Source organism: Stegostoma tigrinum, chromosome 42 (genome assembly GCF_030684315.1).
Source record: "Stegostoma tigrinum isolate sSteTig4 chromosome 42, sSteTig4.hap1, whole genome shotgun sequence".
NCBI classification, from domain to species: domain Eukaryota; kingdom Metazoa; phylum Chordata; class Chondrichthyes; order Orectolobiformes; family Stegostomatidae; genus Stegostoma; species Stegostoma tigrinum.
The window spans coordinates 4,296,742-4,366,480 of NC_081395.1; the positions used below are offsets into that span (position 1 = coordinate 4,296,742).

A 69,739-nucleotide genomic window follows, 5' to 3' on the forward strand; every position below is an offset into this window, starting at 1 on the left:
TGCGGTGGGGGGGCGTCGGTGGAGTGTGCGGTGGGGGGGGGTCGGTGGAGTGTGCGGTGGGGGGGGTCGGTGGAGTGTGTGGTGGTCGGTGGGGGGGGGTCGGTGGGGTGTGTGGTGGTCGGTGGCGGGGGCGTGTCGGTGGGGGGGGGTCGGTGGAGTGTGCGGTGGGGGGGGTCGGTGGAGTGTGCGGTGGGGGGGGTCGGTGGAGTGTGTGGTGGTCGGTGGGGGGGGGTCGGTGGGGTGTGTGGTGGTCGGTGGCGGGGGCGTGTCGGTGGGGGGGGGTCGGTGGAGTGTGTGGGGGTCAGTGGGGTTGGGGTGTGGGAGTGGTCAGTGGGGTTGGGGGGGTGCAGATCCGTGGGTTTGGGCATGTTGGGGGTAGGAGGGGGGCTAGGATATGGGAGAGCTCAGGCCGTGACATTATAGAACTCGAAACCGAGTCCGAAAGGCATCTCCCCAGACCCCAGTGAAGAGGGATGGGGTCCACTTTCCGGCTTCAGCCGAATACTGCAGCGATCCCAGGACAGATGTTGGCTAAGGAAAGGGAGGTGTGGTGGTGTGTTAAAGTGGCAGGTGACTGGAAGATTCAGGCTCAAGATGCAACCCGCCAGAGTGTAACAGGTCTCTGGACCAGAAATGTTAATCTCTGATTTCTCTTTGCGGATGGTAGCACACATGGAGCTTTTGCAGCGATGCCTGCTTTTGACCCTGATTTACAGCTTCCACAGTACTTTCAGTTTTTAAATCAAAGATACCTGTGATCCCCCAGAACATTCCTCCCTTCTGACTCCAGCCCCTCCCTTGACCCACACCTCCTGTCAGGTATTCACCACTCCTCCTGACCTTCTGCTCTCCAAAACAAACGTTCTGCAATCAGCAAAGGTCTTCGCTTTATCCTCCTCTTAATGAATTGCAGGCATCGAACTCCTGTTGTCATTGTCTTCGCCTCCGTGCCCATTTCTTTTGGCAAGAGTCCCCTCCTGCTCCCACAGATCTCTTTGCCCAGTTCCAACACTCTCCCTCCACCCGGTCCCCTCCCTCTGGCCTTTTACCTGCACTCTATCTGTTCACTGGGGACAGGACATTTGTCGCCTCAATTTCTCTGCACCCCCTCACACAATCCGACCTATGCCTCTCCAAACTGACTGCATTCCGTACACTTAGATCCAACCGTGACTTTGTCATTAAGCCTGCCATTAATGGTGGTGCTGTTGTGGTCTGGCATCAGTCTGAAAATTCACAAACAAGGCTGCCCGGGGAGACTCATTGTTTCAGCCTGCTCCTGCCCCACAGAACTCATCTCTTCCAAACTTGACCTGGTCTTTTCTCTTCTGGTCCAGTTCTTGCCCACTTACATCTATAGTTCCTCTTGACACTTTACACCAGTTTCGAAATTTCCAGAGTGCGGTCTCCAGCCGCCTCCTCTTTACCATGGATATGCAATCCCTTTTCTTGTCCGTCCCCCACCAGGAGGGTCTCGGGGCTCTCCGCTTCTTCCTGGAGCAAAGGCTTGAACAGTGCCCACCCACCGCCACCACCCTCTGCTCGGCCGAGCGCATCCTCACCCTCAACAGCTTCGTTTTTTAACTCCTCATTTTCTTCAGGTCAGGGGGTGGCCGTGGGTACCCTCATGGGCCCCAGTTATGCCTGTCTCTTCATGGGATACGTAGAATTTTCCTTCTTCCAATCCTCTTCTGGGCCCCAGCCACAACTCTTCCTCCAATACAGTATTGATGATATCATCAATACTGTATCCCTCTCTCCAGAATGGAACAGTTCATCAACTTCGTTTCCAATTTCCACCCAACCCTCACTTTCACTGTCTATTTCTGGGGGATAGACTGGCTGCTAATATCCACTATCAACCCACTGACTCCCACAGTTGTCTGGACTATACATCTTCACACCCTGCCTTCTAAAGACTCCATTCCATTCTCTCAGTTCCTCCGTCACTGTTGCATCTGTTCCAACAAGGCCAAATCTAAGAAGGGAGCCTCCAAAACGTCCACCTTCCTCACCCAAGGGCTCCCAGCTCCATTGTCGACAGGGCCTGACCTATTCCCACACTTCTGCCCTCCCACAACAGCAATAGTTTCCCTTGCCCTCACCTACCATCCCACCAGCATCCGCATCCAGAAGATCATCAGCTGCCATTACCAGCACCTCCAGCCAGATCCCACCAGACACACATTCCCCTCTCTTGCCTTGTCCGCCTCTGCAGGGACCGTTCATTCCAGGACACCCTGGTCCACTCTTTCTTCACTCCTAACCACCACACCCCCCTACCCCAATGATACCTTCCCCCGCAACTGGCAAAGATGCAACACCTGTCCATTTACCTCCTCTTTCCCCAGTATCCAAGGGCCCAAACATACCTTCCAGGTGAAGCAGCATTTGCACAACCCAGTCTACTGCATTCCCTGCTCACAAGGGAAACAAAGTGTAGACTGGCTGACCGCTTTGCAGAACATCTGCCAAATAAAAAGACCCTGAGCTTCCAGTTGCCTGTTGATCTAGGACACCACCTTGTTCCATAGCCAACATCTCTGTCTCAGGGATAATAGGAACTGCAGATGCTGGAGAATCTGAGATGACAAGGTATAGAGCTGGATGAACACGTGCTGCTTGGCCTGCTGTGTTCATCCAGCTCTACACCTTGTTACCTCTGTCTCAGGCTTGCTGCAGTGTTCCAGTGCAAGCTTGAAGAACAGCACCTCACTTTCTGCTTGAGGACCCTGCTGCCCTCTGTTTGAGTTCGATAATTTTAGGGCCCAAACTCTCCCTTGTCCCAGACCCTAGCCCATGTACCAGGCCTTGTTACCATGTGGCCTATCATTGCACACTATCAAGCATCAGCCACTGATGGTCTCCATTAATAGACTTCATCTGATGATGTGGCTGTGCTCTGAAAGCTTGTGATTTTAAATAAAACTGTTGGACTATAACCTGGTTTCTGAAGAAGGGTCTAGACCTGAAACGTCGGCCTTCCCGCTCCTCTGGTGCTGCTTGGCCTGCTGTGTTCATCCAGCTCTACACCTTGTTATCTCAGACACTAATCTGGTGTCGTGTGACTTCTGCCTTCATCCACCCCAGCCCAACACTGCCACCTCCACATCCATTAATAACTATTCTCCCTCTAAACAGATTGTTGACCACTCCTTTGTCTGTCCAACTGCGCTCTCTCTCGCTCTCTCTCTCTCTCTCTCTCTTTCTCTCTCTCACAAAAACAGAAATTGCTGGGGGAATAAAGAAAATCAACAGGTCAGGCAGCATCGGTGAAGAGAAATGAGGGCTAATGTGTGGGGTCCGGTGACCCTTTCTCAACACCAAAAGCTTTTGGTTTTTATTTAGTGGTCTCTCTCTTTGGGCTCTATCCCCACTTATTGTTTACTCCACAGCCCCTCTCTTTTCCCCACTGTGCTGCGTGTAAGGCTTCACCCGACGACGGGGCATCGCTCCTAAAGCTGGTGATTTTGGATAAACCTCTCGAACTATAACCTGGCATCGTGCCACTTCTGACTTTGTGCGTGCAAACCGACTTTTTCCCAGGCACCAGCAGGTCTCGGCGAGGTTCTCTGGACCCTGAGACGTTAAGTCTCACGCTGCCCAGACCTGCTGAGCTTTTCCAGCAAAATCTCGTTCACAGCATCTGCAGCTCTATTAGGCTCTGAATGAATGGAGGCTGGCCCCGCCCCGACAGCGATTGGCGTGAGGCCGGACCAATCAGCCGGCGGCCCGCCCGCGTAACCGGCCAATCGGAGGCGAGTGGGCGGGGTGAAGGGACAATCCCTCCATTAAGGCCAAGTGCGATGAACCAAATCGGGGAGAAATCCCTCGTAAAACACGCGCACGCCCACAAAAAGACAGAAAATGCAAGTCCCGTCCGATTCTTCATCGCTTTTATAATTTTTAATTAATTATCTCTGTGTTTGGGGGGCGGAACCAATGGTTAGGGTGTTGCCTTTGCCCGGGTTGGGGGGGAAGGTTTAGGGGCGGACCCATTTTCCGGTGGATCTGTCCGACCGTCCGAAGGGTCCGGGTTGGATTTCTCCCCCCCCCCCACCACCTTCGGTTCCGCTGATGGCGGCGGCGCCTCCTCCTCCTCCTCCTCCACGGGACGTGTTCAGGAATTGCTGGGGCTGCCGCCTGGTGTGCGGACTGGGCCTGCTCGGGGCCGGAGGCTATGTATTCGCTTCGGCCCGGAGTGTGCTGCGGAGGACGGCGAGTGCCCCCAGCTTCGGGACGGTGGCTCAGATGGTCTTCGCCCTGGGTGGGTACAGCAGGGGCGGCTGGAGGGGCTGAATAGCCTGGGGGTGACCTTGTAGAGGTTTATAAAATCACGAGGCGCACGGAAGGGGTGAATCCCTCCCCCCTTTAATTTATGGTAAACGGGCATCTCTGCCTGGGACCAGTGTTTATCGCCCCCCCCCCACCCCGACCCTAACTGCCCCCTTGAGAAGGTGGGGGGGAACTGTCTTCCTGAACCGCTGCAGTCCATGTGCTGTGGGGTGGCCCACAATACCCCTTAGGGGGGGAATTCCAGGGATTCTGACCCAGAGACACTGAAGGAACGGGGATATATTCCCAAGTCGGGATGGTGAGGGGCTCGGAGGGGAATGTGCAGGGGGTGGTGTTCCCATGAACCTGCTGCCCCTTGTCCTTCTGGATGGAAGTGGGTGGTGGGTTTGGAAGGTGCTGCCTGAGGGTCTTTGGTGAGTTTCTGCGGAGCATCTTGTAGATGGTACACACTGCTGCGACTGAGCGTCGGTGGGTGGTGGGGGGAGTGGGATGTTTGTGGATGTGGTGCCAATCGAGCGGGGTCTGCTCTGTCCTCGATGGTGTCGAGCTTCTTGAGTGTTGCACCCATCCAGGGGCAAGTGGGGGGTATTCCATCCCACTCCTGACTTGTGCCTTGTAGATGGTGGGACAGGCTTTGAGGGGGGAGTCAGGAGGGGAGTTACTTGCTGCAGGATCCCAGCCTCTGACCTATTCTTGTGGCCCCTGTGTTAATGTGGTGGGTCTAGGTCTTTAGTCAAGGTCTTTTCCAAGTCAGGGTCAGGCAGTCCATGGTTTTAGGGCATGGGTTTACGGTGAGAGGGGCAAGATTTAAAAGGGACCTGAGGGGGTAACTTTTTCACACAGAGGGTGGTGCGTGTATGGAATGAGCTGCCAGAGGAAGTGGTGGCGGCTGGTACAGTTACAGCATGATTCAGGATATCTGGTCAGCATGAATGGGTTGGACTGAAAGGTCTGTTTCTGCGCTGCACATCGCTATGACATCCCTCCTGGTCAGTGCAATTTGCTATTCAACTGCATGGAACATCATGCCGAGAACCTTGTCCTTCTCCATCTCTTCCCCCCCCCCCCGACAACCTTGTAACCCTCATTCCTGTTCTCCATCACCATTGCTGTATGCTGTATATTGCATGGGGCAGTGCACTGACATCTCTCCCTCTTTCCCACCCCAAAAAACATAGTATCTCTGCCATCCCACTGACCCCACCATCCTGTACCAATTGCTGAATGCAGTTTGCTGTTTGATGGCATGGGGCGTCACACTCTGACCACCGCCGCCACACACACACACTGATGTGAAAAAGAACAGGGACCAGTCAGGGGGAATGGCACTGAGTGAGATGCTTAATCAGATTGTTAGAGCAAAGCCCATAGGCCAAACAACCTCTGCTGTGCTCTCAGATTTCCAACGGCTTATGCGACCCTCTGCTGTCTCTCCCTATGCCAGGTTTGGCTTCCTGGGGTGTGGTCGTCTTAGTGAACCCAGAACAGAAATCGCAGTTAAAGTAATTGAGACTGGACAAGATCTGCACCAGGAACACTCTCAAGGAGAGAGCCGTCAGAGTGAACACTAACTGTGATGTCTGAATATCATCAGCACTGTGACAAAGAGAGAATTCAAATCATGGTCTGCCCCGAGAGAATCCGAGTAGCATTTTTCACAACATGGAAAGAACTCATTACTTTAACCAGTTTCTCAACATTGCCTTGAGAACATAGAAGAAATCACTTTAGCGTTGAAGTGGCATGAATTTCTGTGTGTGCGTGCACATAATCAATCTGTCTGTGTGACGCTAATGGAATATACATCATTGTAACCCTTTCTGTAACTCACTGAATTAAAGTCACAGTAACTCTGTTCAGTCGCTGTTTGACCCAAACATTACTAGAGCCTCAGCTACTTGGCACGGTGGCTCAGTGGTTAACACTGCAGCCTCACAGCACCAGGGACCCGGGTTCGATTCCACCCTCGAGCGACCGTCTGTGCGGAGTTTGCACATTCTCCCCGTGACTGTGTGGGTTGCCTCCGGGTGCTCCAGTTTCCTACCACAGCCCAGCGATGTGCAGATTGGCCGTGCTAAATTATTCCATGGTGTCCAGGGACATGCAAGTCATGTGGATTAGCTATGGGAGACACTGGCGGATGGGTTTGGGTGGGATGCTGTTTGGAGGATCGATTATGGACTTGATGGGCCGAATGGCCCGCTTCTACATTGTAGGGGGTTCTATGATTCTAATTCATATTCTTAATTTTGAGAAATGCAGGTACAGTGGTGTTATTGCTGAATGCTCATGTTCCATGGATTAAGATCCCACCGTGACATCTGGCAGAGTTTATGTTCAACTTGTTAATAAATCTGGAATTGAAAGCTAGCCTCAGTGATGTGGAAGCAATTATCACGTGTGGTAAAAACCCCATCTGATGTGGGTTAGGGAAGGAAATCAGCCAGCCTTACCCAGTCTGGCCTACATGTGACTCCAGACCATGTGCCCCTCACAAGCCACAGTTCACAGGTGATGGGAGAGGTGACAAATGCTGATCTTTTCAGTAACACCCCCATCCCTGTTAAATCGGGACTGTCAGCTTCACATTTAAAATAAAGGTCACTGACTCAAGTTTGTTCAGTCCTGCTCGATCCAAACGTGATTGAGGTCCCGTAGCCTAACATTTCCGAAACAGTGCCAGGATGAAATCTGATGCAAGACCAGTCAGCTGAGAAAATGACTTGTTCTGCAGGCAGTCTACCATTCACATTCATATTCTGACGCAACACTGGAAAATTCACACTGAGCAGCCAGGAAAATGAATGACCACTGTCTCATTCACAAAATAAAGATGAAACTGAGTGGGATATTAAAGGGAGTGGGATCAGACTGGGTGGGATATTAAAGGGAGCAGGGAATGAGGGGAGAGGTTTGTCTTAAAGGAAACAGCTAAAGAGAAAGTCGGTGTTAATTTTCAAAAATTCCCTGGATCCGAGGAAGGTATTATTAGATTGAAAACAGCAAATGTTACTTCTGTGTTCTATCAAGACAGAAAGCAGGAAAACTACAGGCCTGTTAGTTTCAGATCTATTCGGAGGAAAGAGGTTAGAAGTTATTAAAGTGTTATAACAGGGCACTTGGAAGAAGTCACGGTCACCAGGCTGAGTCAACAGGGTTTTGTGAAAGGCACGATCATGTTCACCTCCTCAGTGACCATACCTTCCATCCACTCAACCACCTAATTGATGTATATGCTCTAAATCCTGATCCGTAGGGCAGACATTCCACTTTGCCAGCCAGAAGCTGATTTTGGCTGAATGCAAGGTGTTGCATTTTGGTAAAAAGAAACAAAGGCAAGATTTGTCGAATTAAAAGGGTCTTGGATAATGTAGAACAGAGAGACCTGGGGATTCACCTCATTCTTTGAAGTTGTTAAATTGATTGATTCAATTACTGAGATTATTGAAGAATAAAGGGAATGAGTGGGAAAAGGGTAGTAGAGGTGAGGATAGGAAAATTAGAGGAGAGGGAGGTAAGCAGCGAATAAATGGAAAGGAAAGGGGGCTGGAAGGAGGTTTGCAAAAGGAAAAGCGAAGCTCTGTGCAATCTTGTACAATCTTGTTGTACAAGATTGATAAGCGACCAGTTGCACGGGAAATGATGGGAGCGCCTCCGGGATGTGCATAGCCCAGGAGTGATTCCAGATATCTTTAAAACTAGTAGAATTTATTAATACTGAAATCGGACGATGTAGACAGCTTGAACGATGTTGGCAACTGGCGGCCCATTACCATCAGTCCTACTCAACTACACATTATCCCTTGAATTTTGGCGAGGGGGCTTAGTAGAGCAATGATATTAAAATGAAGGCAGAAAGATTTCCTGGTGGGACCATCATGTAACAAGAACGCAGTGATCCTTCAGAATGTTATAAAGGGTACTGATTCATTGTACCCGGTGTGGCTTCCTCTACATTGGGGAAACCATGCGGAGGCTTGGGGACCGCTTTGCAGAACACCTCCGCTCAGTTTGCAATAAACAACTGCACCTCCCAGTCGCAAACCATTTCCACTCCCCTTCTCATTCTTTAGATGACATGTCCATCATGGGCCTCCTGCACTGCCACAATGATGCCACCCGAAGGTTGCAGGAACAGCAACTCATATTCCACTTAGGAACCCTGCAGCCATATGGTATCAATGTGGACTTCACCAGTTTCAAAATCTCCCCTTCCCCCACCGCATCCCTAAACCAGCCCAGTTCGTCCCCTCCCCCCACTGCACCACACAACCAGCCCAGCTCTTCCCCCCCCACCCACTGCATCCCAAAACCAGTCCAACCTGTCTCTGCCTCCCTAACCGGTTCTTCCTCTCACCCATCCCTTCCTCCCACCCCAAGCCGCACCCCCATCTACCTACTAACCTCATCCCACCTCCTTGACCTGTCCGTCTTCCCTGGACTGACCTATCCCCTCCCTACCTCCCCACCTATACTCTCTCCACCTATCTTCTTTACTCTTCATCTTCGGTCCCCCTCCCCCTCTCTCCCTATTTATTCCAGTTCCCTCTCCCCATCCCCCTCTCTGATGAAGGGTCTAGGCCTGAAACGTCAGCTTTTGCGCTCCTGAGATGCTGCTGGGCCTGCTGTGTTCATCCAGCTCCACACATTATTATAAAGGGTACTGAGTAGCACGGTTTGGATCCTGCAGTTGTCTTCGTCATTTTGGCGAAAGCATTTGACTCGATTGGACATAAATTGCTTGCCAGGGCATTCCAAAGGCTTTCTCTGCCGAAAGAGTTCATTAGGTTAGTGATAAATTTGTACACGAACAATTCGTCAGCGGCAGGAGGGGCTAACTTTAAAACAAACCCTATAACAATTCGACGTGGTGTTAAACAGGGAGATACTTTATCTCCTATGGTGTTTAACATCGCCATGGAATAAGTGCGTTAGAGGATCCTGGATCGAGGATATCAGTAGATTTGCAGGGAAAGCCTGATTTTACAGTGTCGGTGTTCGCGGCCGATAGAACTTTAGTTAGTGGATCTCACTCTGGGACAGTTAAGAACTTGAAAATTGTGCAATGTTTCAGGGACAACACGGGTCTTATGATAAATGTCAAAAAGATCAAAGGCTGCCATTAAGAATATAAGGGCAAGGCGTTTTTATATAATTGTTTAAAATGGAAGCATTGGGAGGTGGAAGCCGTAGTAAAATATGTGACCCCGAGGTGAATCGGAGAAATAGCTTGGTGCTTTGGTCGACCCCTGGACGGGAATACAACTGTGTGAATTTTGGGAGGGGAGCCCTTGGGGAATGGGCAGAGAAGAACTCCGGCCAATGCAGAAAAATCAAACCTTTTCGTACTTATTTTATTCCTCGAATGTATTATCATTTGGCTCTGGCTGAGGCATCTCCAAATGTCTTGTGCTATTTGGACTCTTTCACCTGATGTTTTATCAAAGAGAATTTACACCTACCTCCGTACATATCGAACGGTGTATTATTCGCCTGGTTTGGGGATCCCACGTTTGGACGTTCAAGTCCTGATCGCCATTCGGGAAAAATTGCGCGGCGTTGGAAACATCAACCGATGAAGTCGTCCATGCATTCATTTCGGTTTTGTCGAGAAAGCAACAGGAAAACAGTTATAGAATTAAGCAGGCTGAAAATGATGCAAGAAGTGATGGGGATGGAGCTCGAAAAAGATAGAGGAGATGAAGGCCTGGGAGAACTGATGAAGAGACTGAACTCAAATTGGAGAGGGGCGGAATGGTGGAAATAGATGACTTTATAACACCAAGGATTGGGAATACATTATTGTAAAAATGATGATACTTCTGACTTGTGGATTAAAATGGGACTCACTACGAAGGTAATTAACACATTGTTGCTGCTGTAAAATATACCCAACCTGAACAATATTAACCCACCGACAGTCCCTCTGTATTAAAACTTGCCAGAGATGCGAGGCATCTGTAGAAACACTCCTACACATTTTGGGATGGTGTCCGACAGTGAAGAATAGATGTATTAAACAACATAGTAAGATTTTGGAGAGACTACACCGGCTCGTAGAGAAATTTGGATGGAGAATTTTGGTGGAACCTTGGCTTAAGGACTATGTGGGGGAAATACCGAAACCAGGCTCGATTTTTCAGAAGGATATGACGGTAGCTCCGGTGAGATTTGAAAAGAATGAAGTCTTGGAAAAGGCGTGGGAGAAGACTGCCAAGAAAAGGCACCGAGTGGAGAAGATTTATGGCTTTGTGATGGGCGCAAGAGGTAGATGGATAACACTGAATAACAGATTAATGGAATGCCTTGGCGCTCAGAAATTTCGACCCTTTGCTCAAGGCTTATCCGGATCAAATGTCTCACTGACTCTGGAATTATTACAAACTTTCAGTGACTATTGGGAGAGTTGCTGGACTCCTATGGCTCTGATTAATGTAAAGGCTTGCATATTTTAGTTTGTTATATTGATTTTCAAATTTTATTCTATTTTGTTTTGTGTAATTTTATTTGTTTTACTGAGTAAAGGTGTTTCGTTTTAGTCACTTGTTAGGTGATCGGTGATCGGTGTGCTTCGTGGCAGTTAAAGAACATTGGATGATGTTATTAGGGTTTTATGATGGCCTAAGGCTGTGTAACCCCGCTCACAATTCCTGCACATTCTGCTTTACAATAGGAAGACCTGCTCTGTCCTATAAGATCTGGATCGGTTAGCTAGATAGTGGTTTCCAAGGGGTGTCGATGAGCCACGATAAAACTTGGCAAAGGCAGTGTTTAATACAGTGTTTGCAACAGCAGGACAGGCAGGTGAAGAATGCACAGTCAGAACATGCAATACAAGGTCAAGGTGGTTCTGCTAAAACTGTATCAAACACTGGTTTAGGCCACATGTGGAAGACCATGTACAGTTTACACGAGAGAGCGTGATTTGCCAGGACGGTCTGAGCTATGACCATAGCAAGGCTGGAATTGTTTTCCTTGGAGGATGGAAGGTCGGGAGGGAATTTGTTGGAGATGTATAAGATTATAATTTAATTTGGTTTATTCATTTATTGTTACATGTACCTAAGTACAGTGAAAAGCTTTGTTTACAAGCAGACCATTGTAAGCAAGGACATACAAGTCATAGGGTGAAAAAAACACACAGGTTATTTCGCACAGGGCATGCGCAAGATCAGCATTATTTGAGGCGAGAGTCCATTCACCAGTTTAATAACAACCGGGGGGGAGAAGCTGTTTCTGAACCTGCTGGTGCGTGTGGTCAAGCTTTTGTATCCTATACCCGATGAAAGAGATCATTATCGGGGTCGGAGGGGTCTTCAATGATGTTCGGAGCCTTTCCACGGCAGCAAGCTGTGTAACTACAGTCCTTGGATAGAAGGTAACAAAATGTGGAGCTGGCAGAACACAACAGGCCAAGCAGCATCTCAGGAGCGCAAAAGCTGACATTTCGGGCCTAGACCCTTCATCATAAGGGTCTAGGCCCGAAACGTCAGCTTTTGCGCTCCTGAGATGCTGCTTGTCCTGCTGTGTTCATCCAGCCTCACACTTTGTTATCTTGGATTCTCCAGCATCTGCAGTTCCCGTTATCTCTGACTCCTTGGATACAATTTGGGCTTCTGTGATGTTCTAGGCTGTGCATGCCACCTTCTGTAGTTTCAGAGCAGCTGCCGTACCAGGCTGTTATGCACCCGGACTAAATGCTTTCACTGGGGCATCTGTGGGATTCAGTGAGGGACCTTACGGACATGCCAAATTTCCTGAGCCGCCAGAGGAAGAAGAGGCACCGTTGTGCCTTCTTGGCCATCAGATCTATGTGGGAAGTCCAGGACAGTTGTCGGTTATCTATTCTCATCCACTCCTAGGAACTTAACGCTCTCCACTCTCTTCATCCCAGCTGTGTTGACGTAGACGGGGCACAGATACAGTAGACAGGGTGGCACATTTTCAGTTAGCCGAGGGGTATTAACTCGGGGAAGTAGATTTAAGAAAAGAGGCTAAGTGGAGAGTTGAGGAGATTTTTTTTTCCTGGGAGTCTGGAACTCAGTGCCTAAAGTTTTAAATTAAAGAGCTTTTAGACTTCCTCACTCTCTCTTGGCCTTGGGCCTGTGACTGAGCATTCCAGGCACATTTACGGAGATGGGCTTTGGCGTTTGAGATCGGGACTTTTTGTTTTCCTTTATGTTTTGATTCTGTCAAATATTTAATTCTGGCTTTGTAACCATGATGATGGCAGGAAATGGTGACCCTCTCTTTTCACTGTCCTCATGTATTTCTATACTTAGTACACGTGACAATAAAATCCAAGTCTAAACCCTGGGAAATGATGGTCAGTTCTTGGTGAAGTAGGTTTGCAAATAATAGGCCAAATGGCCTCGTCCTGTGCTGTAAATGCCTATTATGTTAACAAGCTATCAGGAAGTATATCGCCTTTCTGTCAGTGTCCCTGGGTCAGAATCCGGGAATTCCCTCCTTAAGGGACATTGTGGGTCAATCCACAGCACATGGACTGCAGCGGTTCAGGAAGGCAGCTCCCACACCACCTTCTCAAGGGGCAATTAGGGACGAGTCAATAACTACTGAGCCCACACAGTAACAATCAGAACAGAAAAGAATGATAAAATACAACTTCCCCGGTACTGTGAGCTGAACAAGTCAACTGGAGTAGGAGGATTAAACAAAAGGGGGGACAGAGATCAGAGCAAGAGTTACCAAGGCCAACCAAATTTTACAGCTCTTTATTTCTCTCTTAAATTACCTTGAGACAAACAAATCGCGAGCATAAAGGCAGCATTTTTCACACAGGTAAAGCACTGCAGATGCCACACTCACACACCCGGTGTTACTAAGAGCTGAGATCAGGGAAGAGAATCAAGTCCACGTCTTCTTACTCGCTCTCCCTCCGTGTTCTCTCTCTCTCAATCAGCCACTTTGTAGATTTTGTTTTGGAACAGACGCCCCACAGGCTTAGTGCTGCAGTGAGGGAAGGTGGATTGAGTGGGGGTCCCGGCACCCCACCCCCAAAGCCTTGGCTTATTTCTTGCAAACAAACAAGACTGCAGAAGGAACAAGGCCTGGGGAGAAACCAAGGGACTGCATTAATTCACTGTGTAAACACTCACAGGAGCAGAATATAAAATCTACGAGACACAATTACCACAGCGCGGACACTCTGCCCATGCGGTGCTCCGACAGTGCCCGCTCCCTCAGCACTGACCCTCCGACAGTGCCCGCTCCCTCAGCGCTGACCCTCCGACAGTGCCCACTCCCTCAGCACTGACCCTCCGACAGTGCCCACTCCCTCAGCACTGACCCTCTGACAGTGCGGCGCTCCCCCAGTGCTGACCCTCCGACAGTGCCCGCTCCCTCAGCGCACAGCCTCCGACAGTGCCCACTCCCTCAGCACTGACCCTCCGACAGTGCCCGCTCCCTCAGCACTGACCCTCTGACAGTGCGGCGCTCCCTCAGCGCACAGCCTCCGACAGTGCCCGCTCCCTCAGCGCACAGCCTCCGACAGTGCCCGCTCCCTCAGCGCACAGCCTCCGACAGTGCCCACACCCTCAGCACTGACCCTCCGACAGCACCCGCTCCCTCAGCACTGACCCTCTGACAGTGCGGCGCTCCCTCAGTGCTGACCCTCCGACAGTGCCCGCTCCCTCAGCGCACAGCCTCCGACAGTGCCCACTCCCTCAGCACTGACCCTCCGACAGTGCCCGCTCCCTCAGCACTGACCCTCTGACAGTGCGGCGCTCCCTCAGCGCACAGCCTCCGACAGTTCCCGCTCCCTCAGCGCACAGCCTCCGACAGTGCCCGCTCCCTCAGCGCACAGCCTCTGACAGTGCCCGCTCCCTCAGTGCTGACCCTCTGACAGTGCCTGCTCCCTCAGCGCTGACCCTCTGACAGTGCCCGCTCTCTCAGCGCTGACCCTCTGACAGTGCCCGCTCTCTCAGCGCTGACCCTCTGACAGTGCCCACTCCCTCAGCGCACATCCTCCAACAGTGCCCACTCCCTCAGCACTGACCCTCCGACAGTGCCCACTCCCTCAGCACTGACCCTCCGACAGTGCCCGCTCCCTCAGCGCACAGCCTCCGACAGTGCCCGCTCCCTCAGCGCTGACCCTCTGACAGTGCCCGCTCCCTCAGTGCTGACCCTCTGACAGTGCCGGCTCCCTCAGTGCTGACCCTCCGACAGTGCCAGCTCCCACAGCACTGACCTGAGGGCATTAGTGCTGATTTCTAGCCGCTCACTGGACCAGGGACCAATCCTGCAGTTTCCCTGACCCCGTGAGGCAGACAGAGAGAGTGACCGGTGCCAGAAGGGGTTTCCAGCTCTGCCTGCATTACAGTGAGAGTCAGTGTGCAGTTAATTCTCACAGAGCTGGGTCCTGCTGATGGAAACGAGCAAAGAGAGAGTCGGGAACTCAGAGCTCAGTACATCCGCCCGTCGGTGGGCTGTATGATAACACTGCTTCGTCGCTCGCTCCGCACACCTTACCTAACTCCTGTAGAGGTTTCTCCATGTCCTCCTCTGAGAAAACTTTACGTGGGAAAGAGGTCATGAGGTTGAAGTTGCCTAAGTCGTCCTGCTGCTGCAGCTGGATGTACAGTCTGACGGCAGCCAGCTGCTCGCGGCTTTTGAACGACTGTGTGAGCTGGGAGCCATCTAACAGTCGGATCTGAAAACCGCAGCACAGGTACCAGATCACAGCCCGCGCTAAACTGACCCACTGTCCCTCAGTGTGACCCTCTCTCGGGGCATTCGCTCAGTCCGCAGGGAGGGCACAGTGCCCAAACGCCACACCCTGCCCCACATAGGGGGGAAACCTACCCCACACCCCAGCCCGGGACAGCCCCCCTCCTTCAGTGTCCCCCCCCTCCACACCACCCCAGGACAGTGTGTGCCACCCACTCCCTCAGTGCCACCCCGTCCCCCACACCACCCTGGGACAGTGTGTGCCCCCTCCCTCAGTGTCACCCCCTCCAGCACCCCAGGGCAGTGTGTGCCCCCCTCCCTCAGTGTGCTCCCCTCTACCACCCCGGGACAGTGTGCCCCCTCCCCCACACCACCCCAGGACAGTGTGTGCCACACCCTCCCTCAGTGTCCCCACCGTCCCCCACACCACCCCAGGAGAGTGTGTGCCCCCCCTTCCCTCAGTGTGCTCCCCCACACCACCCCGGGACAGTGTGAGACCCCCTCCCTGAGGTTCCCATACTTACCCCACCCCGGGACAGTGTGTGCCCCCCTTCCTCAATGTCCCCCCGCTTACCCCACCCTGAAAAATTCCCCAATCCCAATCCCCATTATATGAAAGCAAAACACCCTCCACCAGCTGGAGAATTCCAGAGATTTACCACGCTCCATGAAAAAATGTCCCCTCCCCTCGCTCATCGATGGACCCCCTGTTAGGCCCCACCTTGATGCTGTCCCACAACCAAACCACACCCCCCACCCACTAAGCCAACCACCCAATCGGACGGAAAACATTCCCTCAGCCTCTACCCTGTCTGAGCCCTTTCAGATCCCTGTCAATGCCAGCATAATCTATCCCATTTCCCCTGAATATTCACCCAGCCTCTCACCACGCTGAGGGGGGGGGGGGTGCACCATCCCGTGGAGGGGACGCCAAGGTGAGGGGGGCGCACCGTCCTGTGGGGGGGACGCCAAGGGGGGTGGGGGTGCACCGTTCCGTGGGGGGGACGCCGAGGGAGGGGGCGCACCGTTCCGTGGGGGGGGGAACGCCGAGGGAGGGGGCGCACCGTTCCGTGGGGGGGGGAACGCCGAGGGAGGGGGCGCACCGTCCCGTGGGGGGGGGGGGGGGGGGGGAGAACGCCGGGGGAGGGGGCGCACCGTCCCATGGGGGGGAACGGCACAGTCCCGTGAGGGGGACGCCGGGGGGGGGGGGGGGGTGCACCGTCCCGTGGTGGGGGACGCACCGTCCCGTGGGGGGGGGGGTGGAACGCCGAGGGAGAGGGCGCACCGTTCTGTGGGGGGGGGGAACGCCGAGGGAGGGGGCGCACCGTCCCGTGGGGGGGGGGGGAACGCCGAGGGAGAGGGCGCACCGTTCCGTGGGGGGGGGAACGCCGAGGGAGGGGGCGCACCGTCCCGTGGGGGGGGGGAGAACGCCGGGGGAGGGGGCGCACCGTCCCATGGGAGGGAACGGGCACAGTCCCGTGAGGGGGACGCCGGGGGGGGGGGGGGGGGTGCACCGTCCCGTGGTGGGGGACGCACCGTCCCGTGGGGGGGGGGGGGTGGAACGCCGAGGGAGAGGGCGCACCGTTCTGTTGGGGGGGGGAACGCCGAGGGAGGGGGCGCACCGTCCCGTGGGGGGGGGGGGAACGCCGAGGGAGAGGGCGCACCGTTCCGTGGGGGGGTGGAACGCCGAGGGAGAGGGCGCACCGTCCCTTGGGGGAGACAGGGCACAGTCCCGTGGGGGGGAGGGGTGCATCGTCCCGTGGGGGGGGGGGGGGGGCGCGCCAAGGGAGGGGGCGCACCATCCCATGGGGGGGGACGCCAAGGGAAGGGGCGCACTCTCCCATGGGGACACTGTCCTGGGGAGGTGGTCACTGAGGGTCAGAGTGTGCTGTCCTGGGTTTGGGTGTGGGGGTGGGGGAAAACACTGAGGGAGGGAGCGCACTGCCCCTTGGGCCGGTGATGAGGGGTCACTGAAGGAGTGGGGCGCACACTGTCCCGGGGGGCACTTTGAGGCCGACGGAGGTGTTTAAGCACGAAATGTCTCTAGCTTTGAGAGTGAGGAGGTGGGGGCGCAGGTTGGGGGCAGGGGGAGATTTTCAGGCGGGGAGTGGGAACAGTGTGATCTGGAAGATGACGGAGCAGCTGTTTGGCAGTGCCATTGCACGGCAACACCTCACACTCTGAGGGATGGGGAACGACCCACTTCGGGTCCCTGTGGGAGAGCGTGTCCGAGCATGGCGAGGGAGGGAACGACAGAAATGCCCCACTGGCTCTGACCGCGAACCTCCCCCCCCCAACCCAATGAGCAGCCCCTCCCTCTGTACATCACAGCCCCTACACAGCACATAGTCCTGTACCTAGTCTAAAGTGCTGCCTCACCTGTAACCTGCATTCGTCGTACTCCCGTTTGGGCAGCGGCCCTGTGCTGGACTGAGGCACTGCGGGTGTCGGCTGCACTGTGGGAGCAGCAGGTGGTCCCCTGCCACCAAACTGTGCAGGCAGTGCGGGTTTGGGAGGAGATGATTAAAAAAAACGCACAAGTTAGGGGTGAAAGCCCTACACACAAGGCATGTTCATGTAACGACATCTCACTCCCTCTCTCTCAGACACACACACATGCTCGCTCACTCTCGCGCGCGCACACACACGCGCACACACACGCACACACACAGACGCACACACACAGACGCACACACACTCTCTCTCACACACACTCACACTCACTCTTGCGTGCGGACACACAGACACACACACACACACACACAGACGCACACACACAGACGCACACACACAGACGCACACACACAGACGCACACACACAGACGCACACACACAGACGCACACACACAGACGCACACACACTTACAGACCACCCCGTCAGGACAGCATTGGGGTCCAGGGAAGTTCCTGTACCCACAGGATGATCCAAAGTCCAGAGGATGAACAACTCAAGGACGGTTACCTTCAGGGCTCTCTCGGCTTTGTCTCTTTCGATCTTCTCTCGAACTCTTTGCCTGAAGGAAGAGAGTACAAACCAGCAGCTGTCAGCCAGTGCTCAGCCAGTCAGCACAGGAGGAGGCCATTCTGCCCACTCAGCCCGTGCTGAACGATCTCACCAGCTATTCTTAGGCCTGAATCTTACCCTCCCTCCCTGCCCAAGTCTTGTGTAGTTCTCCTTTTGAAGTATTTATCCAGTAGCCCCTTATGTAGCTAATTTCTGCATCAGCCACTGTTACCCCTCTGCTGGGGACACACTGCTGTAACCCCCTCTCATGGATACTCTCCACGCACCCCCTCCACAATTACCCACGCCTCCCCCCAACAAGACACTCCACCGTTACCCCCTCCCGGGGACACTCTCCACAATTACCCCTCATGGGACACTCCACAATTACCCCTCCCAGGGACACTCCACAATTACCCCTCATGGGACACTCCACAATTACCCCTCCCAGGGACACTCCACCGTTACCCCCTCCCGGGGACACACTCCACAATTACCCCATATGAGACACTCCACTGTTACCCCCTCCCGGGGACACTCCACAATTCTCCCTCCTGGGGACACTCTCCACAATTACCCCTCATGGGTCAGTCAACCGTTACCCCCTCCCGGGGACACACTCCACTATTACCCCTCATGGGATACTCTACGGTTACTTCTTCCCAGGGACACTCTCCACAATTACCCCGTATGGGACAGTCTACCGTTATCCCCTCCTGGGGACACTCTCCACAATTAACCCTCCTGGGGACACTGTCCACAATTACCCCTCCTGGGCACTCCACCGTTACCCCCTCCCGGGGACACACTCCACTATTACCCCTCATGGGACACTCCACGGTTACTTCCTCCCGGGGACACTCTCCACAATTACCCCTCATGGGCACTCCACCGTTACCCCCAACCGGGGACACTCTCCACAATTACCCCTCATGGGACAGTCTACCGTTACCCCCTCCTGGGGACACTCTCCACAATTACCCCTCCTGGGGATACTCTCCACAATTACCTCTCATGGGTCAGTCAACCGCTACCCCCTCCCGGGGACACTCCACAATTACCCCTCATGGGGCACTCCACCGTTGCTCTCTGCACAATTACCCACCGCCCCAGGCCATCCACCACCATCCCCAACCACAAAGCACCTCTACTGTTCCCCTGACCCCAGGGCGCTCCAAAATGGGATCCCGCCCCAGGGCACTCCACAACAGCCCCCCCACACCACCTGTTCCCTGGCTCACTTGGCTCTGATATCCTCCAGCTTCTCTTTCCGCCTCTCCTCGGCAATTTTCTTCATCTCCTCCTCCTGCAGTTTCTGATGAATCAGCGACAGCTCCTGGCCCTGTTTCCTCCTCTGCTTCTCCCGCTCTATCTCATCCTTCTTCTCACGTTCCTCTCGTTCTAGCTGCCGCTGCTTCATCAGCTCTTCCAGCCTGCGAGGGCGGGGGGGGGGAGGGGTTTAACAGCAAGGCTTAACGTTCGGGCCAGTACAGACCGGAAACCCCAACCCTCCCCCCCCAAACAACCACAAGGGCAGCTGAGCGATAGAAAGCTTCCTGCGTCCTGCACAGCCCCTTCCCCACCTTTGCCCATCTCTGAAGCTTCACGCTCGAGTAGGGACTGCATTTCCTTTGTGCAGGAAGGAGTCACCTCTCTAACCTGGCGCACAGTGAGATCCCACCAGCCGCTGGCTGTGCCAACCGACACCCTGGGAGTCACATTTGGCCGCGGGAGTACGGGACCAAATCTGGTGTCTGAGCACCCTAACTACACCAACTCTGCTTTCATGTTTGCACACTGAAACATGAGTATGGAGCACCAGGACAATAGGTGCTGGAGTAGGCTATTCGGCCCCTCAGGTCTCTGTTGCCTGTGGAAATGGTCACGGGTGGGCCAATCCAATTGTAACCTCCATCCACGCACTGCCGTCTCAAAAAGACAAGGTGTCTATTTCGACAGACACAGCGAGACCCACTGTGCCGGAGTCAGAGATAACAGAGTGTGAGGAGCTGGATGAACACAGCAGGCCAGGCAGCATCAGAGGGGCAGGAAGGCTGACCTTTCGGATCGGGACCCTTCCTCTGCCTTTTCAGGAACAGAGTCCCTCCACCCCCAAAAGAAAATCACGACCTGACTGCAAAGATTTCTGTTATCACTGTTTTAAAGAGGCGAGTCCCTCCCCTTTCTAGTTCCTCTCACAGGAGGAAACATTGCTCTGTTATAGGAAGAAAATTACTTAAGCTAGAGAGGGCTCAGAAGAGATTTACCAGCATGTTGCCAGGAATGGAGGGTTTGAGTTACAAAGACAGGCTGGATGGGCTGGGGTTGCTTTTCACATGCAGGAGGTCGGGGGTGGCCTTAGAGAGATTAACAAAATCATGAGGGGTCTAGAATAAGGTGACTAGCAGCTGTCTTTTCCCCCTATGGTGGGGGATTCCAAGACATTTCTCGGGTGAGAGGGGAATGATTTTAAAAGGACACAAACGGCAATTTTTAAAAATTACGCAGAGAGTGGTCTGTGTGTGGAATGAGCTTCCAGAGGAAGTGGTGGGTGTGGGTATGGTTACAGCGTTTAAAAGACATTTGGATAAGTAGATGAATAGGAGAGGTTTGGAGGGATAGGGCCAGGAGCAGGCAGGCCGGACTAGTTTAGTTTGGGATTACAAATAGGAATTTCTTGCCCCGAATCTGAGTGTTGCTCTCGGGTATTCCGGGAGCAGTTCAGGGTTGACAGGCATCACTGTGTGCCAGTTCGGGGAAGGAAGGCAGATTTCCTCCCCCTAAATGGACATTTGGTGAACCAAAGCGGGTGGGGGGTTAAAGGTAATTGACAGGGCTCGCCCATAAATTCGAATCTCACCAGCTGCCAGGGTAGGATTTGAAGCCAACCGCCCACATACCTCGCAGGTCCTGAGCCTCAGCAGCGGGAGACAAGAGGGGCCTGTCAGGGACGGCAGACAGAAAGCTGGCAGAGCATTGTAAAGAGTGTTGGTGAGACCACACCTGGAGTATGGTGAACAGTTCTTGTGCTGTTATTTGAGAAGAGGACATAATTGCATTGGAGGCAGCTCAGAGAAGGCACATTCAGCTGATTCCTGGGATGAAGGGGTCTGTGTCGATGAGGAAAGCTGGGTAGGTCGGGCACGTATCCACTGGGGTTTTCAGGAACGAATGGTGACCAAAATAAGGTGCACACAGTTACAGAGAATGGTGCACAGGCAGGGAGCCAGATTACCTTCTAAGCTGCTCCTTCTTCTCCTCTTCAGAAAGGGAAGTGTTACGTTGGATTTGGCTGGAGTTTTCTGTCGGGAAGAGGCAAAGAAGAGGACTCAGCTGGACGTCACAGAGACACTGCCACAGCGTCAGTGCTGAGTGTCAGAACAGAATTTACCTTTCACAGTAATGAGCCTGAACGGTTAGTCCGTCTGAGAGCACACCAGTCCACAAGCCACCGCTTCAGGAATCACAACGCAACAACACAAGGCCGTTCAGCCCCTCCTCAAACTTGTCTCACAGGAACAGAAGCACACAGAGACCGTCTCAACACTCATCTCTTGAGATGATCCTCGCTCCCCCAGTGCTGACCCTCCGACAGTGCCCGCTCCCTCAGCACTGACCCTCTGACAGTGCGGTGCTCCCTCAACGCTGACCCTCCAACAGTGCTCACTCCCTCAGCGCTGACCCTCAACAGTGCCCGCTCCCTCAGCGCTGACCCTCCGACAGCGCCCGCTCCCTCAGCGCTGACCCTCCGACAGTGCCCGCTCCCTCAGCACTGACCCTCCGACAGTGCGGTGCTCCCTCAGCACTGACCCTCCGACAGTGCCCGCTCCCTCAGCACTGACCCTCCGACAGAGCCCGCTCCCTCAGCACTGACCCTCCGACAGAGCCCGCTCCCTCAGCACTGACCCTTGATTGTACCTGCCTCAAACTTACTCCGAGAATGAGGGCTCTGAACCCAAAGCCCTGGCTGAACAGACTGAACTCACCCCGTTTCTCAATCAATACCATGCAATTGAGGTTCTTGAGGTAACAGGTAACTGACATATTTCTTTCCGAGAGACAGGACAGTCCTGAGCCAGCAGCCACACCGAGGGAAAATGGAAATTCCACATACCTTCAAAAGTCACCTCGGCAGCTCCCTTCTCCTGTTTCTCTGTCGTTCCCAAGACGTCTCCCTGAGGAGCCACGTATGGCTCGTCTAGAGTGGGGTCATCTTCGTGCTCGATCAGCCTGAGAGAGCAAACACAGGGCTTCGTTAGCATTACCTGGCAACCTGTCACCCAGCAACCAGACCCCTTCTTCTCTGGCACCCACCCTGCCAACCAACATGGCATCCACATCCTCAAACCCCACCTAGTCCCAACCCTCTGTCTGGTACCGCCGTTGGTCACTACACCCCTCCCTTCCTCTGGGACCTCACTCAGTCAGCGTGGGGATCCCTCGGCGCTGACCCTGTGACAGTGCCCGCTCCCTCGGCGCTGACCCTGCGACAGCGCCCACTCCCTCGGCGCTGACCCTGCGACCCCTGGCATAACAGCTGGTGATGTGTACCCATACAGCCCGCCGCAAACAATATGGCGCTGCCCTCCAGCAGCCTGTCAAGGTTCAATAGCTGTGGGCAGTGCTGTAGCTTCACCCTTTGTCCAAAATGATGCCAACCCCTGGAGTGAGTGGGCCATTCCGTACCAGTCCATGGCTTTCTCAATTCCTTGATGTCCAGATAGTGCCAGAGCCTTTTCCCTGGAACAGGCAGAATAGATACATTTACCACAAAATATACATGCTGGCGTTCCCACTTCGTCAACGAGCGACAAATAAACTTAATCCGAATTTCAACTCCTTCCTTCAGCGACCACTCACCTTCTCTGTCACCCCCTCAGGCCCCTACACCCCTCTCTATCTCTGTAACCCCCTCCGGCCCCTAGACCCCCTCCCTATCTCTGTAACCCCCTCCGGCTCCTACACTCCCTCCCTATCTCTGTAACCCCCTCCGGCCCCTAGACCCCCTCCCTATCTCTGTCATCCCATACGGCCCCTACACCCCCACCCAACTCTGTCACCCCATCCGGCTCTTACACCTCTCCCTATCTCTGTCACTTCCTCCAGGCCCCTACACCCCCTCCCTATCTCTGTCACTTCCTCCAGACCCCTACACCCCCTCCCTATCTCTGTCACCCTCTCTGGCCCCTACACCTACTCCCTATCCTGGTCTTCTGAGCACTCCCATTGCTCTGCCATTCGAAGACGTGCCTTCAGCTGCCAGGGTCCCCTCGCTTGAGAATTACTTCCATGAACCTTTCCACCTCCCTCTCTTTCTTCTTTCAGAGGCTCCTTCAATTCAAACTCTTTAACCTGGCTCTTGGATGTCGGTCTTTAATATCTCGTCATGTGGTGTGGAGGAAAGTTTTATCTGATAGACACTCCTGGGTAGTTCGCTATTGATTTAGTGGGAAGTTCTGCTAATGAATGCTGTGTACTTGCGGAGATTCACTTCACAGGAGCACCATGTCTGCCTGTAGTTGGCTCATTCTGACATCCTGGATTCTGGTTGCGCTGAAACATAGAAGTGGGGGACGGAACCGATGTAACAGCAAGCAGAAGAACGCCAGGGAGTGCCCCCCTCTTGAGGAGAATCCAGCCAGGCAACTGAGCCTGCAGTCACATCCCTCCCCCACCAACACACAGCCTCTCGCTGCAGGTTTGAGAGACAGAGATGGCCTCCCTCCTGCACGCTGTAAGTTTTCATCCCCAGTCGTGAGAGGAAGCAGGAAATCTGGCTTTGGGCTCGAGTCGTCCTGAGGCCAACAAGTAATGTGAGCCGTCCCTAGTGCTCATCCATCAATGCTAACGCACCTTGCACTCCCCTCAAAATGTGATAAGGCGCCCAAAGACTATATGCATGTGCGCACGCACACACATGCACACAATGTGCACACAGACTCAGACATACACACGTGCTCTCTCACTCTCACACACACGTATGTACTCACGCTCTGTTCCGGGAGAATCCCATCTCCATCATGGTCTCCAAGGCTGTCATTTCAGCCATTGCCCTCAGTCTGAGCTGAGAAACAAATCCGATGTAAATCCTGGGCACCAGAAACAACAGCCACACGGTAAGCAGGAAGTGCTTCAAGGTCACAGGCCTGCACAGCACACAAGGAGGCCATTCAGCCCCAAAGCACCAGCTCACTGACAGATCTCTCCAATTGGTTCTCCATCCCGTTACATTCCTCCTTTCCCAAAATTTCCTCCACATTCCCCCCTCCCCCCAACTTCTGAAAGTTCCTGTCGAATGTGGTCCCACTGCCCTTTCAGGTAGCGCGCCCTGGATCACTGGCCCAAATAAAACATTCCCTTCATCTCCACCCCTCCCTCGGGTTTTTTTCGCAATTCTCTTCGATCCAAGTCCGTCTGGTGGTCAACTGTTGGGAATGGTCTCTCCCTCGCTGATTGGATCCAACAGACCCCCTTCCTGATGCTGAATGTCTTGATTCAGCCCTCGCCCCGAAACCTTGCCTCTCTGACGGGAACAATTGTAACATCACAGGGAGAAGGCAGGGGAATGGGGTTCGAGAAAAATCTCAGGCATGATTGAATCGTGGATGGGCTGAATGGGCTGATTCTGCTCCTATATCTAATGGTTCCATAGTCTCCAATCATTTTCCCTCCCTATGTGAAGCCTCCCTCCTACAAAGCGTGGAGCTGGATGAACACAGCAGGCCAAGCAGCATCTTAGGAGCAGGAAAGCTGACGTTTCGGACCTAGACCCTTCATCAGAAAATGATTTCTGATAGGCCCGAAACGTCAGCCTTCCTGCTCCTCTGATGCTGCTTGGCCTGCTGTGTTCATCCAGCTCCACACCTTGGTATCTCAGATTCTCCAGCATCTGCAGTTCCTGCTATCTCTCCTCACTGCCTCTAGTACGAGAGGAAATGTTGAACCCATTCAGGAGCAGGGACCTGAAGGTGAGATTGTTTACAAAGCCTACAGCGGACACTACAAACTGCTCTGGCTCTACGCCTCCTGACCAGTACGGCTTTGAAACTCCTCACGCAGCAAGACAGAAGGAGTTTGGATCAAAGAAGTTGGGGCTGTAGGGGGTGGGGGGGTGTAGGGCGTGTATGGGGTGTGGGTGTAGGGGGTGGCAGTGAGGAGGGTGGAGGGGATGATGGGGAGTGACAGTGGGGGGGTGAAAGGAGTGGGGGTGGTGAAAGGGGTGGGGGTGGTGAAGGGGGGTGAAGGGTGAAGGGGGGTGAAGGGTGAAGGGGGGTGAAGGGTGAAGGGGGTGGGGTGAAAGGGGAGTAGGGGGTGGGGTGAAAGGGGAGTGGGGGGTGAAGGGGGAGTGGGGGGTGAAGGGGGAGTGGGGGGTGAAGGGGGAGTGGGGGGTGAAGGGGGGTTGGGGGTGAAGGAGGGTTAAAGGGGGTGAAAGGGTGGGGGTTGGGGGGTGTGTGGGGTGGGGTGATGGTGAGGGGGTGTATGGGGTGGGGGTGATGGTGAGGGGGGTGCATGGTGAGGGGGGTGCATGGTGAGGGGGGTGCATGGTGAGGGGGGTGCATGGTGAGGGGGGTGCATGGGGTGGGGCGTGTAAGGTGGGGGGGTGCAGGGTGAGGGGGGTGCAGGGTGAGGGGGGTGCAGGGTGAGGGGGGTGCAGGGTGAGGGGGGTGCAGGGTGCGGGGGGTGCAGGGTGCGGGGGGTGCAGGGTGCGGGGGGTGCAGGGGGTGGGGGGTGCAGGGGGTGCAGGGGGTGGGGGTGAGGGGTGGTGAGTGCAGGGGGTGACAGTGGGGGGTGGGTGGTGTATGGGGTGGGGGTGATGGTGAGGGGGTGAATGGGGTGTGGGTGTACGGGGTGGGGGATGTAGGTGTATGGGGTGGGGGGTGTATAGGGTGGGGGTGATGGTGAGGGGTAGGGGGTGAATGGGGTGGGGGTGATGGTGAGGGGTAGGGGGTGAATGGGGTGGGGGTGATGGTGAGGGGTAGGGGGGTATGGGGTGGGGGTGATGGTGAGGGGTAGGGGGTGATGCTGAGGGGTAGGGGGTGTATGGGGTGGGGGTGACAGTGAGGGGTAGGGGGTGTATGGAGTGGGGTGTGTATGGAGTGGGGGGTGTATGGGGTGGGGGTGATGGTGAGGGGGTGTATGGAGTGTGGGTGTACGGGGTGGGGGATGTAGGTGTATGGGGTGGGGTGATGGTGAGGGGGTGTATGGGGTGGGGGTGTATGGGGTGGGGGTGTATGGGGTGGGGGTGATGGCGAGGGGTAGGGGGTGAATGGGGTGGGGGTGATGGTGAGGGGTAGGGGGAGTATGGGGTGGGGGTGATGGTGAGGGGTAGGGGGCGTATGGGGTGGGGGTGATGGGTAGGGGTGATGCTGAGGGGTAGGGGGTGTATAGGGTGGGGGTGACAGTGAGGGGTAGGGGGTGTATGGAGTGGGGGTGATGGTGAGGGATAGGGGGTGAATGGGGTGGGGGTGACGGTGGGAGGTAGGGGAGTGGGGGTTGATGGAGTGGGGGTGCATGCGGTGAGGGGTGGGGGGGGTGTATGTGGCGGGAGGTGATGGTGGGGGTGGGGGTGAGGGGTGGGGGTGATGGTGAGGTGGTGTATGGGGGTGGTGGGGGCTGTAATTGCTGAGGGGGCTGTGAAGATATTGTAACTCACCGCCCTGTGTCAAGGTCTGATTTTGTCCGTGGGGGGTGGGGTTGTTTGGAGTTGGGTGTGTATGGGGTGGGGGTGATGGGGAGGGGGGTGCATGGTGAGGGGATGATGGTGAAGGAGTGTATGGGGTGGGGTGTGTAAGGTGAGGGGGTGATGGTGAACGGGGTGGGGGGGTAATCGTGAGGGAGGGTATGGGCTGGGTGGGGTATGGGCTGGGTGGTGTATGGGGTGGGTGGTGTAAGGGGTGGGTGGGTGTAATGGTGAGGGGGTGTAAGGGGTGGGTGGATGTAATGGTGAGGGGGTGTATGGGGTGGGGGGTGTATGGGGTGGGGGGTGTATGGGGTGGGGGGTGGATGGGGCTGGGGTGATAGTGAGGGGGTGTATGGGTGGGGATGATGGTGAGGGAGTGTGTGGGGCGAGGGGGTGTGTGGGGCGAGGGGGTGTGTGGGGCGGGGGGGTGTGTGGGGCAGGGGGTGTGTGGGGTGGGGGGGTGTGTGTGTGTGGGTGGGGAGGTGTGTGTGTGGGTGGGGAGGTGTGTGTGTGGGTGGGGAGGTGTGTGGGTGGGTGGGGGGTGGGTGGGGTTAGGGTATATGGGGTGGGGGGTATATGGGGTGGGGGGTATCTGGGGGGGGGATGGTGAGGGGGTGTGCATGGGGTGGGGGGGTGCATGGGGTGGGGGGTGATGGTGAGGGAGTGTATGGGGTGGTGGGGTAATTGTGAGGGGGTGTACGGGGGGGGATGTGGAGGGGGTGTACGGGGTGGGGGGGGTGTACGGGGTGGGAGTGATGGTGAGGGGGTATATGGGGTGGGGGTGGGGGTCAAGGTGAGGGGGTGTATGGGGTGGTGGGTGTATAGGTGGGGTTGTATGGGGTGGGAGTGATGGTGAGGGGCTGTATGGGGTAGGGGGTGTATGGGGTAGGGGGGGTGTATGGGGTGGGGGGGGTGTATGGGGTGGGGGGGGTGTATGGGGTGGGGGGGGTGTATGGGGTGGGGGGGGTGTATGGGGTGGGAGTGATGGTGAGGGGGTATATGGGGTGGAGGGTGTATGGGGTGGAGGGAGTATGGGGTGGAGGGTGTATGGGGCGGGGGGTGTATGGGGTGGGGGGTGATGGTGAGGGCGTGTATGGGGTGGGGGTGATGGTGAGGGCGTGTATGGGGTGGGGGTGATGGTGAGGGGGTGTATGGGTGGGGATGATGGTGAGGGAGTGTGTGGGGCGAGGGGGTGTGTGGGGCGAGGGGGTGTGTGGGGCGGGGGGGTGTGTGGGGCAGGGGGTGTGTGGGGTGGGGGGGGTGTGTGTGTGTGGGTGGGGAGGTGTGTGTGTGGGTGGGGAGGTGTGTGTGTGGGTGGGGAGGTGTGTGGGTGGGTGGGGGGTGGGTGGGGGGTGGGTGGGGTTAGGGTATATGGGGTGGGGGGTATATGGGGTGGGGGGTATCTGGGGGGGGGGATGGTGAGGGGGTGTGCATGGGGTGGGGGGGTGCATGGGGTGGGGGGGTGCATGGGGTGGGGGGTGATGGTGAGGGAGTGTATGGGGTGGTGGGGTAATTGTGAGGGGGTGTACGGGGGGGGATGTGGAGGGGGTGTACGGGGTGGGGGGGTGTACGGGGTGGGAGTGATGGTGAGGGGGTATATGGGGTGGGGGTGGGGGTCAAGGTGAGGGGGTGTATGGGGTGGTGGGTGTATAGGTGGGGTTGTATGGGGTGGGAGTGATGGTGAGGGGCTGTATGGGGTAGGGGGTGTATGGGGTAGGGGGGGTGTATGGGGTGGGGGGGGTGTATGGGGTGGGGGGGGTGTATGGGGTGGGGGGGGTGTATGGGGTGGGAGTGATGGTGAGGGGGTATATGGGGTGGAGGGTGTATGGGGTGGAGGGAGTATGGGGTGGAGGGTGTATGGGGCGGGGGGTGTATGGGGTGGGGGGTGATGGTGAGGGCGTGTATGGGGTGGGGGTGATGGTGAGGGCGTGTATGGGGTGGGGGTGATGGTGAGGGGGTGTACGGGGTGGGGGTGTATAGTGAGGGTGTGTATGGGGCGGGGGGATTATGGGGCGGGGGGATTATGGGGCGGGGGGAGTATGGGGCGGGGGGAGTATGGGGCGGGGGTCAAGGTGAGGGGGTGTATGGGGTGGTGGGTGTATGGGTGGGGTTGTATGGGGTGGGGGTGATGGTGAGCGGGTGTTTGGGGTGGGGGTGATGGTGAGCGGGTGTTTGGGGTGGGGGTTGTTTGGGGTGGGGGTTGTTTGGGGTGGGGGTTGTTTGGGGTGGGGGGTTGTTTGGGGTGGGGGGGTGTTTGGGGTGGGGGGGTGTTTGGGGTGGGGGGGTGTTTGGGGTGGGGGTGGGGGTGGGGGTGGGGGTGGGGGTGGGGGTGGGGGTGTATGGGGTGGGGGTGGGGGTGGGGATGTATGGGGTGGGGGTGTATGGGGTGGGGGTGGGGGTGGGGATGTATGGGGTGGGGGTGTATGGGGTGGGGGTGGGGGTGTATGGGGTGGGGGTGGGGGTGTATGGGGTGGGGGTGGGGGTGGGGGAGGGTGATGGGGTGGGGGTGATGGGGTGGGGGTGATGGGGTGGGGGTGTACGGGGCGGGGTGGGGGTGTACGGGGCGGGGTGGGGGTGTACGGGGCGGGGTGGGGGTGTACGGGGCGGGGGGGGTGTACGGGGCGGGGGGGGTGTACGGGGCGGGGGGGGGTGTACGGGGCGGGGGGGGGGTGTACGGGGCGGGGGGGGGGTGTACGGGGCGGGGGGGGGTGTACGGGGCGGGGGGGGGTGTACGGGGCGGGGGGGGTGTACGGGGCGGGGGGGGGTGTACGGGGCGGAGGGGGGTGTACGGGGCGGGGGGGGGTGTACGGGGCGGGGGGGGTGTACGGGGCGGGGGGGGTGTGTACGGGGCGGGGGGGGTGTGTACGGGGCGGGGCGGGGCGGGGCGGTGTACGGGGCGGGGGGGGGTGTACGGGGGGGGGTGTATGGGGCGGGGGGGTGCGCGGGGGGGGTATACGGGGCGGGGGGGGTATACGGGGCGGGGGGGGGTATACGGGGCGGGGGGGGAGTGTACGGGGCGGGGGGGAGTGTACGGGGCGGGGGGAGTGTACGGGGCGGGGGGAGTGTGCGGGGCGGGGGGAGTGTGCGGGGGGGGTGTACGGGGCGGGGGGGGGGGTGTACGGGGCGGGGGGGGGGGTGTACGGGGCGGGGGGGGGCGTACGGGGCGGGGGGGGCGTACGGGGCGGGGGGGGCGTACGGGGCGGGGGGGGGGGTGTACGGGGCGGGGGGGGCGTACGGGGCGGGGGGGGGTGTACGGGGCGGAGGGGGGTGTACGGGGCGGAGGGGGGTGTACGGGGCGGGGGGGGGTGTACGGGGCGGGGGGGGGGTGTACGGGGCGGGGGGGGTGTACGGGGCGGGGGGGGTGTACGGGGCGGGGGGGGTGTATGGGGCGGGGGGGAGTGTACGGGGCGGGGGGGGTGTGCGGGGGGGTGTGCGGGGCGGGGGGGGTGTACGGGGCGGGGGGGGGTGTACGGGGCGGGGGGGCGTGTACGGGGCGGGGGTGATGATGAGTTGGTGTATGGGGTGGGGGGCTGTATGGGGTGGGGGGCTGTATGGGGTGGGGTCACGGTGAGGGGCTGTATGGGGTGGGGTCAAGGTGAGGGGGTGTATGGGGTGGTGGGTGTATAGGTGGGGTTGTATGGGGTGGGGGTGATGGTGGAGGGTGTATGGGGTGGGGGGGGTGTATGGGGTGGGGGGGGTGTATGGGGTGGGGGGGGTGTATGGGGTGTATGGGGTGTATGGGGTGGGGGGGTGTATGGGGTGGGGGGGTGTATGGGGTGGGGGTGATGGTGGGGGGGTGTATGAGTTGGGGGGGTGTATGAGGTGGGGGGGTGTATGGGGTGGGGGTGATGGTGAAGGAGTGTATGGGGTGAGGGAGTGTATGGGGTGAGGGAGTGTATGGGGTGGGGGTGATGGTGAGGGGCTGTATGGGGCGGGGGGTGTATGGGGCGGGGGGGTGTATGTGGCGGGGGGGTGTATGTGGCGGGGGGGTGTAACGGGCCGTGGGGGTGTAACGGGCGGGGGGGTGTAACGGGCGGGGGGGTGTAACGGGCGGGGGGGTGTAAGGGGCGGGGTGGTGTAAGGGGCGGGGGGGTGTAAGGGGGGGTGTATGGGGTGGGGTGTATGGGGTGGGGTGTATGGGGTGGGGTGTATGGGGTGGGGTGTATGGGGTGGGATGTTTGGGGTAGGGGTGATGGTGAGGGGGTGTAGGGCGTGGGAGTGTTAGGGGTTGGGTGTACGGGGCGGGGTTGGGTGTACGGGGCGGGGTTGGGTGTACGGGGCGGGGTTGGGTGTACGGGGCGGGGGTTGGGTGTACGGGGCGGGGGTTGGGTGTACGGGGCGGGGGGGGTGTACGGGGCGGGGGGGGTGTACGGGGCGGGGGGGGTGTACGGGGCGGGGCGGGGGGGGTGTACGGGGCGGGGCGGGGGGGGTGTACGGGGCGGGGGGGGGTGTACGGGGCGGGGGGGGGGTGTACGGGGCGGGGCGGGGGGGGTGTACGGGGCGGGGCGGGGGGTGTACGGGGCGGGGCGGGGGGGTGTGCGTACGGGGCGGGGGGTGTGCGTACGGGGCGGGGGGGGGGTGCGCACGGGGCGGGGGGGGGTGCGCACGGGGCGGGGGGGGGTGCGCACGGGGCGGGGGGGTGCGCACGGGGCGGGGTGGGTGCGCACGGGGCGGGTGTGGGTGCGCACGGGGCGGGGGGGGGTGCGCACGGGGGCGGGGGGGGGTGCGCACGGGGCGGGGGGGGTGCGCACGGGGCGGGGGGGGTGCGCACGGGGCGGGGGGGGTGCGCACGGGGCGGGGGGGGTGCGCACGGGGCGGGGGGGTGTGTGCACGGGGCGGGGGGGGTGCACGGGGCGGGGGGGTGCACGGGGCGGGGGGTGATGATGAGGGGGTGTATGGGGCGGGGGGTGATGATGAGGGGGTGTATGGGGTGTGGGGCTGTATGGGGTGGGGGGGTGTATGGGGCGCGGGTGATGATGAGGGGGTGTATGGGGTGAGGGGGTGTATGGGGTGGGGGGCTGTATGGGGTGGGGGTCAAGGTGAGGGGCTGTATGGGGTGGGGGTGATGGTGAGCGGGTGTTTGGGGTGGGGGGGTGTTTGGGGTGGGGGGGTGTATGGGGCGGGGGTGTGTATGGGGCGGGGGTGTGTATGGGGCGGGGGTGTATGGGGCGGGGGTGTATGGGGCGGGGGTGTGGGGCGGGGGGTGAGTGTGGGGTGGCGAGTGTGGGGTGGGGTGGGGGGGGGCGAGTGTGGGGTGGGGTGGGGGGGCGAGTGTGGGGTGGGGGGGCGAGTGTGGGGTGGGGGGGTGAGTGTGGGGTGGGGGGGTGAGTGTGGGGTGGGGGGGTGGGTTGGGGGGTGTGTGTGGGGTGGGGGGGTGGTGTGGTGGGGTGGGGGGGTGTTGGGGTGGGGTGGTGGGGTGGTGGGGTGGGGTGGTGGGGTGGGGTGGTGGGGTGGGGTGGGGGGTGTGTGTGGGGTGGGGTGGTGGGGTGGGGTGGGGTGGTGGGGTGGGGGGTGTGTGTGGGGTGGGGTGGTGGGGTGTGGGGTGTGTGTGGGGTGGGGTGGGGTGTGTGTGGGGTGGGGTGGGGTGTGTGTGGGGTGGGGTGGGGTGTGTGTGGGGTGGGGTGGGGGGTGTGTGGTGTGGGGTGGGGTGGTGTGGGGTGGGGTGGGGTGGGGTGGGGTGGGGGGGTGAGTGTGGGGTGGGGTGGGGGGTGAGTGTGGGGTGGGGGGTGTGTGTGGGGTGTGTGGGTGGGGTGGGGTGTGTGGGTGGGTGGGGTGGGGTGGGGTGTGTGGGTGGGTGGGGTGGGGTGGGGTGGGGTGGGGGTGTGTGTGTGGGGTGGGAGGTGTGTGGGGTGGGAGGTGTGTGGGGTGGGGTGGGGTGGGGTGGTGGGGGGGTGAGTGTGGGGTGGGGGTGTGTGTGGTGGGGGGTTGTGTGGGGTGGGGGGTGTGTGTGTGGTGGGGGGTGTGTGGGGTGGGGGTGTGTGTGGGTGGGGGGTGGTGGGGGTGTGTGTGGGTGGGGGGTTGTGGGGGTGTGTGTGGGGTGGGCGGTTGTGTGGGGTGGGGGGTTGTGTGTGGTGGGGGTGTGTGTGGGGTGGGGTGGGGTGGGGGGGGTGTGTGTGCGGTGGGGGGGTGTGTGTGGGGTGGGGGGTGTGTGGGGTGGGGGCTGTGAAGGTGTTGTAACCCACAGCCCTGTGTCAGGGTCTGGTTTTGTCCGTGGGGGTGGGGGGTTTATTTTCTCTCTGTGTGAGGGATGGTGACCCATCCTGTGGTTTAATCGGGAGTGAATGGGTAATTCCTGCAGCACATTCCCCAGACCCCTCCGCCTCGGGCCTACCTGCAGCTCCGAAGCCTCGGTGTTTCCTACGGCCCGGCGGCGGGCGAGCGGGAGGTTTTCACACGGATCCCGGGCTCAGCAGCAAGAGGCGGGCTCCAGTCATCACCCACAGGCTGTGGGGGTGGGGAATGTGTGTGAGGGTGTGTGTCGGGGAGGTCTGCTCAGCTTCACCACCCGGTAACCGGAGAGACAGGCTCACCGTGAGGGGGAGGGGCTTAGGGTGGGAAGGGGCGGAGCTTATGGCGGGTTGGGGTTTACGGTTGGTTGGCTCTTACCGTGTGTAGGGGGTGGGGCTTACTATGTGCAGTGCGGCACACCGTGCGGGGCGGGGCTTACTGTGTGGGGTGGAGCTTACCATGTGGGGGTGTGGCTTACATTGTGGGGCGGAGTTTACTATGGGCAGGCCGACGCAGTGTGGGGAGGGGCTTACAGTGTGCGGCGGGGCTTACCATGTGGGGGTGTGGCTTACAGTGTGGGGCGGGGCTTACTATGGGCACTCCGGCCCTTCGCGTGTGGTAGGGAGTACAGGGAGGCGAGGGTCCTGCCGTAGGGGTGTGGCTTACAGCGTGGGGCGGGGATTACTATCCGCACGCGGCTCACCGTGTGGGGAGGGGCTTGCCATGTGGGGAGGAGCTTACTATGTGCAGTGCGGCTCACAGTGTGGGGAGGGGCATGAAAAGTGGGTGTGGCTTACAGTGTGGGGTGGGTCTTACAGTGTGGAGAGGCTTGGGGATGGGCAGGGTTGAGGGTGGGGGTTTTAGTGAGGGGTTTGGGAATTAGGGGAGAGGGGCATGAAGGTGAGGAAAGGCTTAGTGTGATTGGGGCTTAATCAGGGCGGAGTGAGGGGGTTTAGAGGGAATGAAGGGGTTTAGAGAGGGGGTGGAATTTAGAATGGGGGTTTGTGGAATGGGTGTGGATTGTGTGGTGTTTAGTGTGAGGGACTGAGAGAGAAAGAGATGGTGTTTAGAGTGATAACAAAGTGTGAGGCTGGATGAACACAGCAGGCCAAGCAGCATCTCAGGAGCACAAAAGCTGACGTTTCGGGCCTAGACCCTTCATCACCTCCTTGACCTGTCCGTCTTCCCTGGACTGACCTATCCCCTCCCTACCTCCCCACCTACACTCTCTCCACCTATCTTCTTTTCTCTCCATCTTCGGTCCGCCTCCCCCTCTCTCCCTATTTATTCCAGTTCCCTCTCCCCATCCCCCTCTCTGATGAAGGGTCTAGGCCCGAAACGTCAGCTTTTGTGCTTCTGAGATGCTGCTTGGCCTGCTGTGTTCATCCAGCCTCACACTTTGTTATATAGAACATAGAACAATACAGCACTTCAGCCCACGATGTTGTGCCGAACTTTTACTCTAATCCTAAGGTCTATTGAACCTCCACCCCTATGTTATACTATCATCCATATGTCTATCTAATAGCCACTTGTGGAGGAATCAAAAACATGCTTACCGAATGACAGGGCAAGCTCAAGGGGGCAAGCTGCCTTTTCCTGCTCTTACTTTCTATGTTCATATGTACTCAAATTTTTAAACTACACAGTGTTACGTTACAACAATTTACTTTTTAATGCTTTGCATATAAAGTTTGCTCAAAAATATGAAATCTCGTCTTGGATTCACCAGCATCTGCAGTTCCCATTATCCGTGTTTAGAGTGATATAGGGTCTTGGAGACAGAGGGTCTCAGAATGAGGGGGAGAGGCTCAAAGTGAGAGAGGGGTTCTCGGAGTGAGAGAGAAGGGTCACAGAGTGAGGATAAGAGTCTCAGAGAGGGAGGGTCTAAGAGAGATAAAGAAGGGCCTCACAGTGAGGGGGAGGGTCTCAGAGAGAGGGGAAGGGTCTCTGAGTGCGAGAGTCTCAGAGAGAGGGTGTCTCAGAGTGAGGGGGAGGGTCTCAGAGAGCATCTCAGAGTGAAGGGGAGAGTCTCAGAGTGAGGGGAAGGGTCTCAGTGAGTGCGAGAGTCTCAGAGAGACACGGTGTCTCAGAGTGAGTGGGAGGGTCTCAGAATGAAGGGGAGAGGCTCGGAGTGAGAGAGAAGGGTCAAAGAGGGAGAATGAGACTCTCAGAGAGGGAGGGTCTAAGAGAGATAGAGAAGGGTCTCACAGTGAGGGGGAGAGTCTCAGAGAGAGGGTGTCTCAGAGTGAGGGGGAGAGTCTCAGAGAGAGGGTGTCTCAGAGTGAGGGGGAGAGTCTCAGAGAGAGGGTGTCTCAGAGTGAGGGGGAGGGTCTCAGAGAGAGGATCTCAGAGTGAAGGGGAGAGTCTCAGAGTGAGGGGGAGGGTCTCAGAGAGAGGATCTCAGAGTGAAGGGGAGAGTCTCAGAGTGAGGGGGAGGGTCTCAGAGAGAGGATCTCAGAGTGAAGGGGAGAGTCTCAGAGTGAGGGGGAGGGTCTCAGAGAGAGGATCTCAGAGTGAAGGGGAGAGTCTCAGAGTGAGGGGGAGGGTCTCAGATGGAGTAGGAGGGGCTTATGATGAGGGGTTGGGGTCCGGTGGATCAGTGCTGGAGTACAGTATCTGGGTGGGAAATGGAGTCTCCTGTCAATCAGTGGGTGGGGTATGGCCTGTCCTCAGGTGGCAACCAAACCTTGGGCAACCTTTGGTCATTCAGCCCTTTCGCCCCTCACTTCTAGCCCTTTGAGTAACAGCAATGCCATCACTGTTAGCCTGGCCTTACCCTCACAGATCTTCAAACCTCCAGGTAATATGATTTTTTACATATTCCTGAGGCTCAATGCTGTCTGTCTCTCTCTCAGTGCAACGGCGCAGATAGGTCGGTGAAGTCAGCAGAAGACCCCAAACGATGAGAAACAATGAGCGGGCAAACCTGGGCGGGAGATGTCAAGGTCTGCATTGGGAGTTAGAGATGCGGCAGTCTCCAGAGGAGAGATCGGTGCCAGATTTCAAGCCATGGGCTATGGTTCAAAAAAAACGACCTGACATGCATGGTAAGCACAGTTTAAACAGCTAGGAGTTAAAGCAGTGTGCGCAGATGAACTGGAGAGAGCAGGCATGATACAAGTGGAGCTTTCGCAGGCAACCAACTGTCCCTCTCTCTCTCTCTCCACACTGTGTCTCCTGCAATCACGCTAAGTTCTGTTTGTGGAAAACATGACGGAAATGCGAAGGGAGTGACAATAAACATCAGAATAGCGTCATAAGTACCATGGTATAACCGTAACATTTGAAGTAATGTGCGAGAGACCATGAAGAAACCATGCCTTGCTCTGTATTTATGTGAGTTGGAACTGTAAGTGTACGGGACAACATTTAGCATCAATCTACCACAGGCAGTCACAGGTCAGAGATAACACTGACCCAAAGCCGATAAGACAGAATGAGTCTCCCTCCCCCACCCACCCAGTACAAAATGCTCAGGCACAAGACTTAGACAACACACATAAGCAGCTCCGACAGCGCCCATTCCCTCACCACTGACACTCCGGTGCCCGTTTCCTCAGCACTGACCCTCTGACAGTGCCTGCTCCCCCTGTACTGACCCTCAGACAGTGCCCGCTCCCTCAGCACTGATCCTCCGGCAGTGCCCGCTCCCTCAGCGCTAACCCTCTGACAGTGCCCACTCCCTCAGCGCTAACCCTCCGACAGTGCCCACTCCCTCAGCGCTAACCCTCTGACAGTGCCCACCCCCTCAGCGCTAACCCTCCCACAGTGCGGCGCTCCCTCAGCAGTGACCCTCCGACAGTGCCCGCTCCCTCAGCACTGACCCTCCGACAGTGCCCACTCCCTCAGCGCTGACCCTCTGACAGTGCCCGCTCCCTCAGCACTGACCCTCCGACAGTGCCCGCTCCCTCAGCACTGACCCTCCGACAATGCCGGCTCCCTCAGCACTGACCCTCCGACAGCGCCCGCTCTCTCAGCACTGACACTCAGACAGTGCCCGCTCCCTCAGCAATGACCCTCCGACAGTGCCCCCTCCCTCAGCACTGACCCTCCGAGGGTGCCTGCTCGCTCAGCACTGACCCTCCGACAGTGCCCGCTCTCTCTGCGCTGACCCTCCAACAATGCCCGCTCCCTCAGCACTGACCCTCCGACAGTGCCCGCTCGCTCAGCACTGACCCTCCGACAGTGCCTGCTCTCTCTGCGCTCACCCTCCAACAGTGCCCAGTCACTCATCATTGACCCTCCGACGGTGCCTGCTCCCTCAGCACTGACCATCCAGTGCCCTCTCCTTGACCACTGACCATCCGACAGTGCCCGCTCCCTCAGCACTGACCCTCCAACAGTGCCCTCTCCCTCAGCCCTAACCCTCCCACAGTGCGGCACACCCTCAGCGCTGAACTTCCGACAGTGCCCACTCCCTCAGCGCTGACCATCCGACAATGCCCGCTCCCTCAGCACTGACCCTCCGACAGTTCCTGCTCCCTCAGCAATGACCCTCGGACATTGCCCACTCCCACAGCAATGACCCTCCAACAGTGCCCGCTCCCTCAGCACTGACCATCTGACTGTGCCTGCTCCATCAGCGCTGACCCTTGGACAATGCTGGCTCCCTCAGCACTGACCCTCTGACAGTGCCCGCTCCCTTAGCGCTGACCCTCCGACAGTGCCCGCTCCCTCAGCGCTCACCCTCCAAATGCCCGCTCCCTTAGCACTGACCCTCCGACAGTGCCCGCTCCTTCAGCACTGACCCTCCGACAGTGCCCGCTCCCTCAGCACTGACCCTCCAACAGTGCCCGCTCCCTCAGTGCTGACCCACTGACAGTGCCCGCTCCCTCAGCGCTGACCCTCCGACAGTGCCCGCTCCCTCAGCACTGACCATCCGACAGTGCCCGCTCCCTTAGCACTGACCGTCCGACAGTGCCCGCTCCCGCAGCACTCACCCTCCGACAATGCCCGCTCCCTCAGCACTCACCCTCCGACAATGCCCGCTCCCTCAGCACTCACCCTCCGACAATGCCTGCTCCCTCAGCACTGACCCTCCGACAGTGCCAGCTCCCACAGCAATGACCTTCCGACTGTGCCCACTCCCTCAGTGCTGACACTCCGACAATGCCTGCTCCCTCAGCACTGACCTTCCGACAGTGCCAGCTCCCACAGCAATGACCTTCCGACTGTGCCCACTCCCTCAGTGCTGACACTCCGACAGTGCCCGCTCCCTCAGCACTGACCTTCCAACAGTGCCCACTCCCTCAGTGCTGACACTCCGACAATGCCTGCTCCCTCAGCACTGACCTTCCGACAGTGCCAGCTCCCACAGCAATGACCTTCCGACTGTGCCCACTCCCTCAGTGCTGACACTCCGACAGTGCACGCTCCCTCAGCAATGACCCTCCGACAGTGCCTGCTCTCTCAGCGCTTCCCCTCCAACAGTGCCCAGTCCCTCATCACTGACCCTCCGACAGTGCCTGCTCCGTCAGCACTGACCATCCGGTGCCCTCTCCCTGACCACTGACCATCCGACAGTGCCCGCTCCCTCAGCACTGATCCTCCCACAGTGCGGCGCTCCCTCAGCACTGACCCTCCGACAGTGCCTGCTCCCTCAGCGCTGACCCTCCGACAGTGCCCACTCCCTCAGCACTGATCCTCCGACTGTGTCTGCTCCCTCAGCACTGAACCTCCCACAGTGCGCGCTCCCTCAGCAGTCACCCTCCGACAGTGCGGCTCTCCCTCAGCGATGGGATGCGTGAACGTCAGGCTGGGATGTGCTGCCGATCTGGGGCGAAGTTGTTGGTCTGGAGCACATATCGTCTGAATCGAGCGACAAGACATGAGTGCAGACTGTCAAAATGCGTCCTGCAGGAATACCAGGGAGCAGTGCCTGTCGGTTCAACCCGTGACGGGGACAGGGATTCTCCTCGTCATTGTAAACCGGTCGTCACCCCGGAGCTCTGTCTGAGGGCAATGGAACATCAGTGGCTGATGTCACACAATGGCTTCTATTACAATCTGGTGCTTAAGAATGTTTGAATATACACAGGGCAACAAAACCACACACTCTTTGGAAGAAACAGCACCAAATAAGCTCAAAGACCCTCCTGCAAAGGAGACAGGGCTTTCTTCCAGACTCTGGTTCGGACAATGGTAAATCTATCTCAGGTTTTTCTCGGGGAGACAGGCTCCCCAGGCAATGCTACGTATTCACCCAGTGCCCACAGGTTTCCCCGTCCACTTCCCAACCTTTAGCGCAGGGCCTCGGCCGCTTCTAGGATGAGGTACGGCTGGGGTGTCCCCGCAGTGTTCACAGGAGCGTTGTTGCTGAAGAAGGCGGAGGTCGTTCTCTCCATCCACTCCCTGCTGGCCTCCTGTGCCAGGCAAGAGACAGTGACGCAATGAACATGGCTACTCATAGGCTCAAAGCAGAATGAGAGAAGCACATTACAAAGTCACTAGGCACAGTGATTGGAGCACGCCGAGAATGGGGTGCGCTCTGGGCTGACTCTCAGCACAGCCTGGGCCGACTGCTGCATCGCAGTCGGGTGGCAGAGAGAGTGTGTGTGTGTGTGTGTGTGTGTGTGTGTGAGAGAGAAACTGAGAGAGAGTGTGCATGTGTGTGTGTGCGAATGAGAGTGTGTGTGTGAGAGTGAGAGAGTGTGTGTGTGAGAGAGAGTGAGTGTGTGTGTGAGAGAGAGTGAGAGAGTGTGTGTGTATGTGAGTGTGTGTATGTGTGTGAGAGAGAGAGAACATATGACTGTGTGAGATAGTGTGTGTATGTGAAAGAGAGAGAGAGATTGTGAGAGTGTATGAGAATGAGTGAGTGTGTGTGTGGAGATTGAGATTGTGAATGTAAGTGTGACAGATTATGAATGCATATGTGTGTGTGAGATTGTGAGACTGAGTAAGTGTGAAAGATTGTGAATGTGTGTGTGATTGTGTGAGAGATTGTGAATGTGTGTGTGAGAAAGAGAGTGTGAGCATGAGTGTGTGCTCGAGAGGTTGTGAGTGTGAGAGTGTGGGAGTGTCCATGTCCTACTGGAGAAGTACCTGAGGAGTGAAAAACTGTCAGTGTGATAACCCCTATTCAAATAGGCAGGCCGACAAATAGCAGGTAACTGCGGGCCCGCTGGCCCAACATTTGTTGTTGGGTTAGTATTGGAAATGATTGTTTAGGAAATAATTGCAGAACATTTGGAAAATCATCATCTGATCAAGTAGAGTCACAAAAAAGGAAACTAGTTCTTCGAGATTTTTAAGGAACTCTCAACCAGAGTGGATAAAGGGGAACCAGTGGATGTGTTATATTTGGGTTTCCAGGAGGTGAAGGAACAACAGCCTACAGTGTTGGAGGTGGGATATTGGCCTGGATAGGGAATTGGCTGATGGGCAGGGAATAGTGAGTGGGGATAACGGGATCTTTCTCACATTAGTGACCCATGGATTCCACAGAGATCAGCGCTGGGACTGCAACTGTTTCCTATAGATATTACCGTTGTTTCCCATAGATATTATCGTTGTTTCCTATAGATATTACTGTTGTTTCCTATAGATGATACCATTGTTTCCTATAGATATTACCATTGTTTCCTATAGATATTACTGTTGTTTCCTATAGATATTACTGTTGTTTCCTATAGATGATACCATTGTTTCCGATAGATATTACCATTGTTTCCTATAGATATTACCGTTGTTTCTGATAGATATTACTGTTGTTTCCTATAGATAATACCATTGTTTCCTATAGATATTACCATTGTTTCCTATAGACATTACCATTGTTTCCTATAAATATTCCCATTGTTTCCTATAGTTATTACTATTGATTCCTATAGATATTACTGTTGTTTCCTGTAGACATTACCATTGTTTCCTATAGACATTACCATTGTTTCCTATAGACATTACTGTTGTTTCCTATAGATATTACCGGTTTCCTATAGACATTACTGTTGTTTCCTATCGATATTACCATTGTTTCCTATAGATAATACCATTGTTTCCTATAGATATTACCATTGTTTCCTATAGATATTACCGTTGTTTCCTATAGATAATACCATTGTTTCCTATGGATATTACTGTTGTTTCCTATAGATATTACCGTTGTTTCCTATAGGCATTACCATTGTTTCCTGTAGGCATTACCATTGTTTCCTATAGATAATACCATTGTTTCCTATAGATATTACCATTGTTTCCTATAGACATTACTGTTGTTTCCTATAGATATTACCGTTGTTTCCTATAGACATTACTGTTGTTTCCTATCGATATTACCATTGTTTCCTATAGATATTACCGTTGTTTCCTATAGATAATACCATTGTTTCCTATGGATATTACCGTTGTTTCCTATAGATATTACCGTTGTTTCCTATAGGCATTACCATTGTTTCCTGTAGGCATTACCATTGTTTTCTATAGATAATACCATTGTTTCCTATAGATATTACCATTGTTTCCTATAGATATTACCGTTGTTTCCTATAGATAATACCATTGTTTCCTATAGGCATTACCATTGTTTCCTATAGACTTTACCATTGTTTCCTATAGATATTACCGTTGTTTCCTATAGACATTACCATTGTTTCCTATAGATATTACCGTTGTTTCCTATAGGCATTACCATTGTTTCCTATAGACATTACCGTTGTTTCCTATAGATATTACCGTTGTTTCCTATAGATAATACCATTGCTGCATTATGCCATTGCATATGTCAATGACTCAGGGGAAAGGAGTGAATGTACTGTTGTTAAATTTGCAGCTAACTCAAAAGTAGGTGTGAAGGCAGGTTGTGAGAGGGATAGAAACTCTTTACAGAAAGATATTGATCACACAGCATGGAGCTGGAGGAACACAGCAGGCCAGGCAGCATCAGAAGGATCAGGAATTTTGATGTTTCGGGTTGGGACCCTTTTTTATAAAACGCCAGCTTTCCTGCTCCTCTGATGCTGCCTGGCCTGCTGTGTTCATCCAGCTCCACGCTGTGTTATCTCTGACACCAGCACTTGGCAGTTCTTTCTATCTACAGGGAGGAATTGATACATTAAGTGGTAAAATGTTGGCAAGTGGAGTATAATGTGGGAAAATGTGACGTTGTTCATTCTGAAAGGCAGAACTAAAGAACAGGATGTCACTTAATTGGAGAGAAACTGCAGAATGCTGTAACACGAGAGGACACTGGGGGATTGTGTCCATGAACCACAGAAAGCTAGCACACAGGAACAGCAGGTAATCGGGAAGGGTCATGGAATGTTGGCCCTTATTTCAAGCGGTTTAGAGTATAACAGCAGGGAAACCTTACTGCAGCTGTACAAGGGCTGGTGAGACCACACCTGGAGGACTGTCAGCGACTTTAGTCCTTCATTTAAGGACAAATATCATTTCACTGCAGCCCATTCAGAGAAGGATCACTCAGATAGTCCCCTGTCTGGAGGGAGTGTCTTATGAGCAAAGGTTAAACGGGTTGGGACTCGATTCAGAGCAGTTTAGAAGAAAGAGAGGGGGATGCCATCGAAACATATCGGATTCTTAAGGGGCTTGACAGAGTGAATGTGGAGAGGATGTTTCCCCTCATGGGACGGTCTGGGACCAGAAGGCATCGTCTCAGAATAAACAGGCACCAACTGAAGAGTGAGATGAGGTGGACTTTCTTCTCTCAGAGAGTCTCTGGAACTCCTTACCAGAGAGCTGTTGGGGACCAGTCCTTTTGTGTATATTTAAGGCTGAGATCGATTCTTGATCAGTCAAGGGATTCAGTATTACAGGGAGAAGGGCAGGCAAGTGGATGTGAGGAATGCTGGTTCAGCCATGACCCTACAGAATGGCAGAGCAGACTCGAGGGGCTGAATGGCCTGCTCCTGTTCCGATTTATTATGGTCTTCATAAACGGTAATTCTTGTTAAGTAGTTTCCTGCTAACCTAGAATGCAGGGACAGGGAAATTAGAGAAAACAGGGAATTTTTAATAAAGTATTTAATACTTGTGAACAATCTGAGAGCAGCCCATCTCTATGTCCAGCTGCATGACAATTGATTCATAAAAATTCCTGAGGGATGTGGAAATGCTGCTCCGTCTTATGGGAGAGCCTGGAACAGCTCTGGCCTCGGCAGTTGCTCGGATCCAGTCAGAACTAAAGAACATTCAAACTCGCCAGTTGTGGAAACCCTCAAACGGGGAGGTCCTTCTGAATTTCTGAAGCTCCAAGCCCGTCTGATCGAGCCCGTGATCATCAGCTGATACCTCCCCAGTGTCACATGACTCACCTCTTAAAGGGACATGGAGCCAAACAGCACAGAAACAGGCCCTTCGGTCCAACCAGTCCATGCTGGCCATAGTCCTAAACTAAACTAGTCCCACCTGCCTGCTCCTGGCCCATATCCTTCCAAATATTTCCTGTTCATGGACTTATCCAAATGTCTTTAACACTATAACCATACCCACGTCCACCACTTCCTCTGGAAGTTCATTCCACACATGAACCACACCCTGCATTTTAAAAAAAAGCCTAAATGTCTTCCTAAAATCTCTTTCCTCTCACTTTAAAAATATGCCTCCCAGTCTTGAAATTCCCCATCCTAGGGAAATGACACCCGCCATTAACCTTATCTATACCCTTCATTATTTTACAAACCTCTGATAGGCCACATTGAGTATAGGGAGTTGGTAGGGTCATGTAGGGGGGGTACAGGACACTGGTTAGGTCCACTTCTGGAAAACTGTGTTCAATCCCGGTCTGGGATAATGGGAACTGCAGATGCTGGAGAATCCGAGATAACAAAGTGTGAAGCTGGATGAGCACAGCAGGGCCAGCAGCATCAGAGGAGCAGGAAAGCTGACGTTTTGGGCCTAGACCCTTCATCAGAAAAGCCCGAAACGTCAGCTTTTGTGCTCCTAAGATGCTGCTTGGCCTGCTGTGCTCATCCAGCTCCACACTTTATTATCTTCAATCCCGGTCTCCCTGCTGTAGGAAGGATGTTGTGAAACTCGAAAGGGTTCAGAAAAGATTTACAAGGATTTTGGAGGGTTTGAGCTACAGGGAGGGGCTGAATGGTCTGGGGCTATTTTCCCTGGAGCGTCGGGGGCTGAGGGGCGTACCTTATAGAGGTTTATAAAACCATGAGGGGCACGGATAAGGTGAATAGACAAGGTCTTTTCCCCCAGGGTGGGGGGAGTCCAAAACTAGAGTGGCACAGGGTTAAGGTGAGAGGGGGAGGATGTAAAAGGGACCTGAGGGGTAACTTTTTCACATAGAGGGTGGTGCGTGTGTGGAATGAGCTGCCAGAGGAAGTGGTGGGAGCTGGTACAGTTACAGCATTTAAAAGGCACCTGGATGGGGACATGGATAGGAAGGGTTTAGAGGGATATGGGCCAAATGCTGGCAAATGGGACTGGATTGATTTAGGATATCGGGTCAGCATGGACGAGTTGGGCCGAAGGGCCAGTTTCCATGCTGTTTATCTCCATGAGTCTATGACGTCTCAAGCTCCCATGCTCCAGTGAGAAAAGTTCCAGCGTTTCTTTATAACTCAAGCCTTCAAGAACGAGGGGGGTCACCCATTTAGATATAGATTCACCATCGAAAGCATCCAATCTGGATGCATCACAGTGTGGTATGGAGACTGCAAGAAACTATAGGGAGTTGTGAACACAGCCCAGTCCATCACATAAACTAGCCTCGCATCCATTGGCTCCATGTTTCGGGACATTGACCAACATCAAGACAGACCCCAGCCCCCCCAACCTGGCTATAGTCGCTTCCCCCTTCTTCCACTGGGCAAGAGATATAAAAGTTTGAAAACACATACAAACAGATTCAAGGACAGCTTCTTCCTCACTGCTATCAGATTTTTGAACAAACCTCTTTAATTTTAATGTTGATCCCTCTCCCTATAGCTGTATTCCACACTCTGTTCTGCTACCCTGATGCACTTTGCACAGTACAATCAGCCCATATAGCACGCAAAACTACACTTTTCACTGTACCACGGCATACATCACAGTAATGAATCAAATCAAGTGGAATTCAAACAGTGAATCATAAATTCTCACAATTGTTACAGTGCATCCAGCTCAGTCCGAGTAAGCATCACTGCCTCGAATCAATCTGCTGCTATTTCCTCCCATACCCCATCTTGCCCTTTCGGTCCAAATGCCTCAGCTGAACCCGCCTTCCCCACATTGCCAGGCAGTGCACCCCCCCCCGCTACACTCGCTGGGTTTCCCCCGTTCCCCTTGCTCGCGTCCGTGTCCTCTCGTTCTTGTTTCTTTTAGAGCAGAGGATGCATTTGTTTCTGCCAGCTGCAGGCAAGCGTTTGGGGAGCAGAGGCGCAGCAGCGAGACCTAACACACAGACACTTCTCTGCCACAATGTCAATTATTCTTTCAAAGGCGCCCACGACTCAGAGCAAACGTGCGCAAAGCCGCTTGATGTCTCCATGGAGCAGCATCTTCTGGTTGGAGTAATGGGTGACCCACCAGGACAGGTGGTCTCTGTCAATCCCATAATCCAACAGCGTGGTACCTACCTAAACCCGTGTTGAGGGGGCCATTGGGTTGATGGCAAAGGCCAAGTGGAGATGAGTGGGCTCCTTTCTATTGGAGACGGCCATTGGCTGGCACTGCATTGGTACAAAGATGGACATAGTGGTGGATGTTGGCGCATTCTGATGGTTATGGGGAGATGGTCAGATTCGCTCTTGTTGGAGACGGTCAGTGTATGGAATGACAGTCTATGGTCAACCCGAGGGATGTAGCTTCTCGGTCCAATTGTCTCTCCTGCCTTTGTGTTTTCCAGGTGTTTGGGAACAAGGCGAATGCAGACCCCTTCCATGCCCCAAGTGCCCACAATGGCTTTGAGCTGATGCCCAGTGAGTCAGCCTCTTGCTTGCTGCAGCCCAATGCCGACTTTTACCGCTGCGGCCTGGTGCAGGGTGACCACAGCTCGTGCACCCTGGGCCAAGGTCCGATGGCCCGCAGACAGGTACCAGCCAACTACTCCATGCCAGACATCATCACCATCGAGCACAATTACTGCAGCCGCAGGGCAGCTCGGCGAGGCAGCAGGGCAGGGGCAGCTGGGGCTGGGGGATCGACCCACCGTCTCCTCAGTGCCCACCGCTGGAGCTGTGGGGCAGCTGCTCTTCGCTCCACCCGCCAGCGCAGCCGTACCCGGGCACAGACCAGACTGGAGGTGGACGAGGCCGTGGACCTGGTAGTGGGCATCCAGCCGGCCAGCGGTCACTCGATGGGAAAGAGGGAGGCAGCAACGGAGCCTGGGGACTCAATCCGACACCATAAGGTCAGTGAGGGCAGCTGAGCGCCCATCCTGCCCGTTTGTGACCCTGTGTGTTAGAGAATCTGTCCGTCTGTGACCCTCTCCATCTATGACCCAGCCCGTCTGTGACCCTCTCCGTCTGTGACCCTGTGTGTTAGAGAATCTGCCTGTCTGTGACCCTGCCCATCTATGACTCTCTCTGTCTGTGACCCTGCCCATCTGTGACTCTCTCCATCTGTGACTCTGTCCGTCTGTGACCCTGTGTGTTAGAGAATCTGCCTGTCTGTGACCCTGCCCATCTATGACTCTCTCTGTCTGTGACCCTGCCCATCTGTGACTCTCTCCATCTGTGACTCTGTCCGTCTGTGACCCTGTGTGTTAGAGAATCTGTCCATCTGTGACCCTGTCCGTCTGTGACCCTGTGTGTTAGAGAATCTGTCCATCTGTGACCCTGTCCGTCTGTGACCCTGTGTGTTAGAGAATCTGTCCATCTGTGACCCTGTCCGTCTGTGACCCTGTGTGTTAGAGAATCTGTCCATCTGTGACCCTGTCCGTCTGTCACTCTGTGTGTTAGAGAATCTGTCCGTCTGTGACCCTGTCTGTCTGTGACCTTGTCCGTCTGTCACTCTGTCTGTCTGTCACCCTGTGTGTTAGAGAATCTGTCTGTCTGTAACTCTGTGTTAGAGAATCTGAGAACACACATCTCTGTCTCTCTTTCTCCATCTGTCTCTCTCTGTCTCTCCATCTCTGTGTGTCTGTTTCTCTCTCCTTCTCCATCTGTCTCTGTCTGTCTCTCTCTTTCATTCACTCACTCCATCTTTGACTGTCTCTTCCTCCATCTCTTTCTCTCTCTCTCTGTCCATCTTGCTCACTTACTCTCTCTCTCTCTCTCTCTCTCTCTCTCCATAGCTGTCTCTCCCCCTCTCCATCTCTGTCTCAATCTCTCTCCTACCCGCTGCCTCCATCTTGATCTCTCTCTCTCTCTCTCTCTCTCTCTCTCTCTATCTCTGTGTTGGAGATACCAGATACTAGGAGCAGTTGACAACTGTCCTGCGAGTTTGACGACATCTCTCACTTCTCTGGCGTCTTTTGGGTGGCGGGGGGCGGGGGTGGGGGGGGGGGGGGGGACGCTCAATACTGACCTTGTTGTTGTCCCTCTGAAGGAGAAGGACTGCCTCGCTTGGAACGGATCGGGGCCTAGTGAGCAGCAGGCCGAAAGCCTGGGCTGGGCTGAGCCCAGGGGTGAGTGCAAGGTGGAGTCCGAGGAGCAGCCCCTGAAAATCCACCGCCTCACCCCCGAGGAATACAGGAGGGTATTCAGCGCCGTGGTGGGCAAGGCCCTGACCAACACGGCCTCTCGGCCTACTCGCAAGTGCAGCCTGGAGCTCGCCCGCAAGATCAAAGAGCAGCTGTACAACGCTGTGAACCGGCCTACTTTTAAGGAGATTGTTCACACCGACGGGCGTTTGGAGTTTGTGGAACATTACAACACCCTGAGCAGGAACAAAGTCCCACCCCACTTTGAACTGGATACCACTGGGGAGCCAGACTCAGAGGAGAAGGCCTCAGAGCCCTGGACTGAGTAGGGACAGCAGGAAAAGCTGCTTCCCTCTGCTCTCGCCTCTTCCTCCCTCCAACACCCCTAAACCACCCCCCCATTCCACCTCCTTCCGAACCCTACCCCAATTCGCCAAACCTTTTATTGTATGTGACGGTGGAGTGTTTATTAATTAAATAAAACAGAAATGGGAGACAAAAAAAGGAAGGATTTTATGTTGTTCCACCGTGGCACCCCTTTACATCTCCGTTTTGGTGGTGGCGGAGGTGGGGGTCTCTTTCTTGTTGCTCACCACCCCCCCCCCCGCCCCCAGATACAGGGGTCAAGGAGCCATGTTTTTACCCAGAGGGCCGTAGGTGAGGTGGGAGTTGAGGGGTGGGGGGGGTGCCGTGCTCGCTGTTAATAAAGTAAAGTAGTTTATAATGCGGTCGGAGTGTCTAGATTCGTTTGTGGTCGGGGCCTAAAGGTGGGGCTGGGGTGTACAGGGGGAGAGGGGATAGGCTGTGAGACTGAGCTGTGCATAAACTCTCCCCACCAGGAAAGGGGGTCATCGAGCAGCAGGGGGGATCTGAGCATGCTCCCCACCTTTCATAAACATCGCCGTTCATGACGATTCCCGCATTTGCCAAGCACCTCCTCAAAAACATGCCCGAGATGCGGCAACGCCGATCCCGCAGGATCTGTTTAAGGGCCAAAGATGACAGCTTTAGTGAATAGCTCAAGGGGAATGAGATGAAGGGAGACGGGATGTGTTAGGAAGGTATTCCGGATCTCAGGAAGCCGAATATTTACCCTCCTCACGTTCCCAGGAACAGTCACAAATCGGACATGTTCACCATGGTCCCGTCCCGTGTGGAATTATCCACAATTCTGGGATCGCTGCAGTGTGTAAGGCAAACGCCAGAGCAGAAAGAGAGAAAGAAGGACAAAGTGTGACAAACAAATAAAGGGAAAAAGAGAGAGTGACAGAGAGAAAGAGAGAGTGAGATAAAGGGGGGGAGGGGGAAGAGACAGAAAGCAAGATAGAGAAGGAGAGAGAGAAGAAGACAGAAAGAGAGAGGGTGATAAAGAATGAGAGAAAGAGAAAAATGCAATGAGAAAGAGACATCCAAAGAAGGAGAAATAAATAGAAAGAAAGCAAGAGCGAAGGGGAGAGTGAGAGAGTGAAAGCGAGGGAGAGAGAGCAAGTCAGAGAGAGTGATAGTGTGAGAGAGGGAGAGTGAGAGATGGGAGAGAGAGAGTGAGAGATAGCATGAGAGAGAGGGAGAGAGTGCGTGAGAGAGAGTGCGCAAGAGAGGGAGAGATAGCGTGAGAGAGAGGGAGAGAGAGTGAGTGAGAGATAGTGTGAGATAGAACAAGGGAGAGAGTGTGAGAGAGGGAGGGAGAGAGAGTGAGAGATAGCGAGAGAGGGAGAGTGAGTAAGAGAGAGATAGTGTGAGAGAGAGTGAGAGATAGTGTGAGAGAGGGAGAGAGAGCGAGTGAGAGAGGGAGAGGGAGCGTGAGAGAGGGGGAGTGAGAGAGAGAGAGTGAAAGATAGCGTGAGAGAGGCTGTGAGAGAGAGCGAGCGAGAGAGATAGAGTGAGGGAGAGAGAGCAAGTGAGAGAGAGTGGGAAAGAGGGCGAGAGAGAGCGTATGAGAGAGAGAGACAGTGTGAGAGAGAGACAGAGAGGGAGAGAGCAAGTGAGAGAGAGAGAGGGGCGAGAGAGTGAGTGTGAGAGAGACAGAGGTGGCAAGATACAGCAGTGGGGGTGAATGGGGTCAAAGGTTACGGGGAGGAAGCAGGAGGAGGCAGTTGAGTTGGATGATCAGCCAGGATCATGAAGCATGGCGGAGCAGGCTTTAGGGATGAATGGCCTCTTCCTGCTGCTATCTTTCATGTTTCTATGAAAGCAAGTGAGAGAGCAAGAGTGAGAGAGCAGGAGTGAAACAGCGTGAGAGAGAGAGTGAGAGAGAGCATGAGACAGGGAGACCGAGCAAGTGAGAGAGTGAGAGCGAGAGTAAGAACGTGTGAGAGAGAGAGGGACGGACTGGAATGAAAAGGTGGCGTTGATCAGAGTTTAACCTGTGATACCAAAGATAGTCTGTTATGTGAAGCTGTGCTGTACTTAGGCCAGGGCTAGGGGTTGGGGTCGGTTGTGGGTGGGTGGGACGGGGTCGGGAGTCTGGGAACGGTTGTGGGCGGGCGATACAGGGTCGGGGGTCGGGGACGGTTGCGGTTGGGTGGGACGGTGTCGGGGGTCGGGCATAGTTGTGGGTGGGTGGGATGGGGTCGGGAACGGTTGCGGGCGGGCGGGACGGGGTCGGAGGCGGGGACGATTGAGTGCGGGCAGGACGGGAATGGGGGTCAGAGGACAGTTGTGGGCAGGCGGGACGGGGTCGGGGGATGGGGACGGTTGCGAGCAGGACGGGGTCGGAGGCAGGGACGGTTGCAGGCGGGTGCGATGGGGACGGGGGTGCAGGGACGGTTGCGGGCGGGCGGGTGGGACGGGGTTGGGTGTCGGGGACGGTTGCAGGTGGGATGGGGTCGGGAGTTGGGGATGGTTGCGGGCTGGCGGGACGGGGTTGGAGATGGTTGCGGGCGGGCGGGACAGGGTCGGGGTCGGAGATGGTTGCGGGCGGGCGGGACAGGGATGGTGGTCGGAGGACGTCTGTGCCATTACTCCCCCTGCCTGTCCTCTACACAGTCACTGCCAGCAGAGCACCCTTGCCCATCCCCTTGGTATTGGGCACCCCTAGTGCCAGTCTCCCTGGCTGGTCCCTCACACCCCCAGTGCCAGTCCTGGGCACTCAGGGTTCACTCTGGGTGGGCCAGCTCTGCCTAACACTGTACCACATTGGCCAGGTTTGGCACGGCATAGTCTCCTGGTTCCCCTCATTCTTTACCCCTCTTTCTCGATCTGAGTGGATATTAACTGAGAGAAACTCAACCAACAAACTGAGGAAGGTGGGTGGAGCTGTCGGGACAGAACCTTTGGCATCACTCCTTCCAAGCGATCCCTTGGCCCACAATCAACATTTTGGATCTTGCTGTGTGCCAATTCGTCGCAAGTTTCCCACACAGTGACAGGCCTTTGAGGAAGCCTGAAGACGAAAATGCAACGGACATCCTCCTTTCCCCAAGGGACAGCCCCTCCTCCATTTTGAGCCGTATGGTCAAGGTCTGTCCCATCATTGGTTTGGTAGAGGCCGCCGATGGGTCGCCGACCCAAATGGAAAGCTTTTTCTTGAGCCCACTTGGGGTCATTGCCGTGGGCACCTCTGTGACAGTGTAACCCTCGAGGGCACCCGGGCTCTGCCCACGCTATGCTATTTATGCCCAGTGATGTGCAGCCGCACGACGTCATCGCCAGAGCACTCCAGGGCCCGAGGCCGTTGTTTCTGGGCAGCGGCAAGCTGGCAGGGGAAGGAGTCACACACAATCAATGTCACTAGGGAGCTATTTGCCAGGAGCCTCCAGGGTTTGAACCCGGAGGAGGGCAGCAGGGAGCGATGTTTTTGATGGGGTTGGGGGGAGGGCGCGAGGTGGGTGCAGGTTAGATGGAGGAAAGTAATGTCTGACCCCACAGTGACGGGGACACCTGGAGTGGCAGTCTCGGCTTGCAGCTCCACAGCACAACCACAAGGTGGAGCAAGGACGCACAGCAAGGTTCCATCATTCTGCCTGCGATATGGATAGACCTCAGGGACACAGAATAAAACACCTCAAAATGCAGGGTCCCATCTCATTTATAAATCCATCCTCCGACAGCACCTGCTCCCTCAGCACTGACCCTCCGACAGCACCTGCTCCCTCATCACTGACCCTCTGACAGTGCCCACTCCCTCAGCACTGACCCTCCGACAGTGCCCACTCCCTCAGCGCTGACCCTCCGACAGTGCCCCCTCCCTCAGCACTGACTCTCCGACAGTGCCTGCTCCCTCAGCACTGACCCTCCCACAGTGCCCGCTCCCTCAGCACTGACCCTCCGACAGCACCTGCTCCCTCAGCACTGACCCGCCGACAGCGCCCCCTCCCTCAGCACTGACCCTACGACAGTGCCCACTCCCTCAGCACTGACCCTCCCACAGTGCCCGCTCCCTCAGCACTGACCATCCAACGGTGCCCCCTCCCTCAGCGCTGACCCTCCGACAGCGCCCGCACCCTCAGCACTGACCCTCCGACAGTGCCCGCTCCCTCAGCACTGACCCTCCGACAGTGCCCGCTCCCTCAGCACTGACCCTCCAACAGCGCCCGCTCCCTCAGCACTGACCCACCGACAGCGCCCGCTCCCTCAGCACTGACCCTCCGACAGTGCCCTCTCCCTCAGCACTGACCCTCCGACAGTGCCCGCTCCCTCAGCACTGACTGTCCGACAGTGCCCACTCCCACAGCACTGACCCTCCGACAGTGCCCGCTCCCACAGCACTGACCCTCCGACAGTGCCCGCTCCCTCAGCACTGACTGTCCGACAGTGCCCACTCCCACAGCACTGACCCTCCGACAGTGCCCGCTCCCTCAGCACTGACCGTCCGACAGTGCCCGCTCCCTCAGCGCTGACCGTCCCCGATGAGAGTATATATATCAATTGTGTAAGTGTGTCCGTTGGAAGCTGAGGGGTAGAAGCTGCAATTTGTGATGCTCAGTTCTTTCACACATTCCTCCTCAAGTTGCTAAGAATTAATGGCATGAATGAGTTTGTGTAACCTCATGACAGAAGGATGTGGTTCTTGACGCTCACTCTCCTCAGATTTTCCCGACTCTGTCACCCACTGATCACCCTCTCACTCAGCACCTTACGGCAACGCTGACTCCACGCTCAGCAACACCAGCCATATCCAGTCAGTGCTGGGGGAGCGGGCACTGTCGGAGGGTCAGTGCTGGGGGAGCGGGCACTGTCGGAGGGTCAGTGCTGGGGGAGCGGGCACTGTCGGAGGGTCAGTGCTGAGGGAGCGGGCACTGTCGGAGGGTCAGTGCTGAGGGAGCGGGCACTGTCGGAGGGTCAGTGCTGAGGGAGCGGGCACTGTCGGAGGGTCAGTGCTGAGGGTGCGGGCGCTGTCGGAGGGTCAGTGCTGAGGGAGCGGGCACTGTCAGAGGGTCAGTGCTGAGGGAGCGGGCACTGTCGGAGGGTCAGTGCTGAGGGAGCGGGCACTGTCGGAGGGTCAGTGCTGAGGGTGCGGGCGCTGTCGGAGGGTCAGTGCTGAGGGAGGGGGCACTGTCGGAGGGTCAGTACTGAGGGAGCGCCGCAACGACTGACAGTCATGAGCTTTAACTCTTTAGGGGTCCCCAGTGGATAAGTCCTTTCCGAACTGCGCTGTTAGTGTGTCCTTTCAGCAGTGGTTCCAGGAAGCAGCTCCCCATTGCCTTCTGAAGGGGCAATTAGGGATGCTCAATAGTTCCTGGCCCAGCCAGTGTCACCCGCATCCCACAATGAATGGGAAAGAAGTCTAGAGTCATAGAGACATACAGCACTGAAACAGAGCATTCAGCTCATTGCATCCGTACTGACCAGATGTCCCAAATTAATCCGGTCCCATTTGCCAGCATTTTACCCTTATCCCGCTAAACCCTTCCCATTCAATCCAGTTCCATCCTTTGGCTTGTTAATTGCAAAATATTGTCCCAAACCCCCTCTGCCTGGTGTGAAAATAAATTGCAGTGCCCCGACCACAGGAAGACAGGAGAAGGAGAGACAGAGATTCTGTTATGAAATATTTTATTAAAATTCAAAATGTGCAACAGAACATTTACACTGATGAACGAATCTTAAAACATGAATGACATACCAAAATATTGACAGCAGCAGTGAAGACAACAATCCCTGAGTCATTTACTCGCTTTATCTCTGGAGGCTTATGTCTGTGATCCCTGTCCCGGGGGACCCAGGCCCAGTGCCAGAGGAGACAGCCTCCACTCCCAGGGCTCAGCAACCCCTGTCTCGTACACGTCTCCTGGGAACTCGGGCACAGCTCACAGCATCATTCCCAAACAGTACGGGCTGGTCCAGTTTTAACCAGAGGCTTGGGTTCATATTGCACGCACCCTCGCGCACACACACACACACAGACACACACTCTCTCTCTCTCACACACACAGATACACACACACACACACACACACACACACTCTCTCCCACAGACACACACACACTCTCCCTCTCTCTCTCTCTCATACACACACACATGACACACATACAGACAGAAACAGACACACACACACACACACACACAGAGTCTCTCTCACACACACCCGCTCTCACATATACTCTCACACATACCCACTCTCACATATACTCTCACACACACAGTCGCTCTCACATATACACACACACAGTCGCTCTCACATATACACACACACACACACACACACACACACACACACACACAGTCTCTCTCACACACACAGTCTCTCTCTCACACACACACACACACACGCACACACACAGTCTCTCTCACACACACACACACACACACACACACAGTCTCTCTCTCACACTCACACTCACACACACTCTCTCTCTCTCACACACACACACACACACACACACACACAGACACACGCACACTCTCGCTCACGCTATCTCTCTCAGTCTCTCACAGGCACTATGCTCTCAATGGGTAGCTGCGAGTCTATCTAGTGGCTTGGGAGGGGGTGAGTGTAGACAGGATGGAGTCATTCCAGTCCGGTGAGCTCGCACTCAGTGTGAGGCCCGGCCAGTTTGTATGATGCAAGCAGAGTCTGTGCGCCTGAATGGTCAGCCTTACAGAGTCGGCCATAGGGGAGAGGGCACGTGTGGGGCAGCCACGGCCAGGGTGGGAGGGAGGCGAGTCGAGGTGATGTCCCTCTGAATCCCCTATCCTGCCCATGCCGCCTCTTCCAGTTCAATAGCAGAGGTTCGCTTAGTGGGGCATAGTATCAGCGAGCGACGGAGGCGGTGGGGGGAGGGAGGTGATGGTGGGAGATGGTGAAGGGGGCTGTGGGTTTAAAGTGGCAGCTCTCCTGGTTTCTCACCCTGGAAGAAGGTGGGGTTCTGCAGCCCAGAGTCAGCCCCAGGTCCCAGGCGGACCTCTCCCCTTCTCCCTCGAGCCCTCCTCCAGAGCAGGAAGCCCCCGGCCCCCAGGAGGACAGCGGCTGCCAGGGCCAACGAGAGAGAAACCGCCAGGACCTGGCCCGACGACACAGCCGTGGTGAACATGATGCAGGGCCCGGAGCCCGGAGGGTAGGACGACTGGCCGTCCCCCCTGTCCAGGCCGCTCTCCCCGGCCTGGTTCAGGGCCAGGACGCAGACCTGGTACCGGGTGGAGGAGGCCAGGCCCCAGAGGGTGAAGGTGCGGGCCTGGGCCGGAAGGAGGCCTGAGCTCGACTGGTTGGAGTGGGCCGAGCCCAGGGCCTGGTAGACCAGGCGGTAACTGTTCACAGCCGACGCAGGCTCGCACCAATGGACAAAGGCCGAGCTCTCGGTGATCTGGCCTACGCTCCTCAGCCTCGGCTCGTCTGGGACCTCGCGTTCACTCGAGATGCCTGGGCACAAGCAGGATGTAGCTTTCTGTAGCTCAGAGCAAGGGACCTGTCCCATGCTGCAGGGATCGTAGTCACAGAACGACCGTGTGCCAACCCCCGGCTTAATGCTTGTCTCCTCTTCCTCTGGGTAATCTTCGTAATAGTCCTCGTCGATGTCAAAGTGGATGTAGGCCATGGACTTCCTCACAGCATCCTGGGCCTTTCCTCTGGTGGTGAGGCCTGTCTCGGGGGCTCCCTCCTGCCCCATGATCATCACAGTCAACAGGAAAAGCCGGAGGGCGGAGATCGCCATTGGTTCCCTGCTGTGATTGCCGGCTGGCCTGAGAGAGAAAGGAAACATCCAGGGTAACTTTCAGAGGCCTTGCTAATCCCAGCTTCTCAAATGAAGAGGCCCTTTGGCCCCACATGTTTGTGCTAGCCCATCCGTCCATCCTCTGCCTCCCAGCATTGGGCCTTCCAGACATTTTCCTCATCCCTTCTTCCAGAAGTCATTGTATCCCTTTAGAGAGCGGGATCTGGGACCTGTACCCCAGGGTCTCCTGTGTCAGATGTAGGAACACTGCCACCTGCATCAGAAGAACCCCTTCCCTTAGCCTTCAAACCAAAGGAGAACAACCCCTCCCCAGAATATTTAACATCTCCCTCTCTTCCCGCTCCCCCCAACCCCAACACGCACTGCCACCCTATTCCCTGGCCTGGCATCTGCTCGCGGGATCTTGCTGTGCACTCATAGCCAGGACAACTTCCCCGGAGAGGCTAGCCGGGCAGAAGGGAGGCCAGGGTCAAGATTCGGAATCGCGTCAGCCCTGGGATCGGAGTTACATGGAACCATCAGGGAGCTGCGGGAGGTTTGCGAAAGCCCCTTTCCCGCGAGCTAGAATAGGATCAGCGGGGCCGAGTGGCCAGCCTCCCCGCCCCGGGCTGGCCCGAAGCTGCTCTGCTTCGCGACAGAGACTGTACAGCGGGGAGCTGCAGGGGGCGAGAGATGCCTCGGGGGTTTGCCTTGACAAACCTGCACAGCAGAGGGAACGAGAAACTTACCCTGCAATTACTTCAGCCGCTCTACAGCCTCCGTGAGACGCAGCTGGTGCGGATCGTGCAGGTAACCTCTCTGTCGCTTATCCCTCGAATGCTCACTCTGGGCTGCCTCTGTCTGGTTTATATAAGAATCATAAAACCCTTACGTAACCTGTCCCAACCTTGGCTTCCGGGCCAAAGTTTTAGGAATGTGTAATCCTGGGGAGAGAGAGAGAGAGAGGCATTAGGATGGAAACTAGAACAGCGGAGGGTTTAGCTACATGAAATGATTGGATGGTGCAAAATGACTCTCAATATGTTTCTCATTTCTCCAGAATTTCCCAGAAAAGGCCCGTAATAAAGTGACCCTAGTGACCGAACCTCATTAAAAATGTGCTCTTTCCTCCCCACCCCCCGCCGCAGCAGCACAGGACAATTGAACTTCGACTGTTCTTCTCAGTAACTGGGAAGAAACGGCGAGCATTTATCATCCTGTCCCTAGTTGTCCCCCCACCCCACCCCGACCCACCGAGCGTTTGGGGGGTGAGCTGGCTTCATGAACCCCTGCTCCAGAACAGGTAGCTCGCGTGGAGCTGGAGAGGGTTTGGAAGTGACCTACTGTGATGTTGTTGGGGGTGGAGGGTTCGAGCTGTGCAAGGAGGGGCTGGGGACTAGCTCCTCTGGAGCGTGAAGGGGTGGCCTTACGGAGGTTTGTAACATCATGAGGAGCATCGATGGGGTGAAGGGCGGGTCCCTTTTCCCTAGGACGGGGGGATTTCAAAACTAAAGGGGCACTTTGTTTTAAGGTGAGAGGAGAGGGATTTAAAAAGGATGCGGGGGCAACTTTTTACTACACAGGGGGTAGGTGGTGTGGGGGAATGAGCTTCCTGAGGAAGTGCTGGAAGTGGGGACAATTACAACATTTACAAGACATTTGGAGAAATACATTTGGAGCCAGCGGCAGGCCAGTGGGACTAGTTTAGCTCGGGAATATGGTCGGCACGGACTGGTTGGGCCGAAGGGCCTGTTTCTGTGCTGTAGGAACTCTATGACTATGGCTGGCCCACAATGCCCTGAGGGAGGGAATTCCAGGGTTTTGACGCCAGCGACACTGAAGGAGCAGCTCCAGCATGGCCTCCCTGTTTTCATGACCCCCACCGCCACCTTCCCTCACACCAGCCTCTCCATTGGGCGCTAACGCCCTTCTTAAAATGGCCGACAAGTGTCAGATGACAGCCGGCATCCATTTTGAAAACCTGTGCGGTGGAGGCAGGGCGCTTGCGGATTATGGAGCACTTGAAAAGCCAGAGGATGCTGGGAAGGGTAAAGGATGTTTGACGACGCAGTGGGCCGAAGGGCCTAACTTCAGCCCTGATGAAAACCCAGAGGCTGGAGGGCGGTTCGATTCTAGTACTGGCCCAGACGGAAGAGGTTGGCGTAGCTCGGATTGTAAACAGGCTGCGGGAGACAGTTGGAGAGACACCGGGTCAAATCTCCCTGGGCTGGTGGACAGTGTCTCATCTCTTGACAGGAATCCTTCTTTATCCAGATTTCTCCACATTACTATTTTTCCACAAGAGTTCAGGACGAGGGAATGTTTGTAGGGCCTCCGAAACAGACTCCATCTCAGTTGGGAGAGGCCTGCGGTGACCACCAGACGCCTCGCAATTCCTCCCACCATCCCGACCCCCAAGGACACATGACTGTCAATTCAAGATGGAGGCTTCGCGGGGACGTTTTCGAGGGGAAGCTAAGAGCTGGGCCCAGGACGGAGAGCAGTACGTCAGGACTCGATATCCAGGGGCGCAGGCTCTCTGCTGTTGGGGGGTTTGGGGAAGGGGAAAGGGCAGGGGATGGTGGGGGCCGAAGTAGGGGGAGTACTCAGTTTCTGAATCAGTGATCATTAAGCCCGACTATTTTTTGTTGCGGCCCCCTGACTAAAAGACAAGTTCACTGCTGTGGGGCTGGAGTCACTTATGGGTCAGAGCTGCTAAAATGGCAGACCACCCACCCCTAAAGTGACCCGGACAGTGTTTTACAGTCATCCATTCTAGTTTTATAGTCACTTTCACCGAGACCAGCTTCAAACTCCCTCAACACTGACCCTCCGACAGAGCCCGCTCCCTCAGCGCTGACCCTCCGACGGCGCCCGCTCCCTCAGCGCTGACCCTCCGACAGTGCCCGCTCCCTCAGCGCTGACCCTCCGACAGCGGCCGCTCCCTCAGCGCTGACCCTCCGACAGTGCCCGCTCCCTCAGCGCTGACCCTCCGACGGCGCCCGCTCCCTCAGCACTGACCCTCTGACAGTGCCCGCTCCCTCAGCACTGACCCTCCGACAGTGCACCCTCCCTCAGCACTGACCCTCCGACAGTGCCCGCTCCCTCAGCACTGACCCTCCGACAGTGTCCGCTCCCTCAGCGCTGACCCTCCGACAGTGTCCGCTCCCTCAGCGCTGACCCTCCGACAGTGCCCGCTCCCTCAGCACTGACCCTCCGACAGTGTCCGCTCCCTCAGCGCTGACCCTCTGACAGTGTCCGCTCCCTCAGCGCTGACCCTCCGACAGTGCCCGCTCCCTCAGCACTGACCCTCCAACAGTGCCCGCTCCCTCAGCGCTGACCCTCCGACAGAGCCCACTCCCTCAGCGCTGACCCTCTGACAGTGTCCGCTCCCTCAGCGCTGACCCTCCGACAGTGCCCGCTCCCTCAGCGCTGACCCTCCGACAGTGCCCGCTCCCTCAGCACTGACAGTGTGGAGTATCGGTGTGTGTTTGGACCTTGGTGAGATGGGAATTTGTGAGTGATCCCATGAGTCTTTCTGCACACTGTGAAGGAGATTTCCCTCCAGTTGCCATAGGCCAGCCTCAGACTGGCCGCTGGGAACAGGTGAGGGGGTAACTAGATGACGCCTGCCCCCCCCCGAACCCGGTGCCGAGGGCATTTCAGAGGGCACTGGGAGTGTTTTGTGTGGACAGGTGTGGGCTCAGCAGAGGTGGTGTGAGCTGACGGGTGAATCTCTCTGTCAGGAATGTGACTCAGGGTCTGGGAGCTCAGACGACAGGAACAGACATAACACATTGCCAGAGAGTCAAACCACATGTCCACCCCCTCCATTGCCATCATCAGCCCACCTCCCCGCCCCCCCCCCCCCCAAAACCGACCCCACAGACGGGGACGACTCCCTCCCACAGTCAGGGTGAGTCTGTCTTTGTCCATACAGATACAAACAGCTCCCGCAGGCTCTGTTACACCTGGGGGGCAGGCGCTGGGTCAGCCGGAGGGCCCAGGCCAGGCAGTGTTGACCCCCATGGCATCTCTCCATGTGTCCCCACGCCTTCCTGGGCGCTCCTCCCCCCCTTCGGACGGTCTCGGCTGTGTTTGCTCACAGCGGGGTGGGGCTGGATCTCTTCATCAGTAACTGCTCACACTCTCTCACTCACACTCACCCTCCTACACTCACTCACACACACTCACTCACACTCACAGTCACTCTCACACACTCACTCTCAAACACTCACTCTCTCACACACACACTCTCACACTCACTCTCACACACTCACTCTCACACTCACCCTCATACACACACTCACTCTCACACACTCACTCTCACACACTCAGTCTATCTCTCATACACACACTCACACACACACACTCACTCTCACACACTCACTCACACACACTCACACACACACTCACACTCACTCTCACACACTCAGCCTATCTCTCACACACACACTCTCACACTCACTCTCACATACACACACACTCACTCTCACACAATCACACACACTCACTCTCACACTCACTCTCAAACACTCACTCTCACACACTCACAGTCACTCTCACACACTCACTCTCAAACACTCACTCTCTCACACACACTCTCACACACTCACTCTCACACTCACCCTCATACTCACTCTCACACACTCACTCTCACACACTCACTCTCACACACTCAGTCTCTCTCACACACACATACTCTCCCTCCCTCTCTCCCTCCCCCCCCTCCCTATCTCAGACACACATGGGCACAGAGAAGGCGGTGGTTACTGGGGGATTCTAACCGCGGGGTTCATGGTGGTGACAGGATTTCTTTGCAATGAGTGAGAGAGACTGGTGGTGTTTGAGGGGGGCTGTTCCCCAGAAATAGGGGACAAACCTTCCCATTCAGGGTGGACACCCTCACACTGAGCGGAGGGGGAGTATCTGGGCTCCTCTCCCAATCCCCATTTCCCCCACCCTCCCTCTAGCCCTGGTCGGGCTGGGGGTCACCTGACATTTCTGAACACAGGAAGTTAGATCCACGATATTCAATCAATTATAGAATTCATTCTTTTTAAAGGTGATGTGGCCTCAATGGTGGGGGCCAGCAATCATTGCCCATCCCTAATTGCCCCCTAAACTGTGTGTCTCACACAGGACCCCTTCAAAGGGCAGGTAAGGGGCTGAATGGCCTCCTGCCGTTCCTGTGCGACAGCCTGGAGGAGCGGGCTGAATGGCCTCATGCTGTCGCTGTGTAACAGCCTGGAGGAGGAGGCCAAAAGGCCTCATGCTGTCCCTGTGTAACAGCCTGGGGGAGGGGGCCGAATGGCCTCATGCTGTTCCTGTGTAACAGCCTGGAGGAGCAGGCTGAATGGCCTCATGCTGTCCCTGTGAAAAGGCCTGGAGGAGCAGGCTGAATGGCCTCATGCTGTCCCTGTGTAACGGCCTGGAGGAGCGGGCTGAATGGCCTCATGCTGTTCCTGAATGTGTTGGGTAAAATGAAGAGGTGGGGTCTGACTCTGGGCGCGGCGTTGAGGCAGGAACAGGCAGGCGTCTGGTGTCGGACTCTCTGGAACAAGTTGGAACACAAAGACATTCCTGAGGGGAGATAAGACCCATGGAGACCTGTCTCTCACATTCACGCTGTGCTCTCAGTACAGCTCAGGAATGATAGACACACACAACATTTTTACTGTCCCTGTACCACGCAGCGCCTGGCAGCAACTGCCCCAACACAACAGCTTCAGGCTGATAATGAGTTCATTCTCAGGTCTGTACCACTCCCTCCAAACCAAAACTCCCCATTCATAACCACGAGTGTCTGTATGTGACGGTGTGTGTGGGTCTGAGTGAGACACACTCTTCATAATCCCTTCCCGTTTGCGCCCACCGCCCACATTCCCAATGCGCCCAAACCCCTTCCTGTTCGCACCCACTGCCCACATTCCCAATGCACCCAAACCCCTTCCCGTTCGCGCCCACCGCCCACATTCCCAATGCACCCAAACCCCTTCCCGTTCGTGCCCACCGCCCACATTCCCAATGCACCCAAACCCCTTCCCGTTCACTCCCACTGCCTGCAATCCCAATGCACCCAAACCCCTTCCCGTTCGCTCCCACTGCCTGCAATCCCAATGTGCCCAAACTCTTTCCCGTTCGCTCCCACCGCCCACATTCCCAATGCGCACAAACCCCTTCCTGTTCGCTCGCACCGCCCACATTCCCAATGCACCCAAACCCCTTCCCGTTTGCGCCCACCGCCCACATTCCCAATGCACCCAAACCCCTTCCCGTTCACTCCCACCACCCACATACCCAATGCACCCAAACCCCTTCCCGTTCACTCCCACTGCCTGCAATCCCAATGCACCCAAACCCTTCCCGTTCGCTCCCACCACCCACATTCCCAATGCACCCAAACCCCTTCCCATTCGCTCCCACCACCCACATTCCCAATGGACACAAACCCCTTCCCGTTCGCTCCCACCGCCTGCAATCCCAATGCACCCAAACCCCTTCCCGTTCGCTCCCACTACCCGCAATCCCAATGCACCCAAACCCCTTCCCGTTCGCTCCCACTGCCCGCAATCCCAATGCACCCAAACCCCTTCCCGTTCGCTCCCACTGCCCACAATCCCAATGCACCCAAACCCCTTCACGTTCGCTCCCACCGCCCGCAATCCCAATGCACCCAAACCCCTTTACGTTCGCTCCCACTGCCCGCAATCCCAATGCACCCAAACCCCTTCCCGTTCGCTCCCACTGCCTGCAATTCCAATGCACCCAAACCCCTTCCCGTCCGCTCCCACCGCCCACATTCCCAATGCACCCAAACCCCTTCCCGTTCGCTCCCACTGCCTGCAATCCCAATGCACCCAAACCGCTTCCTGTTTGCTCCCCCTGCCCACATTCCCAATGCACCCAAACCCCTTTCCCGTTTGCTCCCACTGACCGCAATCCCAATGCACCCAAACCCCTTCCCATTCACTCCCACCGCCCACATTCCCAATGCACCCAAATCCCTTCCCGTTCGCGCCCACTGCCCACATTCCCAATGCACCCAAACCCCTTCCAATTTGCTCCCTCCGCCCACATTCCAAATGCACCCAAACCCCTTCCCATTCACTCCCACTGCCCATATTCCCAATACACCCAAACCCCTTCCCGTTCACTCCCACCGCCCACATTCCTAATGCACCCAAACCCCTTCCCGTTCGCTCCCACTGCCTGCAATCCCAATGCACCCAAACCCCTTCCTGTTTGCTCCCACTGCCCACATTCCCAATACACCCAAACCCCTTCCCGTTTGCTCCCACTGCCCGCAATCCCAATGCACCCAAACCCCTTCCCATTCGCTCCCACTGCCCACATTCCCAATGCACCCAAACCCCTTCCCATTCGCGCCCACCACCCACATTCCCAATGCACCCAAACCCCTTCCCATTTGCTCCCTCCGCCCACATTCCCAATGCACCCAAACCCCTTCCCATTCACTCCCACTGCCCATATTCCCAATACACCCAAACCCCTTCCCGTTTACTCCCACCGCCCACATTCCCAATGCACCCAAACCCCTTCCCGTTCGCTCCCACTGCCCATATTCCCATTGGACTCAAACCCCTTCCCGTTCACGCCCACTGCCCATATTCCCAATGCACCCAAACCCCTTCCCGTTCACTCCCACTGCCCATATTCCCAATGGACCCAAGCCCCTTCCTGTTCACTCCCACTGCCCAAATTCCCATTGGACCCAAATCCCTTCCTGTTTGCTCTCACCACCCACATTCCCAATGGTCCCAAGCCCCTTCCTGTCCGCTCCCACTGCCCACATTGCCATTGGACCCAAACCCCTTCCTGTTTGCTCCCACCACCCACATTCCCAATGGTCCCAAGCCCCTTCCTCTTCACTCGCACTGCCCACATCCCCAATGTACCCAAACCCCTTTCCATTTGCTCCCTCTGCCCACATTCCCAATGCACCCAAACCCCTTCCCATTCACTCCCACTGCCCACATTCCCAATGGACTCTAACCCCTGACGAAGTGCCATTCCTGGTATTAAGCTCCTGTGACAGAGCCTGTGATCCCGAGGGGCTGCTGCCTCAGATGAGGAACGTTTTGCTCTGGCTCTCTGCCTGCTGGGAATGAGATGTATTTGTGAACCGTCTCCAATAAGCAATCTGTGCTGACTTGGAGATTTGTTGGCTAGCAATAATATTGACAGAAACAATTTCCGGAAGTGGGATGATACCCAGTGCAGAGTTCCTGGGAATGGGGGAGCGAGCATGAGGAACCCCTGGTGTGGGGAGAGCAGGTTACTGAAACCTCTCCCTCTCTCCTGACCTCTGCATCACTCCACTTGGCCGAGAGTCACGTAAGAGTGAGACAGAGCGATGTTGTTTCCCAAGTGTTTTTCCGATGAATCTTAATTTTTTGCCTTTTTTAGGGAGACTGCTGTATTGTCGAAGTGCTGAGTCACAAGTCCATGCTTCAGGAATTGGCAGATCCTTCCCTTTCAAAGGCTCCCCTGGTTTGAATCATAGACTGAGTGAGCGAGAGAGAGATTAACAATGCCATACTTTGTCAGTGTTGCTGCTCTTCGGAAAACAACGCTCCCCTTGTAAAGGCTCTATATCTGGTCCCCGTGGAGCTGGTGGGCGGTTAATTCAGGCCTTCTGTTGCTAAGAGGAGCTTGGCTGGAGAATGCAACATGTTTTTCATCTTCACAGCCCTGTCCCTCCGTAGCACCAGGAGCAAATGCAGAGAGCGCGGTGGGTGTGTGTGTGGAATGAGCTGCCAGAGGAAGTGGTGGGGGCTGGTACAGTTACAGCATTTAAAAGGCACCTGGATGGGGACATGGATAGGAAGGGGTTAGAGGGATATGGGCCGAATGCTGGCAAATGGGACTGGATTGATTTAGGATATCTGGGTCAGCAGGGACGAGGTGGGACGAAGAGTCTGTTTCTGTGCTGTAACATCTACACTGTTTGGCTAAAATCCACATCCTGGTCATAGCAAAGTGAGGACTGTGATAGGAGGGCCTTGGCACAACCCCCCCACCCCAACCAACCCCCACCCTCCTCCTGACCACCCCCCCCACTCCCCATCCAGGCCGGGGTCGGGGGGAGAACAGGTCGCGCAAAGTCATACCCTCTCTGACCCTTACCCAGGGGCATCCTGATGACCAGCAACGGGCTCCACAGCCAAAGGATGAGAGACTGGCATTGCCCCTTTGGTGGGGCCGGCCAGTGGTCCACATTGCCCTTTGGCCCTTCGAACCCATGCTAGCCCTTCAAAGGATCTACCCATTCACTCTCCATTCTCTAACCATTCCTAGTGCCCCCCCCCCCCGACCTCCCCAACCCAGACGACTCTTTTTCAGTAACCTGCTCTCCCCACACAAGGGGTTCCTCATGCTCCGGCACCCCCCCACCCCTTGCCCCAGCCCCAGCACGGCCTGCTAACCCTCATCCACCCCCGCCACCCCCCCACCACCAAATCGCCGCCCCCCCCGCCCCTTCATTAGCCTCAGTTGTTATTTTGGTGGAAGCATTGGAGATGAATGGGAGGGGCATTTTGAGATCAGCGGGGGCTCCTGGTGAATACGGGGGTGGGGGGGGAGCCTCGTTCCCAATTGCCCCTTGGCTTGGGTGGCTCACCCCGGGGTGGTCCAGGTAAGAATCAACAATGTTGTAGTGGGTCTGGGGTCAAGTGACGGCCCAGACTGGGTAATGATGGTGACCTGTACTCCCCCTCCCAAGCCCCCAGCGCCCCACTCCTGAGAGCGTGACCCAGATGGGTTTTGGAAGATGGCTGCCCCACGCCCAGCTACAATTCCGGATTTGGGAAAACTGAATGGGCATTCAGGCCAGTGATCCAGGGATCTTTAGTCTAGGCCCCTGGTCTCGTTGCCCATACTTTACCCCTGTACCACCAGTTCCCCGCACCACTGTCAGGCCTGAACTAGCCCCATTGTGCTCAGGATCAGCCAGGTTATTAGCCCTGACTGTAGGGGGGTGGGGGACTGCATGCTGTCGGGGTAAGGGGTCACCCCCATTGAAGATAGAGATGAGGAGGACGTCCTTCCCTTGGACCGGAGTGGTACATTCGAGGCTAAGAGTGAGAGACTTTTAATCATGTAGTGGGGAGTAGAGGGTTACGAGGAAAATGCAGGAAAGTGAATGTAAGAACACGAGAAATAGCCTGCTCCACCAGTCAATACAATCATGGCTGATCCTTTCGTGGGCTCAGCTCTGCCTACCCTCCCGCTCACCATCACCCTTAATCTATACAATCTACCTTCGCCTTAAAAACATTCAACAAAGCAGCCTCATCGGGCAGGAAATTCCACTGACTCACAACCCTTTGGACCAAGAAATTTCTCTTCAGCTCAGTCCTAAATCTGTTTCCCTCTTCACTTTGAGGCCCCTCATTCTAGCCTCACCCACTAACCCCCAGCTTCTATCATCTCTAGTCCCTTTGTAAGTTTATAGGTTTCTATAAGATCCCAGCCTCCCATTCTTCTCAACTCCACTGAGTTTAATCCCACTCTAATTGATTTTTCCCTCATACGCCCATCCTCTCAAGTCCAGAACCAACCTCCTCTGTACTCAGTCCAGTGCCCATTGCTGTGGGTCTGGAGTTACATCTAGGCCAGGCCTGGTAAAGATGGCGGATTCTGGGTCACCGATGCCCTTTAAGGAAGGAAACTGCCCTCCCAGTTCTGAGGAAGGACCCAAAACTGTTTTAAACCCTCACAGATGCTGCCAGACCCACTCAGCTTCTGCAGCAACTTTGTTTTCGTGCTATCCTTCCCTGGCCTGGGCCTACATGTGACTCCAGACCCACAGCAATGTGGTTGACTCTTAATTGCGCCCCCTGGGCAATTAGGGATGGGTGACAAATGCTTCCTGGCCAGTGACGCCCTCGTCCCGTGACTGAATAAAGAAAAATAAAACTCCCTCCCTAAAGGAACCAGATGTGGGAGTTTCCGACAATTGGTAATGAATACATGGCCACCGTTATACTCTCAATTCCAGGTTTTATTTGGGATTTAAAATTCCAGCCGTTGCGGGATTCAAACCCTGGTCCCCAGGACATTACCTGGGTTCACAGGATGGTCTGTCCAGCAATAATACATCCAGGTTATCACCCCCCTGTCAATGCTTCACACACAGAGAGGGGGATGGGGAGAGGGAGAGGGAGACGGAGACGGAGCAAGAGAGACAGGGACATGGGGGGTGGGGTGGAGAGAGAGAGAGAGAGAGAGGGGGAGAGAGAGTCAGCAGCAGACAGAGAGAGTGTGTGTGAGAGAGAGAGACATAGAAAGAGAGTGAATGAGACAGTGAGACAGAGTGTGAGAGAGAGAGAGAGAATACAGAGACAGAGAGAGAGACAGAGTGAGACAGAAAGAGAGAGAGCAAGCCAGAGAGAGAGAGGAAGAAAGAGAGACAGAGAGACAGAGACAGAGAGAGACAGAGTGACGGACAGAGAGACAGGGAGAGTGAGAGAGAGAGTGAGAGAGAGCGAGAGAGGGAGAGAGTGTGAGAGACAGAGAGAGTGAGAGAGAGTAACAGACAGAGAGAGAGAGAGAGTCAGAATGAGTCAGAGAGACAGGGAGAGTGAGAGACTGAGACAGAGAGATAAATAGACAGAAATAGAGACAGAGAGAGAGAGAGAGAGACAGAGTGAGGAACAGAGAGACAGGGAGAGTAAGAGAGAGACAGAGACATAGAGAGACAGAGATAGAGACAGAGAGAGAGAGACGGACAGAGAGACAGGGAGAGTGAGAGAGAGAGACAGACAGAGAGAGACAAAGACAGAGTGTGAGAGACAGAGAGAGAGACAGACAGAGTGAGGGACAGAGAGACAGGGAGAATGAGAGAGAGACAGACAGAGACAGAGTGTGAGAGACAGAGAGAGAGATAGAGACAGAGATAGAGGCAGACAGACGGAGTGAGGGACAGAGAGACAGGGAGAGTGAGAGAGGGAGATGGTAACTGGAAACTTGCAGTGAGATACAGTGGGTTCAGTGTGTGTCTAGCACCTCTCCTGCACGCCCCGAGACAGCTGGCCAGCCCATCGTGACTCAACCCAGCTGCACATTCCAGCCATATTCAGCTCACACATTCCATTGCTGGGTCTCATGGAGCCAAGCCCTGGGATTTTCATATTGGCGCACTGACTCTAGGACTGCATTACTCACAGTGTGCGTGTGTGAGAGAGATGGGGGGTGGTAACTGAGGACAGGAACTGACTTTATCCAAACAAAGGCAGATTGAGGTTTTTACTGAGTGTCACAGTCGGTGACTGATGGGCTGGATTCAGACTCAGATAGAGACCAAGGTGGGTAGAATAGTCACTGACGAATTAACCCACGAACTGGCAAATCCAGGCACTGAAATATCACCGAGATAACAAAGTGTGGAGCTGGATGGACACAGCAGGCCAAGCAGCATCTCAGGAGCACAAAAGCTGACGTTTCGGGCCTAGACCCTTCATCAGAGAGGGGGATGGGCACAGTATTCTGAAATAAATAGGGAGGGAGGGGGAGGCGGACCGAAGATGGAGAGAAAAGAAGATAGGTGGAGAGGAGAGTATAGGTGGGGAGATAGGGAGGGGATAGGTCAGTCCAGGGAGGACGGACACGTCAAGGAGGTGGGATGAGGTTAGTAGGTAGGAGATGGAGGTGCGGCTTGGGGTGGGAGGAAGGGATGGGTGAGAGGAAGAACAGGTTAGGGAGGCAGAGACAGGCTGGGCTGGGTTTGGGATGCAGTGGGGGGAGATTTTGAAGCTTGTGAAGTCCACGTTGATACCATTGGGCTGCAGGGTTCCCAAGCGGAATATGAGTTGCTGTTAGAACATAGAACAGTACAGCACAGAACAGGCCGTTCAGCCCACGATGTTGTGCCAACCATTGATCCTCATGTATGCACCCTCAAATTTCTGTGACCATATGCTTGTCCAGCAGTCTCTTAAATGTCCCCAATGACCTTGCTTCCACAACTGCTGCTGGCAACGCATTCCATGCTCTCACAACTCTCTGTGTAAAGAACCCGCCTCTGACATCCCCTCTATACTTTCCTCCAACCAGCTTAAAACTATGACCCCTCGTGCTAGCCATTTCTGCCCTGGGAAATAGTCTCTGGCTATCAACTCTACCTATGCCTCTCATTATCTTGTATACCTCAATTAGGTCCTCTCTCCTCCTCCTTTTCTCCAATGAAAAAAGTCCGAGCTCAGTCAACCTCACTTCATAGGATAAGTCCTCCAGTCCAGGCAGCATCCTGGTAAACCTCCTCTGAACCCTCTCCAAAGCATCCACATCTTTCCTATAATAGGGCGACCAGAACTGGATGCAGTATTCCAAGTGCGGTCTAACCAAAGTTTTATAGAGCTGCAACAAGATCTCACGACTCTTAAACTCAATCCCCCTGTTAATGAAAGCCAAAACACCATATGCTTTCTTAACAACCCTGTCTACTTGGGTGGCCATTTTAAGGGATCTATGTATCTGCACACCAAGATCCCTCTGTTTCTCCACACTGCCAAGAATCCTATCCTTAATCCTGTACTCAGCTTTCAAATTCGACCTTCCAAAATGCATCACCTCGCATTTATCCAGGTTGAACTCCATCTGCCACCTCTCAGCCCATCTCTGCATCCTGTCAATGTCCCGCTGCAGCCTACAACAGCCCTCTACACTGTCAACGACACCTCCAACCTTCGTGTCGTCTGCAAACTTGCTGACCCATCCTTCAATCCCCTCATCCAAGTCATTAATGAAAATTACAAACAGTAGAGGCCCAAGGACAGAGCCCTGTGGAACCCCACTCACCACTGACTTCCAGGCAGAATATTTTCCTTCTACTACCACTCGCTGTCTTCTGTTGGCTAGCCAATTCTGTATCCAAGCAGCTAAGTTCCCCTGTATCCCATTCCTCCTGACCTTCTGAATGAGCCTACCATGGGGAACTTTATCAAATGCCTTACTGAAGTCCATATACACCACATCCACAGCTCGACCCTCATCAACTTTTCTAGTCACATCCTGTTCCTGCAACCTTCGGGTGGCATCATTGTGGCACTGCAGGAGGTCCATGATGGACATGTTGTCTGAGGAATGGGAGGGGGAATTAAAATGGTTCGCGACTGGGAGGTGCAAAATCCCAACATCACTGAAATATCACCTCCTTTCCTGCTTAATTTTCCCCAGTGGGGATTGGAGA

The 69,739-nt window shown here is 55.8% G+C and overlaps 4 protein-coding genes across 7 annotated transcripts in view; 1 reads left to right on the forward strand and 3 right to left on the reverse strand.

Moving 5' to 3' along the window:
• Positions 1-3,976: 3,976 nt before the first annotated feature.
• dmac1 (distal membrane arm assembly component 1) lies at positions 3,977-6,151 on the forward strand. Its single transcript, XM_059641474.1, has 2 exons — positions 3,977-4,267; positions 5,741-6,151. The coding sequence occupies exons 1-2, from the start codon at positions 4,078-4,080 to the stop codon at positions 5,800-5,802; spliced, it is 252 nt and encodes an 83-aa protein (XP_059497457.1). The 5' UTR covers positions 3,977-4,077; the 3' UTR covers positions 5,803-6,151.
• Positions 6,152-13,015: 6,864 nt separating this feature from the next.
• Positions 13,016-33,233, reverse strand: ubxn1 (UBX domain protein 1). 4 transcript variants are annotated; one of them, XM_059641522.1, is made up of 10 exons: positions 33,001-33,233; positions 23,980-24,053; positions 22,676-22,729; positions 22,104-22,219; positions 21,225-21,291; positions 19,231-19,422; positions 17,948-17,999; positions 17,365-17,475; positions 14,788-14,968; positions 13,016-13,367 (listed from the first exon to the last, which is right to left on the reverse strand). In XM_059641522.1, the coding sequence occupies exons 2-10, from the start codon at positions 24,036-24,038 to the stop codon at positions 13,327-13,329; spliced, it is 873 nt and encodes a 290-aa protein (XP_059497505.1). In that variant the 5' UTR covers positions 24,039-24,053; positions 33,001-33,233; the 3' UTR covers positions 13,016-13,326. The 4 variants fall into 4 exon arrangements, with proteins under 4 accessions (XP_059497505.1, XP_059497504.1, XP_059497503.1 ...); XM_059641521.1 differs by having other exon boundaries at positions 23,980-24,078; XM_059641520.1 differs by having other exon boundaries at positions 23,980-24,135.
• A 20,939-nt stretch (positions 33,234-54,172) lies between these two features.
• On the reverse strand, positions 54,173-56,398 carry LOC125449398 (leucine-rich repeat neuronal protein 4-like). Its single transcript, XM_048525169.2, has 2 exons — positions 56,277-56,398; positions 54,173-55,555 (listed from the first exon to the last, which is right to left on the reverse strand). The coding sequence occupies exon 2, from the start codon at positions 55,525-55,527 to the stop codon at positions 54,697-54,699; it is 831 nt and encodes a 276-aa protein (XP_048381126.2). The 5' UTR covers positions 55,528-55,555; positions 56,277-56,398; the 3' UTR covers positions 54,173-54,696.
• A 7,215-nt stretch (positions 56,399-63,613) lies between these two features.
• The window catches only part of LOC125449285 (fermitin family homolog 3-like), a 28,164-nt gene continuing 22,038 nt past the window's right edge, over positions 63,614-69,739 (reverse strand). The window contains exons 4-5 of the mRNA XM_059641487.1: positions 65,171-65,339; positions 63,614-63,776 (exon numbers count right to left, since the gene is read on the reverse strand). Of these exons, the coding sequence (XP_059497470.1) occupies positions 63,614-63,776; positions 65,171-65,339 (332 nt within the window). The remainder of the gene's footprint in view (positions 63,777-65,170; positions 65,340-69,739) is intronic.

Coding starts and splice junctions, on each gene's coding strand:
- dmac1 (XM_059641474.1), top strand. CDS start 4,078: ATGGCGGCGGCGCCTCCTCCTCCTCCTCCTCCACGGGACGTGTTCAGG. Junction 4,268..5,740: donor TCAGATGGTCTTCGCCCTGG/GTGGGTACAGCA, acceptor TCCCTATGCCAG/GTTTGGCTTCCTGGGGTGTG.
- ubxn1 (XM_059641522.1), bottom strand. CDS start 24,038: ATGGCTGAAATGACAGCCTTGGAGACCATGATGGAGATGGGATTCTCC. Junction 22,730..23,979: donor GGATTCTCCCGGAACAGAGC/GTGAGTACATAC, acceptor TGCCTGTTCCAG/GGAAAAGGCTCTGGCACTAT. Junction 13,368..14,787: donor GAAACCTCTACAGGAGTTAG/GTAAGGTGTGCG, acceptor GTTTCTCCCCAG/GCCTTGTTCCTTCTGCAGTC.
- LOC125449398 (XM_048525169.2), bottom strand. CDS start 55,527: ATGGCGATCTCCGCCCTCCGGCTTTTCCTGTTGACTGTGATGATCATG.